The sequence below is a fragment of the Phyllobates terribilis genome, unplaced genomic scaffold (assembly GCF_046119375.1).
Source record: "Phyllobates terribilis strain yellow unplaced genomic scaffold, ASM4611937v1 Scaffold_3__8_contigs__length_932513732, whole genome shotgun sequence".
NCBI classification, from domain to species: Eukaryota; Metazoa; Chordata; class Amphibia; order Anura; family Dendrobatidae; genus Phyllobates; species Phyllobates terribilis.
In genome coordinates, this window is record NW_027362763.1 from 8,113,055 (window position 1) to 8,185,143 (window position 72,089).

Sequence of the window (72,089 nt, forward strand, 5' to 3'; positions counted from 1 at the left end):
TTGATGCTGCTGCTGCGTCAGGGAGAGATTTTTACCTGCATTTAGGCTGGGATCCCACCACTATTATTTATTTCATCTACACTAACAGTCCCCGTAAGGACTAATTCTGATGGATATTGATCCCGCTGATAGCAGTAGTTAGGCAGAGTTTGTGGAGACCTCGTATAGTACGGAATAGGGGCCGCTGCACGTTCTTTCTGCTGCTGGATCTCCTATCCATAGCCCTAGATATCAGGCTGATAATATTCTTTTTGCTCTGGATCCTGATACTTTTGGTAAGCAGTAATATAATATTCCATTTATACTGCTCCATTTGCTAGTTAGCAGCATACAGCCAGATTTGGTTGATGTGACTGGCATTGCTGTATTGTGCTATTTCCGCCTGTCAACTGAAAATGCTGATTGTCTGACTCTTATCAGAATGAATAAATTCTGGATTGGAGCCGACGTCTCATCACCACCGGATGACATCAGCGGAACATAAACTGAAATACACTTTTTTCTGGTCTATTCCCATGCACCCCTTCACACCCAGACATGGGTAGATGCTTCAGCATTTAGACTTTTGATGTCATCCTCCTTCTCCTCCACCACCATCTCAACAGGGTGACCATCATGCAGCACCCCCATTAATTTTTTAAGAGTGTTTATGAAGCCTGTCGGAACTATTATTAGAGGCCTACCTCTAACATTCTGTATAATATATATGTATACCCCCCAGGGGTCAATGTTTTTCAGCGCACGCACTTAGTGTATGGGCATTAACAGTCTAGGAGACCCACTCCTTAATAATGGAAAACATTTTTTACTGAGGCCCTCCACTACATCTCTTCAAAGGGGTATTGGAGCGCGTCATAATTTTTGGCAGCCCTTGCACTTACTGCATACGAATTACTGTAACAGTAATTTAGCAATAATTTACCAGATTTATAGTTTCAATCCGGAAAAAAACAGAAGCGACCAAGAAATTAGAACTAAAAAACACTTTTTTATTAGAAAACATTTTAAAACCAATAAACAAACAGGAAAATGTCCTGTAAAAGGAATGTGAAGAGCTCCTGCCTTCAGCCCCAGGGCATTTTGATGATGCTGAGTCTAAAGAAATATGTTTTAGAGCACGCTTAAAACTCAGGAGGCTTGGAATTAATACTGTATGACTGCCTGGGGTGGAGTGTTCTGGATAACTGGTGCAGCACAAGAGAAATCTTGTAGAGGATTTCAATCTTAGGTCATTAGTGGAGAGAAGAGAACGAGGAGAGATATGGCAGAGATGAGGAGGAGATGTAGTTGGTGCAGAACTGTGGAGAGCCTCGTGGCCGAGAGAGATAAGTTTATATTGTACTCTGCAGTTAATGGACAACCAGTGCAATGTCTGGCACAGAGTGGAGGGATCGGTGTAGTGGCTGGATAGAAATATGACCTTTGCTGCTGCCTTTGGTGCAGATTGGAGAGGGGAGTTTTTAGTAAGAGAGAGACCAATTAGTCAGCCGTCTAGACAAAAATGAAAAGAAAATCATTAATGAAACAAGGGAACGTTTTTTCTTTATTTTGCTTCTCTCTGGGGAAAATGATGATAATTGGTGAGGAAAATGAAAATTGGTTCTATCCTGAAAAATTATCCAGGTGTAAATGACGAGATCAGATCAATATCCACCATTTGTAAAATTGATCTGATCAGTCACAAATCTTTTGAGTAGTTTGAAGTTAATGTAGCTGAGCTGCAATACTGTAAACAACCTGTGGGCGTCTTTGGTGCTTGTATTATGCCGTCATGACTTTCATGTTGTGATGCTCTTGTTTTGCTTCTTATATAAATGTTTATGGTTAAAGGATTAAAACTAAATTACAAAACCAGACAAAGGCAAAAAAAGCTCTAGAATCTGTGATATTTATCTTGAGTTTTTTTCGTCCTTATTGAAAGCAGCGAAATAATAGGAAAAATGTCCAGAAAAACATCACAAGAAGAGCTGAAGTCAATATCCAACAAATCCTGGAATTTTTCCCAGACTTTTAGAGATTTAAAGTAATAAGAAGTGCGGTGCTCGCTCCAATTAATTGGTGATTAGCAATGGATGTACAACCTCGGTGCAGTCACCACTCGGTTGTTGTAGACCTCTGCACAGTAAGATCTCGTAGTTCTCCAGTGATTGTTGCCTCCTACTGTGTCATAGACTAAGTGAGTTTTTCTGAACTAAACAGAAAAAATATATAACATAGTCACTCAGTTTAAAGAAAAATAAGTGGAGGATGCGGGCATCGATCACGCTACCTCTCGCACGCTAAGCGAGCGCTCTACCATTTGAGCTAATCCCCCTTTGCTGAGCTAGCAGTTGCTGTTCCCTTTCTCGTCACTAGGCGGCCGGTCACTTTCCACCTGATGTTTTCTTTCTTGGTGGTTGATGGTGGAGCATTATATAATCTTCTCTGCTGTAATAATGATTCCCACAGACAGCAGGGACGTTCACAGCAGGTTCTCACCGCATAGATGACGACTGTAAAATAACGTCTACTGATAGATCAGGACTCTCTTGCGATACAGCAGCTCCTGATGATGTTGTAATACAATCATGCCTCTTGATCCTGTTGTATCCCAGCAGGGTTGCCACCAGGAATTTCAGGGCTCCATACTGGCAAAACCTTCGGGTTCCTTTGAGACTCCACCCCAGCTGCTCCTCCACCCCTCGAACCTTTCACAGTCCCACCGCCCACTGTTGGAAAAACTCCATTCTGCACCACGTCCTCACCAATCACACATTATCAGCTCCCATTGAACACCAGATCACATACATAGCCAGCAGCTTTTGCTTTCGCCAAAAGATTTTTTAAGCCGCCACTGCGACAAGTTAGGGTCCTACTCTACTCTAATATATTAAACAAGTCTTAAAATATCCAGTTCTCTTTTCAGATATATTTTTATTTATTTTTCTTTAAGGGAATGTGTCACATACATTTTTTAAAATGACCAATAATATCACATACAAGGGACAAATACCACCACACCATGACCAGATCACATATTACCACCACATAGTGACTGAATAATACCACATACAAGAGACAAATACCATTACATCATGGCCGAACTACATAGTGACAGAATAATACCACATACAAGTGACAAATACCGTTACATCATGACCATCCACATAATACCACCACATAGTGACCGAATAATACCACATACAGGGGATACATGCTGCCACGTCATGACCAGACCACATATTACCACCACATAGTGACAGAATAATACCACATACAAGTGACAAATACCGTTACATCATGACCATCCACATAATACCACCACATAGTGACCGAATAATACCACATACAGGGGATAGATACAGCCACGCCATGACCAGACCACATATTACTACCACATAGTGACTGAATAATACCACATACAAGAGACAAATACCGTTACATCATGGCCGAACTACATAGTGACAGAATAATACGACATACAAGGGACAAATACTGTTACATCATGACCATCCACATAATACCACCACATAGTGACCGATTAATACCACATACAGGGGATAGATACTGCCACGTCATGACCAGACCACATATTACCAGCACATAGTGACTGAATACTACAATACTGATCATTAAAAAAAAAACACAATACTCATATTAACATAAGTGCCATTATACACAGGTAATACAGTGATCACCAGTGACTTTATAGACAAGAGCTCTGTATGAAGTGTATAGTGTATAGTGTATAAGTAACACACTGACTCACCAGTGACATCTCTAGTTAAAGTCCTTTATCTTCGCTTTTCCTCTTCATCCAGGGCACACCGCCATCACTTCTTCCATCCAGGACTCATCTCACCAAAAAATAACACAGTTATCTAGAGCAGCTTCCAGAGCACATTCCCCAATTTATCCCCAACTTCTACACTACGCATCATGAAGAAAAAAAAGCGATATTGTGCCGCCCTGCACAGTAACAGGACCCCCTCACTGAAAACAGTATCTTCAAAAATAAAATACATCATAGCAGTAATAATATCCATAATTAGCTACTACAGTAATAGTGTCCCCCATCCTGGCCCCCTTGTGTCTCACTCCTAGCCCCATGAGACTCATTCTTGGCCCCAGCCATATGTTCTCTCCCCATGTGTCTCCATCCTGCCCCCATGTGTCTCTATTAGTGATGAGTGAGCACTTAAATGCTTGAGTGCTCGTTGCTTGGTTTGAGCAAATCGTAATGCTCGGGTGCTCGACCTGAGCAACGAGTCATATGTAAGTCTATTGGAAACTCGAGCATTTTTCTTGTGGCCCACCCCCCGGAAGTCTGAAGGGGACTTAAAAATAGGCCAAATCGATGGGAACAGTGCTAAAATGCTATGGGAACAGCATGTGGAAGACCCCTGGAAGCATTTCTGACTCCCAGGTCACTGCTGTGAATAATGTTGTCAGCGATATTACGCCACTTTTACTGACTTACAATAAAACATACAAAAACGAAGCCAAAATGGATTTTCCTGAAAAAATGTTAAGGAACATTCTTTCCAGGGTACTGACTTGTATATAAGGCAAAATAAATAACCATAAACAAAAAATGCTCCTCCACACCTTGGGCTATGTTCACACGTAGCACTTTTGATGTGTTTTTGCACTTTTGGTGTATACCGGACTATTTTAAATTGATATATTTGAAACTGAACAGTGAGCAACACACTCAAACTGTTTTTTTTTAGGTAAAAATGGCCCAAAAGTGGATAATACAGAGGTTTGAACCGTGGAACTGCAAAACTACACTTCTATTTCTCTGTCCTACACCAGACTATTTTAAAAATATATATTTGTGTCTGAACTGTCACAGACACACATTTTTTTTTTGGGGGGGGTGGACACCAAAAGGTTAATAAGGTGGGTATTTGTACAGTGTGAAGGAGGAAAAAAAAAAAAGAGGATTTAGATGAAAAAAAAAGGATTTTTCCTGGTCCCTGGTCCCTGAGACCTGGAGCTAAGTCCAGCAATTTCAGCAACAGGAGCACACAGGACTGTAATGCAGCGTTTGCTGGTATAACCACTGTGTCTCCTATACAGCCTGCCTGCCTGATATCTGGGATGGTTATTAGTCCTGAGAAAGACTGTTTGATCTGGCAGCCTTCACAGACGCTACACTAACTATTTCGCAGTATATATCTCTCCTTAAATCAGCAGCGCTGTCCCTACACTGGCTGATACGGAGCGACTGTGTCCAAGATGGCGGTGCACGGTTTTAAATTCTCGAGGTGACGCTGTGCGGCCAGCCAATCAATGTAATACCCACAACCAACATGGCTGCGGCATAATAGTGACTGGCTGGCAATCCCTGCATGTTCATTGGCTCTGTAAAGAGCGCCAAACATGCAGGGTGGAGAACCGAGCTCCCGCCCGAGTAACCCGGAAATGCTCGGTGCTCGCCGAACATCCCTAGTAACGTGATGCTCGGGGGAATACCGAGAAGTGTCGAGCATGTTCGCTCAACACTAGTGCTCACACAGTAACTATAAGAATCAGACAGTTACCGCGCCGCCGCCCTAAGCAATCAGACAAGAGACATGCACACAGCAGATACTGGAGCAAAGTGTGCAGCCAGGACTGATAGGTAAGATGGCGGTCTTGCATGGTGGGAGGTGGTAAGCCATGCCAGCACGCCGCCAGGGATGTTACAGTACCCCGCCCCTTTATGCCCGCTCTTCTTCAAGCCTGCAAGGATTTTCTGCAGAGAATTTGTAGGCCGATCCTTCTCTTCAAGAAGATTACCTCTTCTGTCCACTAGAGGGAACGAAACATGTCTCACCATCTGGGTGACTAGGATGCTTCCTCCCATCGAGCCATCCTCAGCAACAGATGAAGTGAGTGAAGTACCCGGAACAGGACACAGGAAAGTCTCTTTCCATTTGTTAATATTGGGTAGCACCCCAAAGGATTCACGGGACAACTGGAAGTCCTCCGCCTGGTTGGAGGGGTGCAGAGACTTGGAGATAGCCACCGCCTTGATGGACTTATTGCCAGATTTATTAGAGATGGAGGAACCTTGTTTAGGGACCAACTTCAGTCTGATTTCTGAGATGACACGTCTGCGAGGCGGGATGGTACCTGAAGCCAGATCATTGGTACAATCATCGAGACTGTGTGGGGACAATGCCTCCGCTTCCCTTCCTTCGGAGACTTCAGCACACAGCCAGTCAGCGACTAGCAGATCTGGTGAAGAAGATGAAGACACTGCTGACAGTCATGAAGATATGAGGACTGGACACCCCTTGTACCTCAACAGTCCCCCAGGAAACACCATACAGGATCTCCAGACCTGAGCAGGCACTAGATCTCTCGGCTCTGGACGACCTGTGGGTAAACCAGACAGCACCTGGAATGTGAACTTCTTCATTTGTTATGCTTCAATCTGGAGCTTAATTTGTACAGACATATTTTGACTGTTTCTAAGTAGGGCTCGTCCTTCCACTGACAATGCCCAAACCAGATTCTGGAGTTGTCGGATGGGAATCAGACACCGACTCTTCAAGGCAATACGCCCGAAACTTCCGGTTAATCTGAGGTCTTCACTTGTCATGGAGACTGTCACGGTCATCTGTGGAGAGGAAACACTAACGCCAAGGGCAGCCTCTCCTACAGGTCTAATGTCTTGGGATTCTCCAACCTTCGCTGGACAAAGATCGTCAGGGTGTTCCAAACAACCGCTGCGGGACCGCAATCCAATTTTGTGACTGAGTTCCGGCCTCTGCTTTGCCTGACAAACATGATCATCCTTCATGGATTCTGTATGGGTAGCTGCCTCTACAGGCTGGGGATCAGGAGGTCTTTGGGAGGACAGAACCTGGCGTGATGATTTACCTCTACGCCTAGCACGTTTGGACTGCCTCTTGAGGTTGGGAAGAGAAGAATTCTGTGGAGCATTGTCATCCTGTGTGGATTCTGTGTGGGCAGCAGTCTCTTCAGGCTGGAGAGCTGGTGGGCTACCTACACGCATCACCCATCGGGACTGCTCCAGGATATTGGGAAGGGAAGCTTCAGCAGAAACTTCAGGGTTAGGGTCATCGAAGACCATTAGAAAGGCCACCAGGAAGGCCTGCAGGTCAGAGACGATAGGATCCCATGCTTCCCATAGGGGGGTGATCCAATTCAAGGCATCACCCGCTAAGTAGGACATCATAAATGCTACTTTAAACCGATCAGTGGGAAAATAATGAGCATAGAATTTGAAATGCATTGCTCCACAAACGCATGGCTTTGTTTTGGATCCCCGTAGTACCGTGGTGGATCCGCAGGAACGAGTGCTGATAGCTCCATTTGGACTGGTGCGTAAATCTCCTGGACCTCAGGTTTAGAAAAAGTTTTTCCTTGGAGCACGTATTTGCCAGGCAAGAATTCAAATGTCTCCGAGAGCGAAGGGCCGTGGGGCTCAACGGGGACCATGGCCTGAGCAAACTGTTACGCACACGCCCGGACTGACTGGCGTGAGCATGGTTAGTGATCCCACTGGACCATGAACTGAGGAGTGCTGGATAGGTGTGACTAAGTATCAACTCGGTCCGACCAAGGTTGCACGGCGGCTCAGTCGACTAAGTGAACCAGGGAGGAACCGAGCAGAGGGACCAGGTGCTACTTCAGGTCAGACCCCTGTCACAGCTGTTGACCCACACCGGGGAAAGCAGGAACAGACACGTTATGCTGGCATACTGAAAGGTGGGTACTGGCAGGCATGGCCGCTAAGCAGACAGGTGGGTACTGGCAGGCACGGCTGGTATACAGACAGGTGGATACTGGCAGGTAAGAACGGAGGCAGAATAGAGACCAGTGCAGACTGGGACAGAGGAACAAAGCCGCAGGTGCGGTAAACGAGCAGAGCAGAGCAAAACCCGCAGGTGCGGTAGACGAGCAGAGCAGAGAAAAACCCGCAGGTGTGGTAGACAAGCAGAGCAGAGAAAAACCCGCAAGTGCGATAGACAAGCAGAGCAGAGCAAAACCCACAGGTGCGGTAGACAAGCAGAGCAGAGCAAAACCCGCAGGTGCGGTAGACAAGCAGAGCAGAGCAAAACCCGCAGGTGCGGTAGATAAGCAAAGCAGAGCAAAACCCGCAGGTTCGGTAAACAAGCAGAGCAGAGCAAAACCCGCAAGTGCGGTAGACAAGCAGAGCAGAGCAAAAACCGCAGGTGCTGTAGATAAGCAAAGCAGAGCAAAACCCGCAGGTGCGGTAGACAAGCAGAGCAGAGCAAAACCCGCAGGTGCGGTAGACAAGCAGAGCAGAGCAAAACCCGCAGGTGCAATAAACAAGCAGAGCAAAACCCGCAAGTGTGGTAGACAGGCAGAGCAGAGCAAAACCCGCAGGTGTGGTAGACAAGCAGAAGAGAGCAAAACCCGCAGGTGCAGTAGACAAGCAGAGCAGGGCAAAACCCACAGGTGCGGTAAACAAGCAGAAGAGAGCAAAACCCGCAAGTGTGGTAGACAGGCAGAGCAGAGCAAAACCCGCCGGTGTGGTAGACAAGCAGAGCAGAGCAAAATCCACAATTTCGGTAAACAAGCAGAGCAGAGCAAAACCCGCAAGTGCGGGAGACAAGCAGAGCACAGCAAAACCCGCAGGTGCGGTAGACAAGCAAAGCAGATACACAGAAGATACTTACAATGAAGTAACGAGTGAACACTAAACTCACAAACAGAAGTACAGAGACAATGAATTGGAGATAGGTACAGGATCAGACACTGCAGGAAAAGGGAAGATACGAACATAGAGACAAACAAGTAATGGGCTCGGACACCGTTCAGACCGGAACTGAACCAGGAACAAGATACAGGAACGAGCCCGGGGACTCAGCCCACAGGGTGGCGGAAACAGACTAAAAGTCACAGATACAGGTAACGGGCCTGGGTATACAGCCCCCAGGGTGGCGGAACAGACTAGAAGTCACAGATGCAGGTAACAGGCCTGGGTATACAGCCCCCAGGGTGGCAGAAACAGACAAGGTACAGGACAGGACCTGGCAACTCAGTTGCAAGACCAGACTGAAAGAAAGTGTTGCTCAGGCACCTCCTACTGGGTGGAGGGGGTTTAAGTACCAGTGACTCACAACAATAGGCTGGGGACGCATTAGGAGTGCTCACACAGTAACTATAAGAATCAGACAGTAACCGAGCTGCTGCCCTAAGCAATCTGACAAGAGACATGCATACAGCAGATACTGGAGCAAAGTGTGCAGCCAGGATTGATAGGTAAGATGGCGGTCTTGCATGGTGGGAGGTGGTAAGCCATGCCAGCATGCCACCAGGGATGTTACACCTTATAACTATTCAGTATCCAAGCTGGACACGTGGCATGAACTGGCTCTCTATGCCTTTGAGGTTCTGGCCTGCCCTGCCACTAGTGTTTTGTCAGAGCAGGTTTTTACTACCCCCGAGGGAATTAAAACTGATAGGCGCATCCACTTGTCAACTGAAAATGCTGTCAGGCTGACTCTTATCAAAATGAACAGGGGCTGGATTGGGCCAGACTTCTCATCACCACCGGATGATAGCAGCGGAACACAAAGTTTTTGATTTTGTCTATTTTCTGTTGTCCTCCTTCTTCTCCTTCTTCTCATCCCCCACCACAGTATCATCAGGGTGACCGTGATGCAACACTCACATAATTTTTTTAAGGGTGTTTACGATGCTCGTAGGAAATTGTTTTAGAGGCCTACCTCCAACATTCTGTATGTTATACAGTATGTTTTTGTGTACCCCCTAGGGATAAATGTTTTTCAGCACATGCTTTTAGTGCAAGAGTTTTACCAGTATAGGAGACCCACTCCTTACCAATATAATAATTATTTACAATTAAATAATACTATGGCATAATTTTTTTTAGTGAGGACCTCTTCTACGTCTCTTGAAAGGGGTATTGTAGTACAGCCAATTTTTTTGAAGCCCTTGCAGTTACTTCATGGGCATTACCACTATGGAGACCTACTCCTTAATAATGGGAACAATTATTTTAATGACGCCATTCTTTACGTCTCTTCAAAGGGCTATTCGAGTGTGTCCTAGATTTTGGCAGCCCTTGCAGTTACTGCATACACAATAACAGTAGAGGAGACCCACTTTTTAATAATGGAAACAACAAAGAATAGCTGACTGATGGTTCTCTAACAATAGTGAGGGATGACTGCTGACCCCCTAACAATAGTAAGGGCAGCCTGATGGCCTTGTAAAAATAGGCTTTGTGACTTTCACTGTCCCTCCTTCATAAATGAAACAGGATGTGTCTGATCATGTCTCACACACCACTTGGCCAGATGAGGTAGTAAAATGTTAAAATTACATTTATCGGTGAATAAATTTTTCACCTTTGAAAGCAATGCAAAAGTGCAAAAACACATCAAAAGTGCTACGTGTGAACATAGCCCAAGGTGTTTAGGAGCATTTTTGTTTATGGTTATTTATTTTGCCTTATACACAAGTCAGTACCCTGGAAAGAATGTTCCTTATCATTTTTCCAGGAAAATCCATTTTGGCTTCGTTTTTGTATGTTTTATTGTGAGTCAGTAAAAGTGGCGTAATACCGCTGACAACATTATTCACAGCAGTGACCTGGGAGTCAGAAAAGCTTCCAGGGGTCTTCCCCATGCTGTTCCCATATCATTTTAGCACTGTTCCCATCGATTTGGCCAATTTTTAAGTCCCCTCCAGACTTCCGGGGGGTGGGCCACCAGAAAAATGCTCGAGTTTCCCATAGACTTACATATGACTCGTTGCTCGGGTCGAGCACCCGAGCATTACGATTTGCTCAAACCGAGCAAAGAGCACTCAAGCATTTAAGTGCTCGCTCATCACTAATAGAGACACATGGAGGCAGGATGGAGACACATGGGGAGAGAACATATGGCTGGGGCCAAAAATGAGACTCATGGGACTAGGAGTTAGACATAAGGGTGCCAGGATGGGGGACACTATTACTGTAGTAGCTAATTACGGATATTATTACTGCTATGATGAATTTTATTTTTGAAGATACTGTTTTCAGTGAGGGGGGTCATGTTACGGTGAAGGGCGGCACAATATCGCTTTTTTTTCTTCATGATGCGTAGTGTAGAAGTTGGGGATAAATTGGGGAATGTGCTCTGGAAGCTGCTCTAGATAACTGTGTTATTTTTTGCTGAGATGAGTCCTGGCTGGAAGAAGTGATGGCGGTGTGCCCTGGATGAAGAGGAAAAGTGAAGATAAAGGTCTTCAACTAGAGATGTCACTGGTGAGTCAGTGTGTTACTTATACACTATACACTTCATACAGAGCTCTTGTGTATAAAGTCACTGGTGATCACTGTATTACCTATACACTTGCACTATACTCTGTATACTATGTACAGAGCTCCTGTGTATAATGGTACTTATGTTAATATGAGTATTGTAGTTTTTTTTTAATGATCAGTATTGTAGTATTCAGTCACTATGTGGTGGTAATATGTGGTCGGGTCATGACGTGGCAGTATCTATCCCCTGTATGTGGTATTATTCGGTCACTATGTGGTGGTATTATTTGGATGGTCATGATGTAACAGTATTTGTCCCTTGTATGTCGTATTATTCTGTCACTATGTAGTTCGGCCATGATGTAACGGTATTTGTCTCTTGTATGTGGTATTATTCAATCACTATGTGGTGGTAATATGTGGTCTGGTCATGGTGTGGCAGTATCTATCCCCTGTATGTGGTATTATTCGGTCACTATGTGGTGGTATTATGTGGATGGTCATGATGTAATGGTATTTGTCACTTGTATGTGGTATTATTCTGTCACTATGTAGTTCGGCCATGATGTAATGGTATTTGTCTCTTGTATGTGGTATTATTCAGTCACTATGTGGTGGTAATATGTGATCTGGTCATGTTGTGATGGTATTTGTCCCTTGTATGTGATATTATTGGTCATTTTAAAAAATGTATGTGACACATTCCCTTAAAGAAAAATAAATAAAAATATATCTGAAAAGAGAACTGGATATTTTAAGACATGTTTAATAGATTAGAGTAGAGTAGGGCCCTAACTTGTCGCAGTGGCGGCTTAAAAAATCTTGTGGCGAAAACAAAAGCTGCTGGCTATGTATGTGATCAGGTGTTCGATGGGAAATGATAATGTGTGATTGGTGAGGACGTGGTGCAGAATGGAGTTTTTCCAACAGTGGGCAGTGGGACTGTAAAAGGTTTGAGGGGTGGAGGCGCAGCTGGGGTGGAGCATGGATGGAGTCTCAAAGGGACCCGAAGGTTTTGCCAGCATGGGGCCCCGAAATTCCTGGTGGCAACCCTGCTGGAATACAACAGGATCAAGAGGCATGATTGTATTACAACATCATCAGGAGCCGCTGAATCGCCAGAGAGTCCTGATCTATCAGTAGACATTATTTTACAGTCGTCATCTATGCGGTGAGAACCTGCTGTGAACGTCCCTGCTGTCTGTGGGAATCATTATTACAGCAGAGAAGATTATATAGCGCTCCACCATCAACCACCAAGAAAGAGAACATCAGGTGGAAAGTGACCGGCCTCCTAGTGACAAGAGAGGGAACAGCAACTGCTGAGAAAAGTTCAGGGGGGTTAGCTCAAATGGTAGAGCGCTCGCTTAGTATGCGAGAGGTAGTGGTGTCGATGCCCGCATCCTCTACTTCATTTTTTTTTAAACTGAGGGACTATTTTATATATTTTTTCTGTTAAGTTCAGAAAAACTCACTTAGTCTATGACACAGTACGAGACGACAATCACTGGAGAACTACGAGGTCTTACTGTGCAGAGGTCTACAACAGCCGAGTAACCGAGTGGTGACTGCACCGAGGTTGTACATCCATTGCTAATCACCAATTAATAGGAGCGAGCACCGCACTTCATATTACTTTCAATCTCTGAAAGTCTGGGAAAAATTCCAGGATTTGTTGGATATTGACCTCAGCGCTTCTTGTGATGTTTTTCTGGACATTTTTCCTATTATTTTGCTGCTTTCAATAAGGACGAACAAAACTCAAGATAAATATCACAGATTCTAGAGCTTTTTTTGCCTTTGTCTGGTTTTGTAATTTAGTTTTAATCCTTTAACCATAAACATTTATATAAGAAGCAAAACAAGAGCATCACAACATGAAAGTCATGATGGAATTATACAAGCACCAAAGACGCCCCCCCCCCGACCACAGGTTGTATACAGTATTGCAGCTCAGCTACATTAACTTCAAAATACTCAAAAGATTTGTGACTGATCAGATCAATTTTACAAATGATGGATATTGATCCGATCTCGTCATTTACACATGGATAATTTGTCAGGATAGAACCAATTTTCATTTTCCCCAGAGAGAAGCAAAATAAAGAAAAAACGTTCCCTTGTTTCATTAATAGTTTTCTTTTCATTTTTGTCTAGGCTGCTGACTAGTTGGTCTCTCTCTTACTAAACTCTCCCCTCTCCAATCTACACCAAATGCAGCAGCAAAGGTCATATTTCTATCCAGCCGCTACACCAATGCCTCCACTCTGTGCCAGACATTGCACTGGTTGTCCATTAACTGCAGAGTACAATATAAACTTATCTCTCTCGGCCACGAGACTCTCCACAGTTCTGCACATCTCCTCCTCATCTCTGCCATATCTCTCCTCGTTCTCTTCTCTCCACTAATGACCTAAGATTGAAATCCTCTACAAGATTTCTCTTGTGCTGCACCAGTTCTCCAGAACACTCCACCCCAGGCAGTCATGCAGTATTAATTCCAAGTCTCCAGAGATTTAAGCATGCTCTAAAACATATTTCTTTAGACTCAGCATCATCAAAATGCCCTGAGGTTGAAGGCAGTAGCTCTTCACATTCCTTTTACAGGACCTTTTCCTGTTTGTTTATTGGTTTTAAAATGTTTTCTAATAAAAAAGTGTTTTTTAGTTCTAATTTCTTGGTCGCTTCTGTTTTTTTCCGGATTGAAGCTATAAATCCGGTAAATTATTGCTAAATTACTGTTAATGTGTATGCAGTAAGTGCAAGGGCTGCCAAAAATTATGACGCGCTCCAATACCCCTTTGTAGAGATGTAGTGGAGGGCCTCAGTAAAATTTTTTTTCCATTATTAACGAGGGGGTCTCCTAGACCGGTAATGCCCATGCACTAAGTGCGTGGGCTGAAAAAAATTGACCCCTGGGGGGTATGCATATATATTATACAGAATGTTAGAGGTAGGCCTCTAATAATAGTTCCTACTAGCGTCCTAAACACCCTTAAAAAAATTAATGGCGGTGTTGCATGATGGTCACCCTGTTGAGATGGTGGTGGAGGAGAAGGAGATGGAGGAGGATGACATAAAAAGTCTAAATGCTGAAGCATCTACCCATGTCTGGGTGTGAAGGGGTGCATGGGAATAGACCAGAAAAAAAATGTATTTCAGTTTATGTTCCGCTGATGTCATCCAGTTTTGATGAGATGTCGGCTCCAATCCAGAATTTATTCATTCTGATAAGAGTCAGACAATCAGCATTTTCAGTTGACAGGCGGAAATAGCACAATACAGCAATGCCAGTCACATCAACCAAATCTGGCTGTATGCTGCTAACTAGCAAATGGAGCAGTATGAATGGAATATTATATTACTGCTTACCAAAAGTATCAGGATTCAGAGCAAAAAGAATATTATCAGCCTGATATCTAGGGCTATGGATAGGAGATCCAGCAGCAGAAAGAACGTGCAGCGGCCTCTATTCTGTACTATACGAGGTCTCCACAAACTCTGCCTAACTACTGCTATCAGCGGGATAAATATCCATCAGAATTAGTCCTTACAGGGACTGTTAGTGTAGATGAAATAAATAATAGTGGGGGGATCCCAGCCTAAATGCAGGTAAAAATCTCTCCCTGACGCAGCAGCAGCAGCAACTCTCCCTACACTGTCTGATCCGGAGTGACTGTGACGAGCATGGCGGCGCCAGGTCTGATATACACCTGATGACGCTGTGCGGCCAGCCAATCATTGTAATGCCCACAACCAACATGGCTACGGCATTACAGTGAGTGGCAGGCAATCCCTGCATGTTCATTGGCTCTGTAATGAGCACCAAACATGCAGGGAGGGGACCTGAGCTCCCGACGAGCAACCCCGGAAATACTCGGTGAGCACCGAGCATCTCGAGCAATGAGACGTTCAGGCGATTAATGAGTAGTGACGAGCACGCTCGCTCATCACTATGGGTCACTCATCGGAGGTCTCTTCTGTTCTGACACCTGGGGGATCGACAAGTGATACAAGTCACATGGAGACCTTTCAATCAAAATCTGCCCTCCAATATGGCGCTCCTTCCTATCTGTGCCCGGCCGGGTCCTCGGACAGTAGCGTCTGATCACATGTGGGGTATTACTGCATTCAGGAGTGATTGCAAACCAAATTATGAGGTCTATATTTTCCTATTACACTTAATGAAAATGAAAAATTTGGGGATAGGCAAGATTTATGTGGAGAAATCTTTGGTGAATCACCTGTGGGTTCATGTTGCTCACCAGATCCATAGATGAATTTTTCAGGGGTCAAGTTTCAAAATGAAGTCACTTGTGGGGGTTTTCTGCTGTTTTGGTCCTTAGGGGCTCTGCAAATGCAAAATGACGTCCACAATTTATTACAGTCAAAATTGTGCTTCAAAGGTCTAATAGCGCTCCTTCCCGTCCTGCCGTCTGGCCAAACAGTAGCTTCTGACCAAATGTGGGGTCCTGCTGTTCTCAGGAGATTGCTCAATACATTGCGGGGTCCACTGTTTCCTGTTATCTCTGTGAAAATGAAAAATTTGATGCTAAAGTAAAATTTTAGTGAAAAAAAATAAAATGTCATTTTTTCCTTTTGTTTTCCTATGAAGCAGCTGAAGGGTTCATACAATTCCTGAATGTGGTCTGAAAACTTTAAGGGTTGTCGCTTTGTAAACGGGGTCTTGTTTGGGCACAATATGACATATAGACCCCTTAAAACTACTTCAAGACTCAAGTTGTCACAAAAAAAAAACAGGTTTGGTAAATTTTGTACATTTCATTGAAAAAATAAAAACTTTTAAGCCTTCTAACATCATAAGAAGATAAAAAGCGGATTAGAAAATGATGTGGAAGTAAAGTTGACATTTGGTGACAGAAGAGACTGAAGGTTTTCTCTCGAGCTCTATTTTTCGGAGGAGGATTTATTATACACAGCTCAAAAAAAACAGGGGAACAGTGAAATCCCCCCTCCTAGATCTGATGAATGAAATCTCCTCATTGAATACTTTGTTCTGTAGAAGCTGAATGTGCTGACAACAAAATCACACAAAAATCATCAATGGAAATCACATTTATTAACAAATGGAGGCCTGGATTTGGAGTCACCCCCAAAATGAAAGTGGAAAAACACACTACAGGCTGATCCAACTGTGATGTAATGTCCTTAAAACGAGTCAAAATGAGGCTGAGTTTTGCGTGTGGCCTCCATGTGGCTGTATAACCTCCCTACCATGCCTGGGTATGCTCCTGATGAGGCTGAGTATTGTGTGTGACCTCCACGTGCCTGTATAACCTCCCTACAACGCCTGGGCATGCTCCTGATGAGGCTGAGTATTGTGTGTGGCCTCCACGTGCCTGTATGACCTCTCTACAACGCCTGGGTATGCTCCTGATGAGGCTGAGTATTGTGTGTGACCTCCACGTGCCTGTATAACCTCCCTACAACGCCTGGGCATGCTCCTGATGAGTCTCAGTATTGTGTGTGGCCTCCACGTGCCTGTATGACCTCCCTACAACGCCTGGGCATGCTCCTGATGAGGCTGAGTATTGTGTGTGGCCTCCACGTGCCTGTATGACCTCCCTACAACGCCTGGGCATGCTCCTGATGAGGCTGAGCATTGTGTGTGGCCTCCACGTGCCTGTATGACCTCCGTACAATGCCTGGGCATGCTCCTGATGAGTCTCAGTATTGTGTGTGGCCTCCACGTGCCTGTATGACCTCCCTACAACGCCTGGGCATGCTCCTGATGAGGCTCAGTATTGTGTGTGGCCTCCACGTGCCTGTATGACCTCCCTACAATCCCTGGGCATGCTCCTGATGAGGTTGCGGATGGTCTCCTGTGGGATCTCCTCCCAGACCTGGACTAAAGCATCCGCCAACTCCTGGACAGTCTGTGGTGCAACGTGACGTTGGTGGATGGAGTGAGACATGATGTCCCAGCTGTGCTCAATCGGATTCAGGTCTTGGGAACGGGCGGGCCAGTCCATAGCTTCAATGCCTTCATCTTGCAGGAACTGCTGACACACCCCAGCCACATGAGGTCTGGCATTGTTCTGCATTAGGAGGAACCCAGTGCCAACCGCACCAGCATATGGTCTCACAAGGGGTCTGAGGATCTCATCTCGGTACTTAATGGCAGTCAGGCTACCTCTGGCCCCCAAAGAAATGCCACCCCACACCATTACTGACCCACTGCCAAACCGGTCATGCTGAAGGATGTTGCAGGCAGCAGATCGCTCTCCACGGCGTCTCCAGACTCTGTCACGTCTGTCACATGTGCTCAGTGTGAACCTGCTTTCATCTGTGAAGAGCACAGGGCGCCAATGGCGACTTTGCCGATCCTGGTGTTCTGTGGCAAATGCCAAGCATCCTGCATGGTGTTGGGCTGTGAGCACAACCTCCATCTGTGGAAGTCGGACCCTCATACCACCCTTATGGAGTCGGTTTCTAACCGTTTGTGCAGACACATGCACATTTGTGGCCTGCTGGAAGTCATTTTGCAGGGCTCTGTCAGTGCTCCTCCTGTTCCTCCTTGCACAAAGATGGAGGTAGTGGTCCTGTTGCTGGGTTGTTGCCCTCCTATGCCCCCCCCCACGTCTCCTGGTGTACTGGCCTGTCTCCTGGTACCGCCTACAGCCTCTGGACACTACGCTGACAGACACAGCAAACCTTCATGCCAAAACTCGCATTGATGTGCCATCCTGGATGAGCTGCACTACCTGAGCAACTTCTGTGGGTTGTAGAGTCCGTCTCATGCTACCACGAGTGTGAAAGCACAACCAACATTCAAAAGTGACCAAAACATCAGCCAGAAAGCATTGGTACTGAGATGTGGTCTGTGGTCCCCACCTGCAGAACCACTCCTTTATTGAGGATGTCTTGATAATTACCAATAATTTCCAACTATTGTCTATTCCATTTGCACAACAGCATGTGAAATTGATTGTCAATCAGTGTTGCTTCCTAAGTGAACAGTTTGATTTCACAGAAGTTTGAGTTACTTGGAGTTATATTCTGTTGTTTAAGTGTTCCCTTCATTTTTTAAAGCAGTGTAGTTAATGCTAAGAAAAAAAATGTTCTGCGATGGCCAGCAATCGAACCTGGGTCAACTGCTTGGAAGGCAGCTATGCTCACCACTATGCCACCAACGATTGGACTGGGGGATGTTGTTTTTTTCTGGCTTCCATCGCTCTGCCTGGAGGAAGTACATGAAAGCTCCCAGGATATTTCCCATACAGCTCACATACAGCTCAGGTACTTTTTTTGATGGAGATTCTACAATCTTTTCTTTCTCCCCTATCACTTCTGGACTTGCTGCTTAGCTCCTTTCCATCATTCTAACGCCAATGTCTCACTGTTGCGTCTCTGCCATATGGTCTAGCAGTTAGAATTCCTGGTTTTCATCCGGGAGGCCTGGTTTCGACTCCCGGTATGGGAAGATGCTTTTCCTTTTTTTGGTTGTTACCTTACTATTGTCACAGTCAGAATCTTATTGACCAGTAATTAATGTACATGTATAACATGCTATAGAAATGTCCAGTATTATGTGACCCATACACCTGGAGACGCAGTGAGGTGATGACGGCAGGAGAGCTGCAGTACACAACCCTTTGATAGCTCAGCTGGTAGAGCAGAGGACTGTAGTGGGGCACAGACATCCTTAGGTCACTGGTTTGATTCTATTACTTATTGTTAGTAGGGTATAATTATCACCAGAATTAAGCAGCCACATTACTGGTGGGGTCACATTAGCCACAATATTAATTTTCCTTAACGATCCCTCCTAGCTGTCCGCTCTGCTGAAGTAGGGCTTCTATTAGGGTCATTAGGGTTCTTCACTTACAGCGGATTATCCGGACAGAAGTTTCCTCCCTCTCTTCCTCCTCATTTTTGACTTTTTCGGAAGATGATGTTTTTAGCTCTTTGGCCTCGATTCATGATTGTGTTTTTCGGCTGTACCTCAGTCATTACTTACTTTGAGCCTTTTTTAAGTCTATTTCCTCTGTGTTCACCTGTTTTTTCTTCTGGTCCCCATTGTAGGCGAGGTTTGGAGTTTCTACATCAGGGGTGGGGAATCTTTTCTCTTCCAGGGGCCATGTGGATCATTGTACCATCCTTCGGGGGGGCGTATAAATTACCCGCTAATTAAGTCCGTCCTGACGCGGCGCTGGTGTCAGGACGTAATATTTCATTGCACGCGCCTCAGCATTTGGCGGTGAAGACTGCGTACACGTGCTCACCGAGCGAGGAGACATTAACCGTCACAATACAGCTGCCAGCCCCAAGTACTGGGGTCCCCGGATATCTACCCGGGGGCAGATAAAAGGTCATCGAGGGCTGTAAATGTCCCGCGGGCCTGAGGTTCCCCACCCCTGTTCCAGATGTTTTCGACTCATCCAATTGTCACTTTTTAAAAAGTCAACACATTTTTGTTAGAAGATGTTCTCCAGTCTCCCCATGGAGTGAATTTATGGACGTCTATAGTTTTTCTGCAAGTTTGGGGACATTTTAGCCGAACATGTCACTTTTTGCTCTAAAAAGACTCATAAAAGAGAGAAGAGAAAAATAATAAATGATTTTGCAACATAATGTAAGAACCGCCTGCGACACTGAAGAAACTGGCGCATAAGATACCAATGAATGGAACAAGCCAAAAAAGAAAAGTGACTTTCTGTGAATGATTTACCAGGAGACAAGTGAAGCCTTGTCGCTTGGTCGCTTGGTGGAGGTAAAGGACTATAAATCTGTTAAAGTCTCCACACGCAGGTTTGTATCCTGCTGACTACATGAGAAGTTCTTCTGATGGACACTAATTACAGATCTGTACCTTATAGGGGCTGTTTTGCTGGGTTCACGTTACTTGTATTCCAAAAATGCGAATTATATAGAATCCGTGAATTTTGAAAATTATTAATTGACAACATAAAGCAATTTGGGTAGCTGTCCAAGCAAAAGACACCAACGTCCCTGGGTGGGCTTGAACCACCAACCTTTCGGTTAACAGCCGAACGCACTAACCGATTGCGCCACAGAGACGCCTGTGCTCAGCAGCTCTGCCTGAACAGCAAATAACCAACATTTCCGCTCAGTGCACATTGCTCATTAGTGGCTGATGGTGACTATTGAGCTCCTGGGTCGGAGGACGACACCACAGAATCCTGGGAATTTCCTCTACATTCAGACATTCTCATTCTTATTCCAGTGACTTATGATCGCTCAGACGATGTCCTGGGAGGTCTCTACGTTTAGGTATCGGTGTCTCCTCTCTTGGGTTTTATAACACTGGATGATGTCGGGTTTTCATATGGACGGTCTTGGGTTCGATTCCTGGAAACGGAAATTAAGTTTCAATTGTTTCCTGAGAAAATCTATAGTTGTATTATGTGAATAAATATTGTTATTAACTAGAAAACAATATAACGGTATTGAATACATTTCATCACTGTCGTATTGTCTGCGACCTTATAAAACTCCATCACAACTTTTATGTGATCTTCTTTTATGGGCTTGATGTGTTTTTTGTTCCTTGTATCTTATTTTATATATGAAGATCTATGGGAAAACAGTTTGAAGACAATCTCCTACAGCGCGGCTCGGACCCCGGGGGCCATTACAATATGTTTTTGTTTGAAATGCTGCAGCGTTTTAGAGTTAAACATACCTGGCTGAGATCATACAGCCGGTGGCCACGAACGTGGCATTATGTATCAGCTGTCAGGTTCACTTTACATCGGACAGGTTTCATCCCAAACACATAAAATCTCATTGAGCCATCAGATACAATGAGATAGGTTCAGACCCCAGTGTCAGACTGAAGAACATTGGGCCCACCAGAGGATTTGATTCTGAGGGTCCTCCTTTCTCCCGCACTCAAGGCCCCCATAGCAGCTGGAAGATTTGCACTATGAACTCTCCTAAAGGAGAAGCCAGGGCCCACCGGAGGATTCTCCGGTTCTCTGGTGGGCCAGTCCAGCCCTGCCAGACCCTATATATCACTTTTGAATCATGGCTACCATCCAACAACAATTAAAAACCAGATTTCAAAAGCCACTAGAATATCAAGGAATCATCTCCTACATTACAAAACTAAAGAAAGACATTGGATCCCTCTAGTAGTCATCTATCTGGATGGTAGGTGACTACAATTGCAAATCGCCAAATGATTAAAGGAAAAAGATTACCAGTGGCTAAAGATTTCTGTAGCCCTGATCATAGCATCATGGACATGAAATTGCTGGTATTGAAAGAAAAATACACATAGTTACATAGATACATAGTTTATAAGGCCGAAAAAAGACAAGCGTCCATCCAGTTCAGCCTATTTCTAGTGCACTGCAGCTATTCCGCAGCGTTGATCCAGGGGAAGGCAAAAAAAAACATGCGGTATAGGCCAACTTACATCATTGAGGAAAAATTCACTTCCCGACACCAATCTGGCAGTCAGATTAAATCCCTGGATTAATTAACTGTCACTAAGCATAAGATGTAATTTTATTGTTCTCAAGAAAGGCGTCCAGGCCTCTCTTGAACTCATTAAGTGAGTTGGACATCACCACTTCCTCTCCCAGAGAGTTCCAGAGCCTCACGGCTCTGACCGTAAAGAATCCCCTTCTATGCTGGTGCAGGAACCTCCTTTCCTCCAGACGCATAGTGTGCCCCCTCGTCTTTGTCACCATCCTTGGTATAAACAAGTCATGGGAGAGATCTCTGTACTGCCCCCTGATGTATTTATACATGTTTATGAGGTCTCCCCTAAGCCTTCTCTTTTCCAACGTAAATAGGCCTAATTTTGACAACCTCTCTGGGTATTCTAGTCCCTCCATTCCCTTTATTACCTTAGTCGCCCTCCTTTGTACCCTCTCTAGCTCCAATATGTCTTTCCTGAGCCCCGGAGCCCAGAACTGTGCACAATATTCTAAGTGCGGCCTTACCAGCGCTTTATACAGAGGAAGAACAATGTTCTCATCATATGCCCCTATTCCTCTACTGATGCATGCCATGACTCTATTTGCCTTCGCAGCTGCTGCCTGACACTGGGCACTCCAATTTAATTTGCTGTTAACCAAGACGCCCAGGTCCTTCTCCATGTCAGATTTCCCCAACGGTTTCCCATTTAATATGTATGGGTGACTGCTGTTTTTCTTTCCCATGTGCATGACCTTACATTTATCGGCATTGAACTCCATTTGCCATTTTTTGGCCCAACTCCCCAATTTATCTAAATCCTCCTGTAGCTGTGCCCTATCCTCATCTGTATTAACAACTTTACAAAGTTTAGTATCATCTGCAAATATTGCTATTTTACTATGCAACCCTTCCACTAGATCATTAATAAATATATTAAATAATATAGGGCCCAAGACAGACCCTTGAGGCCCCCCGCTAGTAACCTTGACACCCCCTGAGCTTACTCCATTGATAACCACCCTCTGCTTTCTATCACTCAGCCAGCTATTTACCCACTTGCACACATTATCCCCCAGACCAAGCATTCTCATTTTATATACCAACATTTTGTGTGGCACGGTATCAAACGCTTTGGAGAAGTCAAGGTCTACAACATCCACTGACTCTCCCCGGTCCAGCTGTGAGCTCACCTCCTCGTAGAAGGCCATCAGGAGCGATCCCTCATGAATCCATGTTGATATGGAGTTAGACAGTTATTATCATTAAGATATTCTACAATAGCATCTCTAAGAAATCCTTCAAACAATTTACCCACAACAGACGTTAAGCTGACTGGTCTATAGTTCCCAGGGTCACTTTTAGACCCCTTTTTGAATATTGGTACCATATTTGCTTGGCGCCAGTCTAGTGGGACAGTCCCTGTCCATAAAGAGTGCTTGAATATAAGATACAGCGGCCTGTCTATCACATTACTTAATTCTTTTAGTACCCGGGGGTGTATGCCATCTGGGCCTGGTGACTTGTCTATTTTGATATTATTTAGGCGTATCTGAACTTCCTCCTGGGTTAGGTGGGTGATATTTAGCGGAGGGTTTACTTTATCACTCTGCATTTCCTCCGATAAATTGTTTTCTTTTGTGAAAACAGTGGAGAAGAAGCTATTGAGTAGGTTTGCTTTACCCTCATCGCCCTCTATGATTTTACCCAGGTTATTTTTCAATGAGCCAACTCCATCAGTTTTAATCCTTTTACTGTTTATAGAGTTACAGAACAGTTTGGGATTGGTTTTACTTTCCTTGGCAATTAGTCTCTCTGTCTCCTCTTTTGCTATTCTTATTTGTTTCTTACAGATTTTGTTTTTTTCCCTATAAGATATTAGCGCTTCCTCACTGCCTTCTTGTTTAAGTTTACCGAAAGCCCTTTTTTTGTTTTTCATTGCCCTCTTGACCTCCTTATTTAGCCACATTGGCTTCCTCCTATTCCTAGCCCTTTTATTCCCATAAGGTATCTACCTTCTACAGTGACTATGCAGGACTGTTTTGAAAATTTCCCATTTTCTATCCGTGCTCCTATTACTAAAGATACTATCCCAGTCTATAAGGTGAAGGGCATCTCTTAGCTGATCAAACTTTGCCCTCCTGAAGTTCAGTGTTTTTGTGACTCCCTTGCTGGGCACCCTACTGAAGCACATGTGGAATTGTATAATGTTGTGGTCACTATTTCCCAGGTGCCCCCCGACCTGCACCTCAGTTATTCTGTCTGGCCTGTTAGTTAATCTCAGAGACAGAAGAGTCTGGGAGTACAAACTTATGATGACCGGTGACACAGAATACTAAAGCAGATATTGGATGGATTTATGTCTTTTTACATGAATTAAGAAATGTGCACCTCTGACCTTGTGGGGTCATCACAAACCTGGACCAGAGCTCAATCATTATTTACTGCCACATCTACTTCTCCCCTTCTCAGATTGATCGATCTGCTTCACGACACTTGTCTTATTACTGCATTATTCTGTATTATGTTGAGTATAAATATGTGACCCTTCAAATTTTGTATTATACTGAGCCTGATGAAGAGACCGGAGGAGTCTCCAGAACTGATGTTTATCACCATCTTTTCAGTTCAACATTAGAAGGTATCAGCCACTGAGGACTCTCAATTCATAATATTTTTTTATCTACTGGTGAACTCAGTACAAAGATATCTCTATCCTGTGACAGAATTTCTCCCACAATTTTGTAGACTTGAAAGTAATAAGTAGTGTGGTGCTCGGCTCTATCGGCTCCTTGGTGATTAGTAATGGCCGTACAATCTCGGTGCCGTCACCTCTCGGAGCAGTTACTCTTCTGTTGTAGATTTCTGTACAGTAGGACCTCGTAGTTATCCATTGATGGTCTCCTCATACTGTAATACAGTTTAAACAGGGGGATTACTTGATCAGGACTAAAAAATGAAAAGAATAACTCAATTATAACTGTTCCTCCATTTGAAGAAAAGGTGGAGGATGCAGGTATCGATCCCATTTCCTCTCACGTGCTTAGGATCTTGCTTTTCACTGCAACTTTTACCTCTCGTGTCACCCAATGGCAGGCTATACTTTCTGTTTTGATGTGTTCTTTAGGTGTGATGGCCACGACTGGTCGTCATATCGAAGGCCTTAAACTGTCTACAGGAGTTAGGTAAGTATCACGCTCTTGGTCTCGCACCGCTCCTCCTCTTTGTTTCCTTAGATGCCACAACCAATAGCGACCATAACACCAAAACAGTTAGAGGGGGTGGCTCCCACTGTCAACCCATCAACACCCCCATTGAATGTTATTGCAGGTCACCAACAGATGGTGTCGGCCTCCTAACTATCCAAATATGACACCAATCACTAATGTGAATCATGAACATGGATCAGCCATTGTGGGACCGGCATCTTCATACACAGACAACACCGGGCATCCTAGAACTGGACAGCATGGCAAAGAAAATAACTAAGACCCTGCCATAAAGTCTCCAGACCCGTCTCCTGATGGCGGACGTTACATCAGTACATTACAGTAATCACCGATGAGGGAGGTTTCTACAGTCAGAGATCGTCCGGATCCATGGAAGCTCCGGATTCTCCTTATGAGGATCTAGTTGGTAATAAGTCTTTATGTAATGTACCCAAGATAAATCCTCTCCATAAAGAAGAAAATGATCCTGTTAGTGGCCCTAAAGGCCCGTGCCTTGCAAATTTCTGTCTCTTTAGATGATTTACAGGATATCCACCTATAGGTGGCACTAGCGAGGTGGATTACTTCTATAATCGTATAGAAAATGATTTTTACTACTGATCCGTCAGTCATATAGAAATGACAGGAGTAGTCCGTCCACCTACGACAGCCTCGTATATACAACGGCCTCCCATTTTAGATTAAATTTGTATTTTTAAAAAAAAAACAAAAAAAAAAAAAGATCTTCCACGTAGTCGGCAGGATTTGAACCTGCGCGGGGAGACCCCAATGGATTTCTAGTCCATCGCCTTAACCACTCGGCCACGACTACAGATGCATACACCAGATGTGGAGTCACCGGCTCACTATCTACACACACAGCGTTCTCTATTCTGAGGAGAAGACATTAGTGTCACCACCCAACTCCACAATGTGCTCCGACGAGGAGACATCGATCCTACACGTGAGGTCCTACCGGCTGCCCATGACTGAGTAGTAGGATCACACTACTATGAATGAATACAGCAGGTAGGACAAAGTGTATATAATGTTAGAAAATCATTATATTACCACCAATTTTAATGAAAAAGGTTGTTAGTGCTTTACTAACAACGCTATGGGGGCAGTGTAGATAGTAGCTAGGACGTGACCAGTTTCCTTTAAGGTGTTAAGGGAATCTGTCTCCACTTTGGAGTTATCAGACCTCTATTATGGCCATACAGGGAATAGAAAAGTAAATCTATACTTACCTGTATGGCCCATAGCAGAGGTCTGATTGCAGAGAAAAGGGCTTTATTCAATTCTGTCTTGTACAGGCTTAGTGTCCGGGGAACGCCAAGAAATCCCAGCCTATGTGCTTATTATTCCCCTAAATCCCCGCCTATGTGCTTATTATTCCCCTAAATCCCCACCTATGTGCTTATTATTCCCCCAAATCCCCACCTATGTGCTTATTATTCCCTTAAATCCCCGCCTATGTGCTTATTATTCCCTTAAATCCCCGCCTATGTGCTTATTATTCCCCTAAATCCCCACCTATGTGCTTATTATTCCCCCAAATCCCCACCTATGTGCTTATTATTCCCTTAAATCCCCGCCTATGTGCTTATTATTCCCCCAAATCCCCACCTATGTGCTTATTATTCCCCCAAATCCCCACCTATGTGCTTATTATTTCCTTAAATCCCCGCCTATGTGTTTATTATTCCCCTAAATCCCTGCCTATGTGCTTATTATTCCCCTAAATCCTCGCCTATGTGCTTATTATTCCCCTAAATCCCCACCTATGTGCTTATTATTCCCCCAAATCCCCACCTATGTGCTTATTATTCCCTTAAATCCCCGCCTATGTGCTTATTATTCCCCTAAATCCCTGCCTATGTGCTTATTATTCCCCTAAATCCCTGCCTATGCGCTTATTATCCCCCCAAATCCCCGCCTATGTGCTTATTATTCCCCTAAATCCCCGCCTATGTGCTTGTTATTCCCCCAAATCCCCACCTATGCGCTTATTATCCCCCCAAATCCCCGCCTATGTGCTTATTATTCCCCTAAATCCCCACCTATGCGCTTATTATCCCCCCAAATCCCCGCTTATGTGCTTATTATTCCCCTAAATCCCAGCCTATGTGCTTATTATTCCCCCTAATACCCACCTATATGCTTATTAATCCCCCAAATCCCCACCTATGTGCTTAGTTATTATATTCCCCCCCTCCCCTGCAGGTCACAGGTTCCTGTGACGTGCACTGTGCTCCCTGACTTCCCGGGCATATGCAAAGCGCCGCTCACATAGAGCTCACATAGAGCGCGCTTTGCATAATTCCGGCCCTGTCTCTCTGTGTACTGCTCTGCAGGGTTCTATTGCGCAGGCGCTGGAAAGTGACAGCGACTCCCCGGGACCTGCGCAATAGAAACCTGCAGCACAGTGCACAGAGAGACGGGGCCGGGATGAAGCAAAGCGCACTCTATGTGAGTGGCGCTTTGCGCATGCCCGGGAGGTCAGGGAGCACATTGCACGTCACAGGGCCTGTCACAGATAATGATATGATAATTAAGCATATAGGCGGGGATTTGGGGGAATAATAAGCACATAGGCGGGGATTTGGGGGAATAATAAGCACATAGGCGGGGATTTCTTGGCGTCCCCCGGACGCCAAGCCTGTACAAAACAGAATTGAATAAAGTGCTTTTATCTGCAATCAGATCTCTGCTATGGGCCATACAGGTATGTATAGATTTACTTTTCTATATGGCCATAGTAGAAGTCTGATAACTCCAAAGTGGTGAAAGATTCCCTTTAAGTAAATGAATACATCACCAGAACCACAGTCAGAACATTAATACATTACCAGAACCAAGTTTTGAGTATTTGAAGAGGATTTGGAGAGTTTTGTCTAAAAAAAAATCAGTGTTAAACTGGGTTTTTGGAGCAGAAACTTGCCAAATCCTCTGCAATTTAAAATCTCTAAGTTTGAAATATTTTTAAGTTTTAACACTGCCATGAAGCACATTATGGATTGCTACATGAATGCAGCACCAAAACCACAGTCATTACATGAATGAAGTGCCAAAACTACAGGCAGTACTTAAATGCAGCACCAGAAGCACCGACAGTACTATAATGTTGTACCAGAACCACTAGCAGTTCATAAATGCAGCTCCAGTACCACCATCACTACATGAATGCAGCACCAGAACCACCATCAGTAAATGAATACGCAGCACCAGAGCCACCATCAGTACATGAATTTAGCACCAGAACCACCAGCAGTACATGAATGCAGTGCCAGAACCACTGTCAGAATATGGATGCAGCACCAGAATAGCAGGCAGTAAATAAATGCAGCACCAGAATCACCGGCAGTACATAACTGCAGTGCCAGAACTACCCTCAGTATATTAGTGCAGCGCCAGAACCACCATCAGTATATGTATAAAGTATCAGGCTTAATACAGAAATTAATTGTAATGTCAGGTCAGCTCCATATATAATTGTATCACATGAACCTACTATTCTCATTATGTCCTCAACAATGTTAATGAGATACTGGGAGTTATTGTTACCAGCAATCATCAGACTGCAGACCATGAAAGAATCACAGTATTGATGAGACGTAATCAGTATCACAAAAACAAATATTTGCATCCAGGTGCCTTATAGGTGACATCTTCCCTGATTGAACTTGTTCCCATCACTTTCGTCTCCATGTAGCACAGATGTCATGATGAGACTCCACACCCAGAGCTCATCTCTGCAGACTTGCCTCTTCTCCATCTTCAGCAGCACATCCCGACATGGTGCCCTTAAAAATAAAAGTATCATTATACTGCCATATAAATAAAGATGTCTCCTATGCTGTGCCCCTGAATAAATAATTGCCCCTCACAGTGCTTCCTGCACAAAACATCCCCACAACAATGCCTCCATAATAGTCCCCCACACTGCCGCTCTCCATAATGTCCCCAACACACTGCCGCTCTCAATAATGTCCTCAGCATACTGCCCCTTTATATAATGTCCCTCATACTGCCCCTCTCCATAACGTCCCCCCACACTGCCCCTCACCATAATGCCCCCCCCCTCAATAACACTCTATATAATGTACCCCCATATTGCTCCTCTCCATAGTATCCCCCTTTACAGTCTTTACATAATGTCTCCCTTTCACACTGACCATCACCATCATTTATACCACCAGGTATAAATGAAGAGCTGGCAACATTGAGAACCATAGACATTATGGAAAGGAGTTTGCTCCTCAATGAGCAGGTGCTCGCGGGGATAGATGTGGGGGAGGATGGTAGCACGGAGCTGCAGGACAGTGAGGCAGCTAGCTGGGTGACAGAAGTCAGAGTGTCAGGGAGGCTCGTCCTGTGATGGCACCCCAACAAGTTTACTAAGTTGGCAGATGATGGGTGTCAGTACAATGGTAGCATTATTGCTGCAAGATGTGTCCTCGAAAATCCGGCAGCGTGTCTACTCCAGTATAGAATAGAACACATAAAGAAGTATATAAGTGCTGGGGACCATCGTATATTAGCATTTATGTTTATTAATGGCTTAGCATTAGTGTTGAGCCACCCCCGTAGTGTTCGAGTTCGGTTCGGTTCGTCGAACACCCGTGTGTTCGCCGAACTGTTCGTCGAACTGTTCGTCGAACACCTTCGAACACCGTTAAAACCAATGGCAGGCAAACAAAAACACATAGAAACACATAGAAAACACCTTCAAAGGTGTCCAAAAGCTGACAAACTGCTCAGAAGACACAACTAACACATGGAAAAGTGACAAGTACATATAGTCATGCGAAAAGAAAAGAGGTGGAGGAGTAAAAGGAGGGGGAGACACAGATATAGGCATGTCATGCCCTTCTAAAATCCAAAAAGTGAGAAGCCGAGACGGCCAGTCCGCTCCTGCCCGTGCCACCTCCGTGTCGCCGGGTTTGTGCCAGAGCCGCGGTGAACCCTGACGGCCAGCCCCCCTCTCCCAATACTGGTGCCTGTCCGCTGGTGGGTCGAGAGAGCCCCCCTGTGGTGGAGGCAGCTCTAAGCTTTTTAATTTAAATTGTCCCTCTAATTTGAATGAATACACTTTAAATCCATTTACAGGGATCTATTGGAGGGCAAGTCTCATGCCAGTAGCCGCGTAATTCCAGCTCCAGTAGCGTCCACTAAAGCTGCTGCAGTTAAAAAGCTTTTATAAGGATCGAGCTCGGCTGTCCACCGCAAGGCATCCTAGTGCCAGTCCCAGCCCCTATGCCTTGGGGTGCCTCCTGATGCTCTTCACTAAGTATCCCGTGGTCCCGAAGCATTTCCTTTGAAAAAATTAAGTGTCCAAACTACAGGTGGTGTAGCTTGCTTAACAGCCGGGATAATCCGCTGACTAGCAGACACTGCTACTAGGCACAAAGTATTTCCTGGGCTAGATGCAGTTAAAAATTTGTAAGTAGATACTCTCGTTGGATGCTGAGAAAGCATTCCATAGAGTCTCCTGGCACGCCATATATGATTCTCTTAAAAAGCTTGGGGTAGGGGTCTAGGGGACCCTTTTATAGCCAAAATCACGGCCCTGTATCACAATACGTCACCTAGGCTGAAGATAAATGGAACTGTAGCACCGAGGGCTCGGTTGCTACAGACGTATTGCACCTCACCCAGAGGTGTGATATCTCACTCTCAGATAAGGATGGAGTGTGGATCAGGACCCGACACCTGCATGCATTACACCACATTGCCGTGGGGCAGGGCGACCAATATGCCTCTGAGATGGGCACGACAGTCCCTGTCCCTGGCTGGAGTGGGGGGAGGGAACACTGAGGAAGGGGAACCCTGCAGTGCAGGAGCAGGGAGGAAGCAGTTCCTGGGTGCATTGAGAAGGGAGTATAAAAGGTGGGCACCATCTTAGTTCAGTGCAGAGAAGTCTGAGCAGAAGTGGCAGGGAGCAGGGGCTCTGCATGAGCTCTGCTCCGGAGGCGGGCCTAGTAACAGAGGCCCAGGCCTGCAAGAGGGAGAAGGAAGGAAGAGGAGCGGAGAAGGCTCCAGGAACGAGGAATGAAGGGATCCCAGGGGTGCGGACGGGCGAGTCGCCACCGCACGCCCGAATCCACCTGCGTGGAGGGGTCAGGCCAAAGGGGGAGACCGGTCCCCGAACTAGTGGAGGCAGGAAACGACCCTCAGCTAGAAACCGGAGGCTCTGACATTTTATGTGGCGCAGCCCCTTGCTCCACCCGCTAGGAAGGCACCACATAGGGTCAGGGAAACTGGCGCCAAGTTTACCAAGAGGAGGCCCGAGGCAGCCGGACAGAAGTGTTGGTAAGAAAGGCCAGACAAAGGACACACAAAGGGGGTCCTGTGAAGCGCTCCAAAGTTATCTGGGAGTTGTCTGAGCCCCTCACCTGGTGAGCACAGTACGACGTGGGCAGCCGTTACCTGCAGGCGTGGTCTGGATAATAAGAACTGTGAGTAAAGGCCCTGAACTGCATCACTGACTCCGTGTCGTTACTGCTGCTGCCCTGCACCATCACCCCCATCCTCCGCATACACTGCCCTGAGGCTATACTCCTCCCGTGGGGAGTTATGCTACGCTCTGCTGCACCCACAACACCAGCCTTAGCGGTCTGCCCTGTAGCGGCGGTTCACTCTGACCGCAATCCACGGGTGGCGTAGTCGGACATTTAAACATCAAAACCACATAAATAGTTCCGCCACTGGTTTGACCGCCCTGAGCCACGGAACCGGATCGCCGCCACGAAGACTACAACCACCAGCATCCACCAAAAAGGGTCCGGCTCCGGGTGTCCCAAGGCCCAGGGGGTGCGTCAGAACATTTTCATCACCTTTCACAATCACCAATGGGACAAGGCAGGGATGTCCTCTGTCCCCTCTCTTATACATCCTAGTGACGGAGCACCTGCTCTCATCAATTCGCCATAACCCCAATATTAGGTGGATTGAGGTGGGAGGCACCGAGTACAAGTGCTCTCTATTTGCTGATGATGTCCTAGTATATATCACTCAATCACATATATCCATCCCTGCTGTTATGGCTGAAATAGATCACTTTGTTACATGGTCAAATTTTAAAATCAATGCAGCGAAGTCTGAGGCCCTCGATGTCTCCCTCCCTAAATCCATATAGGATTCCATCCAGTCCAACTTTCCCTTTGCCTGGCCCTCACAGGGTATCAAATACTTAGGAATTCCTATTCATAGAGACCTCTCCCATCTATGTTATCTTAATTTTGGGCCCTTTATTGAACAATTCCATACAGACCACGGTTGGCAAGTTAGAACTGTAAGATTCACTACGTGAACCACTGGTGTTTTGTGGAAAAGCACATGTACACCGCGTTCCAAATTATTATGCAAAAAGTGTTTAGGAGTGATAAGGGAAGAATTTGTTTGTTTGTCAGTTAAACTCATTGATGGTGATGTGTGTCAGGGCTCTTTATATCACTGTAAGCAATTGCAGACACCTGTGCTAATTAGTTTGGCAGGTGTGTCCAATGAAAGGCAAGACTACTTAAGAAGGCTCTCTCACATTATTAAGCAGCCTACATTTTCTGCCAAAATGGGAAAGAAAAAGGATGTGTCGGCTGCTGAGAAGCAACAAATTGTGGAGTGTTTAGGTCAAGGCATGACTACAATCAACATTGTGCGATGATCAGGATGAAGTGTCTTGGCAATCAAGAAGTATGTAGCTGATTCACAGTACACACGTGTGCGTGCTGATAAGGGCAAATTGAGGACTCTTTCCTACAGGCAATTACGTCAGGTTGAAAGAGCAGCGGCAAAAAAGCCTTGTCATAGCAGCAGACAAGTTTTTGAAGCTGCTTGTGCCTCCAACGTCCCCCGAACAACAAGATGCAGGGTCCTTCAGAGGTTTGCAGCTGTGCATACGCCATCCTGTCGACCTCCTCTATCCACTTCACACAAGCAGAAACGGCTCCAGTGGGCCAAATATTACATGAAGACTGATTTCAAAACTGTTTTGTTCACGGATGAGTGCCGTGCAGCGCTCGATGGTCCAGATGAATGGAGTGGAGGATGGCTGGTTGATGGACACCCCACGCAAACACGGCTACAGCGCCAACAAGGAGGAGGTGGAGTAATGTTTTGGGCTGGAATCATGGGGAGAGAGATTGTCGGCCCCTTTAGGATCCCTGAAGGCGCTAAAGATGAACTCCATAATGTATGTGGATTTTCTCAAACAGCACTTCCTGCCATGGTTCAAGAAGAAGAACCGTGTATTTCACAGCAAGATCATTTTTCTGCATGATAATGCACCATCTCATGCTGCACATAAAACATCTGCATCTCTGGCTGATATGGGCATAAAAGGGGACAAACTTATGGTGTGACCCCCATGCTCCCCTGACCTCTACCCCATTCAGAACCTTTGGAGCATCATTAAAAGGAGTGTCTATGATGGCGGGAGGCAGTTCACATCTAAGCAACAGCTCTGGGAGGGTATTCTGTCCTCATGCAAAACAATTGAAGCAGAAACCATCCAAAACCTGACAAATTCAATGGACGAGAGAGTTCAGAAGCTCCTTTCGAACAAGGGGTCCTATGTGAAAATGTAACATCACCTAGAATAAAGTTTTGAGTTGAAAACTGTTTGATTTCAGTTTCTAACAACCTGCTAATGCTTATAATTTCAAAAATGACCATTTTTTTGGTCTTTATTAAAATGAAAAGGTTGATCGAAAAGTTTGGGGGATCTAAGAGTGTGGCAACCCAGTAGTCATGATTACTTCGAATTCTGACAATATGAGGGTCATGCTGCAGGTAGTGCAGCAAGAAGGCACTTATGTGTCTTGCGCATCTCGGAGCCCCAAAATTATTTTCCGGGCTAGATGCAGCTAAAAATTATTTTTAATTTTAAATCTGGTGAAGCTTATTATAGATGGCCTAATAGGATCAGTGCTGCACACTGCTACAAAGCCCAAATTATTTTCCAGTCAAGATACAGATAAACATGATTAGTAATTTGAAAGCTTAAAACGGTTGGTAGGGTGATTTTAACCAATCATCAAGCTTTTACTCTCCCCAGGATGACACAGGGGTAGAAAAGTCGTTTCGGATCCATGATTTGTTCATCTTTATGAACGTGAGTCTGTCTACATTATCAGTGGAGAGCCGCGTGCGCTTATCTGACAGCACACCACCAGCAGCGCTGAACACACGTTCAGACAGAACGCTGGCTGCGGGGCATGACAAGATCTCCAAGGCGTAAGTGGCTAGCTCCGGCCATTTATCCAGATTGGAAGCCCAAAAAGAGCAAGGGTCCAGTGACACAGTCGTGGCTTCAATGTTTACTTGGAGATACTCCTGTACCATCGTCTCTAGGCGTTGACTATGTGTCAGACTTCTTGTCTCCTGTGGCCTTGCAAAGGATGGGCTAAAAAAGTGGTGAAATGATTCCGCAAAATTGATGTTACCAGCAGATACTGTGGTTCTGTTACGGTTTGAGTGCTGAACACTTGACGGTCCCACGGTTGGCAAGTTGGAACTGTGAGATTCACTACGTGCACCACTGGTATTTTGTGGAAAAGCACATGTAAGATTCTGCAACAGTCTCTGCTGATACTCCTGCATGCGTGCATCCCTTTCTATGGCAGGAATAATTTCTGCAAATTTACTTTTGTACCGGGGATCTAACAGTGTGGCAACCCAGTAGTCAGGATTATTTCTAATTCTCACAATTCGAGGGTCATGTTGCAGGTAGTGCAGCAAGAAGGCACTCATGTGTGTTGCGCATCCAGGAGCACCAAGTCCCTGTTGTGTTGGTGGCGAGGTAACAATCATGCTTCCTTCCTCTGTCCTCTCCCCCCAACCTCGCACAACAGAAATGTGATCAAGGTCTCCCTCATCTCATGAGTCTTCCATCAGTTCGTCCTCCACTTCTTCCTGGGCTCCTGCACCTTCCTCACTAGTTTGGCTGCTACCATGCGCCCTGGTAAAATCATCTCCCCCACCCTCACATGCCTGCCGCCCTGGTGCTGCCGACCGTCTGGACCTTGCAGATGTTAGCCCTTCCGCATACAACTCCTCCTCCTCTACTTCCTCCACCTCCTCTTGTGCCACCACCTGACTCCGAATTCTGTTTAACATGTGCTCCAGCATGTAAATCACCGGAATAGTCATGCTGATAATGGCATCGTCAGCACTAAACATCTTCGTCGCCATTTCAAAACTGTGCAGAAGGGTGCATAGGTCCCTGATCTGAGACCACTCCTCCAGCGTGATTTGCCCCACCTCTGAATCTTGTTGGCCCAGGCTATACGTCAGAACGTATTGCACCAGGGCTTGTCGGTGCTGCCACATTCGCTGCAACATGTGCAGAGTTGAATTCCACCGGGTAGGCACATCGCATTTTAGCCGGTGAAGTGGCAGGCCCAACGACTTCTGTAGAGATGTAAGTCGCTGAGCTGCGGGATGCGAACGGCGGAAGTGAGCACACAGCGACCGTGCCCTCTGCAGAAGGCCATCTAGTCTGGGATAGTGGGCTAAAAATTGCTGGACAACCAGGTTCAACACGTGAGCCATACAAGGCACGTGTGTGACATTGCCCCGGCGAAGGGCCGCACCCAGGTTTGCAGCATTGTCGCACACGGCCTTCCCTGGTTTCAGGTCCAGTGGAGACAACCATTCATGAAATTGGTTCTCCAGAGCTGACCACAACTCCTCAGCTGTGTGACTCACATTTCCCAGACATTTCAATGTAAAAACCGCCTGATGACGTTGAGCCCTACTGCCAGCATAGTAAGGAGGTGTGCAGGATCCCTTCTGCGCAGTTAGAAAGCTTGTGGCATGACCAGACAGGCTTTGGGTGCAGGTGGAAGACCGAGAGGAGGTTGAGGAGGCAGAAGCAGTGGAGGAAAAATGACATAAAGAGGATTGACGCACAACTCGTGGGGACGGCAAGACTTGGACAGCAGCCCCTTGTCCTGCTGTCACCATAGTTACCCAGTGCCCAGTCAGCGACATGTAACGCCCCTGTCCATGCCTACTCGTCCAAGTGTCTGTGGTGAAATGCACCCTGTCACACACAGAGTTTCTCAAAGAAGCGGTGATGTTGTGTGCGACATGCTGGTGGAGCGCAGGCACACCTTTCTTTGAGAAGTAGTGCCGACTGGGCATCTGGTACTGGGGCACTGCGACGGACATAAGGTCTCGAAAATCCTCTGTGTCCACCAGGCGGAAAGGCAGCATTTCTGTAGCCAAGAGCTTGCAGATGGTGAAATTCAACCTCTTAGCTTTCTCATGGCTAGGAGGAAATGGTCTTTTACTTGTCCACATCTGAGGGACCGAGGGCTGGCTATTGTGCTTAGACGGGGTTGATAAGGGTGTCCCCGGCAAACTGCCGGTCTGTGAGGAAGATGCAGGCGGACATGTTAGGTTGCCTTGATCCAAAGGTGGTGCTATCGATGTCGGACAGCGCTCAAGACCAGCTGGTGTTACCACCTCCAAAGAAAATGATGACCTGCCAATCACGCTGGCTGTTGCGGGTAAAGATGTGGCAGGTCTGCGCCCCAAAACAGGTGTGACTGCTGTCCCCCCAGTCACAGAGGATGAAGAGGCCGCGGATGCACAAGATATGGCAGACGGTGGTTGGCCCGGCCGGCTAGACCGCATTGTAGCACACTGAGCTTCCCACTGCAACTTATGCTTCATGTCCATGTGCCGGTTCATGCATGAAGTACTCAAACTATGTATTTTTTGGCCTCTACTTAGCTTTTGCTGACAAATGTTACAGATAACACGAGTTGGGTCATCTTTATCGATCTGAAAAAATGCCCAGGCTATGCAAGGCTTAGCACCCATGCGACCTGAAGAGCCACCACGACTTGTGGTGAGAGGCAGAGTTGTGTTTGAGGATGCAGTTGTTGACGTGCTTCCAGTACTACGTCTCTGTCCAGGAAGGCGCAACCTGACCTCGTCGTCACTAGCATCTTCCTCCACCTCCTCTGCTGACCTCATCTCTTGGCTGACTGTGGGTTGACAGTAAGTGGGATCTCCGACCTCATCATCATCACCCTGTGCGTTATCACACCCGTCGTCCTCAGAGCCAACCTGTTCCTGCCCTGACAAAAAACTAAAGTTGTCGCTCCAATCAGGTATTTGAGTCTTATCATCGTCTTCCTCATTGTCTCCACCAACAGGAGTTACAGTTTGGGAATGAGGGTCTACATTATGGTCAGAACCTTCTGCGTCTGGTCCTGGATCCGACTCATAAAGATTCTGGGCATCAGTGCAGATCATTTCCTCGTCTGGATTCACAGAAGCGCTGGAGTCGACCTCTGATTCCCAGGCTATAGTATGAGTAAACAGCTCTGCAGACTCAACCATCTGTTCTACCTCATACTCAGACGGGCAGCTGGAGATTTGGGAGCTGTGAGGAAGCAAGTGCGATTTGGGTGACACCTTTGAGGACTGGAGTATTTGTGATGTTGAAGTTGATGTGGAGGAGAGCCCACTTAAAGGAGCACTTGATATCCGTTGAAGCACCTGCTGTTTTTGTGCCTCATCTGGAATTTGTAGCGATTGGCGTAGCCGTAAGAAAGGGATCTTATCACATTGTCCGCTAAAAGAAGTAGACATTTTAGTTTGGCTGGAAGATGGTCTTTCTTCTGCACCTACCTCACGGACACAACCTTTTTTCCCCTTCCCAACACGCCTATTCCCCTTTCCACCAGCAGCAGGCCTTTTTCCACTCATTTTGGTGGTTAACTAATTCACAACTCTTGAGTTGTTTGCACAAAAAAACAATGGATGGTAACCGAGCAGAGCTGAGTGGCCAAACTGTGGTATTAGGCCAAAACTATTGGCTGGGTTAGATGCAGAAAAAAATTATTTTTAATTTGCAACCTGATGGAGGTCAGTATAGATGGACTAATAGACCAAGTCCCACACACCGCTAGAAGCCCAAATATTTTTTCAGAGCTAGATGCAGAAAATTTTTTTATTCAATTTGCAACCTGATGGAGGTCAGTATAGATGGACTAATAGACCAAGTCCCACACACCGCTAGAAGCCCAAATATTTTTTCAGAGCTAGATGCAGAAAAAAATTATATTCAATTTGCAACCTGCTGGACGTCAGTATAGAAGGACTAATAGAACAAGTCCCACACACTGCTAGAAGCCCAAATATTTTTTCAGAGCTAAATGAAGAAAAAAATTATTTTTAATTTGCAACCTGATGGAGGTCAGTATAGATGGACTAATAGACCAAGTCCCACACACCGCTAGAAGCCCAAATATTTTTTCAGAGCTAGATGCAGAAAATTTTTTTATTCAATTTGCAACCTGATGGAGGTCAGTATAGATGGACTAATAGACCAAGTCCCACACACTGCTAGAAGCCCAAATATTTTTTCAGAGCTAGATGCAGAAAAAAATAATTTTTAATTTGCAACCTGATGGAGGTCAGTATAGATGGACTAATAGACCAAGTCCCACACACTGCTAGAAGCCCAAATATTTTTTCAGAGCTAGATGCAGAAAAAAATTATTTTTAATTTGCAACCTGATGGAGGTCAGTATAGATGGACTAATAGAACAAGTCCCACACGCTGCTAGAAGCCCAAATATTTTTTCAGAGATAAATGAAGAAAAAAATTATTTTTAATTTGCAACCTGATGGAGGTCAGTATAGATGGACTAATAGACCAAGTCCCACACACTGCTAGAAGCCCAAATATTTTTTCAGAGCTAGATGCAGAAAAAAATTATTTTTAATTTGCAACCTGATGGAGGTCAGTATAGATGGACTAATAGACCAAGTCCCACACACCGCTAGAAGCCCAAATATTTTTTCAGAGCTAGATGCAGAAAAAAATTATATTCAATTTGCAACCTGCTGGAGGTCAGTATAGAAGGACTAATAGAACAAGTCCCACACACTGCTAGAAGCCCAAATATTTTTTCAGAGCTAAATGAAGAAAAAAATTATTTTTAATTTGCAACCTGATGGAGGTCAGTATAGATGGACTAATAGACCAAGTCCCACACACTGCTAGAAGCCCAAATATTTTTTCAGAGCTAGATGCAGAAAAAAATTATATTCAGTTTGCAACCTGATGGAGGTCAGTATAGATGGACTAATAGAATGATGCTATGCCCAAAAGATTTTACTTCACTAGGTGCAGTAAAAAAATTGGTATTCTATACACAGGTGGTATATCTTGCAACACAGATAGGCTACTCCACTGACTAACACACTCTGCAATAGGCCAAAAAGGATTAGCTTTGCTAGATTCAGCCAAATGCTGTGAAAAAAACTTGCACAACACTGGCACAGACCTGCCTGGCAAAAACTGAAAGGAACTGATGTAACCTAGTCCTGAAAAGGACTCCAATTACAATTAGTCTTTACTCCCACAATCTATCTATTTAAGAGCACAGACCTGCCTGATAAAAGTCGTAGGAAATGCTGTAACCTAGTCCTTAAAAGGACTGCAATCACAACTATTCCCTACTCCCAAGCTATCTGTATATTTGTGCGAAAATTGGCTTGAAATTAACAAGGTATAGCGCACACAGCAACAGCGGTGCCGTCTAACACGCAGCTGCAGCAGTGAGAAAATGGTGGCGACGGGGAAAATGGCTTGGTCTTATAGGGCAAGGACATGTGACATACACTGCCAATCACACATGCCCTTGCTTGTGTGAAAAAAAGCACTTCGCTCCGTGTGTGCGCTGCTGATAGGCTGACAGATTGCACCTCCCCACTGCAAATGCGGGAAAGAGAAAAAAAAATGGAGATCTTCATTGTTCCTGCAGAGATCCATCCCCTGCCCCTCCCCCCGCCCCGCTGTACACTCAAACTGCGTATTAACATTAATTTTCATCATTACTGAGAAAAAATCCAGTTATGATTTTGGTGCACGAACAGTTATCGAACATAACCTCGAACAGCCAAATTTTTCTCAAATTGTTCGTGTTCGCCGACCGGCTCGAACACCGCCCAAAACAGCTCGAATTTGAGATTGGCGAACAGTTCGAGTAGAACAACGCTCATCTCTACTTAGCATGCAAGAGGTAGCGAGATTGATTCCTTCAAAGCTTCTTTCGCTGATTTATTTTTTTAATCAAATAGTTATATTCTTTCTACTCCTAATCCCATAGTTACCCCAGCTACTCCTTATTACAGTACAAGACAACTATCACTGGAGAACTACAAGGTCTCAGTGTTCAGAGGTCTACAACAGCCGAGTAACGGCCCCGAGTGGTGACTGCTCCGACATTGTGCGTCTGTAAGGAGGAAGACCGGGGTGTAAGTACTTTCAGAACAAGGGATCCGGAACTGCCGGGCCTGTGCCTCTGGTTGCAGGGGGAAGACAGACTGCGAGCACAGGAGTCAGGTGACGGGAAAGCTGGGGGCGTGTCCAGGGGGAGAGCTGAGGAGTCAGGTGACTGGGGAGCTGGGGGCGTGTCTAGGAAGAGGGAGTAAAAGGAGTTTTGCACAGGAAAGCAGGGAGTTGACAGTTGGGGTCAAGCACGACTAGAGGGAGAAAAGACGCAGGGTCCGTGGAGCCGAGCAAGTGAGGTGCAGTGTTATGGACTAGGGGCTCAGCGGGTCAAACCGGAGACCGCCCGCTACCACCAGAAGACAAAGCAATGTTTAGACAGGGAAGCCAGAAGAAAACAACACTGGCATCAGCCGGCAATAGCTTTGTGGGGAACAAGAGTCTGCTAAGTGTAAAACTGCCTATTACAACCATGTCGACTCTGCTACATCTAGCCAAACTGGGGATTGCTGGTTAAAGACTGCTACCTGCTACTCCCCTTGTTGTCCCCATAATTGCCCTGTTACACCCTGCATGGAGATTGACCCTGTTACAATAAATTCCCCTTGTTTATTAACCCTGTACTGGCTGCTCTGTGTTTCTGTGTGACTGCATCTAAAGTACCTGTGTTACACTTGGCGTAGTCGGCAGGATCATATCCAAATGTCCTGTGCCCACCGGACTAGTGGAGAGGACCCCTGAGGCCTGTGAAACGGCACCTGCATGGCGCATTGCAATGGCGACCACGCTGTGGTCCAAGATGGCGCCGAACACTGACAAGAAGATGGCGGTCAGTGGCGCGAAATCCTGGGGAGGCAGAGAAAGCGCGCAAAGAAGTGACCCGCCCTCCGATAGCAAGTGTGTGCTGAGGGGACAACCTGAGAGAAGGAGGCAGTCCCCAGAATTTTATCTGCAGGCCGGCAGATGGAGGGAAAAGAGGAAGAAGGCCCGCCCCAAGCAGCACGATGGGGGTAGGAGGATCCTCGTGTGGAGAAGTGCAGGTGGCCTGTCGCCATTTGAAAGTTGGAGAGTGAATCTGAGTGGAAGACCGATGTTGCCGAGCCCTCCTGATACTTCCAGTGAGGCCCGTTGAGAGCTGAAGAGAATTTTTCTTTGCTGAAAAAGGGTGTTACCCCACAAGCTGAGGGCGTTGAAGCCGGTCAAACTGGACCGAAGTGAAGCCGCGATGGCAGTTGTTGTTTTCTCCCTGATACCAGTTGGAGCCTCGACATCGGAGGCCTATTTTGGACTTGGACTTTGATGACCTCAGCAATTGCCTCTGGGGTCCGGATCGGTGCTGCCTTGCAGGAGCAAGCACACGTGTGTGTAACCCCTTTAAATGCTTTAGTATCGTTGGAGAAGGAATCGTGTCCCTGTTGCCACAGGGAATGTAATGGACTGTGCCCGGATGCAGTTGGGCATGCAAAGGACACTTTGCAGCAATTTTTGCATTTCTTAAAGGGACATTTTTGTCCCTTAAAGGGGAAGTGATTTTTCGCAGGGTCTTTCTTCTGTTTTGTTGCCTCGTCAAGTGAGGCTGGATTTTGCATGTTTTGGACTTCTATGCTTCATAGCAGTGGACTTGTTGCGATTCCGCCGGAGCAGAGTGTATGTGTGTGGGCTACCCCTTTAAGATGTGCACGTTGGGACTGTGTTTATGCTGTGTTTCTTTACATGGTCCCTGCATGTCCGAGGACGGCCATGTTTAAGAAGGGGGGGAGTGTAAGGGGGATGGACGCCACCACCCTTTTAAGAAGGACTTTTCCCTGTTATTATTCCCACGTGCAGCAGTAGTTGTCCCCGTGTGAGTGTAATGTCTAATGTAATGTTGATGCTTTTATGTGTTCTCCCTGTATTGTACAGTGCAGTAGTTGCCTAGTTACAGCAGCATGGCAGAGCTGGCCGGGGGAGGAGCGCAGCAGGGAGGAGCAGAGGCAGTGAGCTTGGAGACAGGAGACAGGAAGTCAAGGAGCAGTGTCCAGGCGGCCATGCCCAGGACAAGGTGTCAAAGAAGAGCTCCAGAGAAAGGGAGCTTGTATGAAGATGGGGGTGTCCCCGCAAAGAAGGAGTCGAGGCAGTGGGGGCCGTAAGCCCACGAGAGAGGACCTGCTCGTGACAGGTCGGGACAGAGGACAGGTCGAAGCAGTGGGGCCGTGAGCCCATGAGTAAGGACCAGTGATGGTGTAGCACCCTGAGGACTCGGCTGCTACAGGGGTATAGCACCTCAAACCAGAGGTGTGGTATTCCACTCCCGGGTAAGGATGGAGTGTGGGACTGAGCTCAGTAGGCTGCATGCACTACATACATCCCATTTCCGGGGGACAGAACTACGGTACTCCCACCAAGTAGATGTGCAGGTACGACAGCGTCTGTCCCTGGCTGGAGTGGGAGGGGGGGTGGAACATCCCAGTAGTGTAGGGGCAGATAGGGGAGGGGCTCTGGGCATAGAGATAGGAGCCCATTGGGTGCTGGTCACCTGGGCTCACACATAGAGGGAGTATATATGGTGGGCACCATCTAGAGATAGGGTCAGTCTGTCAGGAGAGTGCTGAGGAGGAGTTCAGCCAGGAGGGCTGACAGGGAGCTGTGGCTCCGGCTGGGCCCAGCTCCAGGGCCAGGCCTGAAGCAGAGAGGAAGAGGAAGAAAGGCCCAGAGGCATAAGACCAAGAGGGAACCCTGAGATCCCACGAGTGAGCTAAAAAGGGTGAAGGGTTGGCAGAAGAGGGCACCGGATCCCAAGCTGGCGGAGGCAAAAGTAACCCTTAACCAGGAACCGGAGGTCGTGGGCAAGCTTTGCCACGACCCTCACCACATCCACCAGGAAGGTACACCAAGAGTAGGGTCAGGAAAGCCAGAGAAGGTTTTACCATAGAAGGCCCAAGGGAACCGGACAAAGGTGGATCCCTGGTGGGGACGGCCAGGAGAAAGAGAGAGAGAGGGAAGCTCAGGACCACGCTCCGGAACTGCCTGGGGGTTGGCCGAGTCCAGCACCTGGTGGATGCAGCACGGCTCGGGTGGTCACTCAAGGCCAGAGTGACTGAAGGAACACCTGTGAGTAAAAACCCTGAAACTGCATCTCACGTCTCTGACTCTCCTTTCTGCACTATCACTACCCCCATCATCCGCACCAGCTGCCCTGAGGCCATACCCCTCCCGTTGGGGGTTATACCACCATCCCTGCACCCATACTACCGGCCTCAGCGGACTGTTCTGCAGCGGCGGCCTTGTGACCGCAAATCAACGGGTGGCGTAGTCGACACAGAAACAACATCTACCAAGACTGCCACACACTTAGTTTGACACCCTGGGCACGGACCGGGTTACCGCCACGAGACTACTACCCCCATCTGATCCGGCTCCGGGTAAGCCCCCGTGCGCGCGATGCCGCACGACACAGCAGGCCCAGGGGCGCGTCAATGGTGTAAATGCACTCAGAGAAGAGGCCAGTACACGAGACATCAAGGGTCCATGTGAGTACCAGAGATTCTGGCAGCTAGAGACCTGAGCCAGGGCCGAGGACAGAGACTAGGCACTAAGCAGAGTCCGGCAGCCATAGACCCAGGCCAGGGTTAGAAGGTGCGCGGATCCGAGGACAGAGACTCGGCACTAAGAAGAGTCCGTCAGCCATAGACCCAGGCCAGGGTTAGAAGATGCGCAGATCCGAGGACAGAGACTAGGCACTAAGCAGAGTCCAGCAGCCATAGACCCAGGCCAGGGTTAGAAGGTGCGCGGGAGAGAGAGAGAGACTGCCGACAGCCCTCAGCAGGAGCTGAGGACCGAACAGAGGCTGTGGAAAAGGGATGTACATTTATATATCTATATCTGAGTAGCACAGCGAGAGAGGACAGGGACTGTGGAAAAGGGATAGGAGCCTTATCCGAGTAGCACAGCTTCCCTCGGACAAGCGACAACCAGCACAGAGGGTGTGCTGAAGGTGAGAGTCGGCCTGCTGTGATAAACTGAGTCGGAAGGTAGAAAAACGGCTTATTGTCCCTGCATAAGACCTGGGCCTAAGAATATCTGCTGCACCTGCCTGTACACTGCAATCTGTCAGTAAAGTTGGTTTTATTTAAAAGCACTGACTCTATCTATTTATTCATGTGCGAGGTGCCGAGGTGCTCGCTGAAGGTTGCTCAGTAGACTCGCCCACGGCTACCACCCCGTGCCACCTCGTTCAACGTCCATTACACATATATCACAAAAGAAAGCAACAAACATAAAGAAACAATGGCCGATCCCCAGGAGGACACTAGTACCAGATGTCACCAGAGGAAAGTATCACATGGCTGCCGGTAGGAACTCACGTGTAGGATCGATGTCTCCTCCTCGGAGCACATTGTGGAGTTGGGTGGTGACACTAATGTCTTCTCCTCAGAATAGAGAACGCTGTGTGTGTAGATAGTGAGCCGGTGACTCCACATCTGGTGTATGCAGCTGTAGTCGTGGCCGAGTGGTTAAGGCGATGGACTAGAAATCCATTGGGGTCTCCCCGCGCAGGTTCAAATCCTGTCGACTACATGGAAGATCTTGTTTTTGAAAAAAGAAAATACTAATTTAATCTAAAAATGGGAGGCCGTTGTATACAGGAGGCTGTCGTAGGTGGACGGACTACTCCTGTCATTTCTATATGACTGAGGGATCAGTTGTAGAAATCATTTTCTGTGTGAATATACGATTATAGAAGTAATCCACCTCGCTAGTGCCACCTATAGGAAATAGACTTAAAAAAGGCTCAAAGTAAGTAATGACTGAGGTACAGCCGAAAAACACAATCATGAATCGAGGCCAAAGAGCTAAAAACATCATCTTCCGAAAAAGGCAAAAATGAGGAGGAAGAGAGGGAGGAAACTTCTGTCCAGATAATGCGCTGTAAGTGAAGAACCGTAATGACCGTAATAGAAGCCCTACTTCAGGAGAGCGGATGGCGAGGAGGGATTGTTAAGGAAAATTAATATTGTGGCTAATGTGATCCCATCAGTAATGTGGCTGCTTAATTCTGGAGATAATTATACCCTACTAACAATAAGTAATAAAATGTCCTTTGAACCAGAATTGAACCTGTGACCTAAGCTTGTCTGTGCCCCACTACAGTCCTCCGCTCTACCAGCTGAGCTATCGAAGGCTTGTGTACTGCAGCTCTCCTGCCGCCATCACCTCACTGCGTCTCCAGGTGTATGGGTCACATAATACTGGACATTTCTATAATATATTATACATGTACATTATTTACTGGTCAATAAGATTCTGACTGTAACAATAATAAGGTAACAACCAAAAAAAGAAAAAGACATCTTCGGGCCGCCTGTGTGAAAACCAGGAATCCTAACCGCTAGACCATATGGGAGAGACACCTTAATGAATCATTGGCGTTTGAATGATGGAAAGGTTCTAAGCAGCAAGTCCAGAAGTGATAGGGGAGAAAGAAAAGATTGTAGAATCTCCATCAAAAAAAGTACCTGAGCTGTATGTGAGCTGTATGGGAAATATCCTGTGAGCTTTCATCTACTTCCCCCAGGCAGAGCGATGGAAGCCAGAAAAAAACACCATACATCAGTCCAAGCGTTGGTGGTATAGTGGTGAGCATAGCTGCCTTCCAAGCAGTTGACCCAGGTTCGATTCCCGGCCAACGCAGAACATTTTTCTTTAGCATTAACTATAATAAATTGTCCAAAAATAGAGCTCGAAAGAAAACCCTGAGTCTCTTCTGTCAACCAAATGTCAACTTTACTTCCACATCATTTTCTAATCCGCTTTTTATTTTGTAATGATGTTAGAAGGTTTAAAATTTGTTATTATTTCAATGAAATGTACAAAATTTACAAAACCTGTTTTTTTTTGTGACAACTTGAGTCTTGAAATAATTTTGAGGGTTCTGTATGGCATTTTGTGCCCAAACAAGATCCCGTTTACAAAGGTTTGCAAGGAGTATACCTCTTGACAAAGGCTCGTTTGCCGAAACGTGCGTCGGGGCTGGCGCACAGGTGGCAGTGACTGAAGGGTGGCTCTGTTATTAACAGGTTTATTATATCTCAAAGATGTGCATGATGTATAAGTAAGTATTAATTATGTACTGTAAGGCAGCGCTAGTCTTCATCCTGGGGGATACTCGCTGCGCCGGGTCTATTAATGCACACCAGCCACGTTTTCCGGTATTTCACCATCCAGCAGTTTATTACACTTCATAAACTGCTGATCACACAGTCCATCTTAGTGGCTCACTGGCATAAACATACAATGTCCAGGATCCTCAAGTGGCAGACAGGCCCACTTGGCTCCAGTCACAGCCTTCAGCAAGGTAATAGCATAAATGTCCACAATAAGCAGTGTTTTTACCTTTGCTGGGTTACAGCTGCTTCAGTCCGCCACCCCTGTGGCTCTAAGGCTTACCAAACGTGGTCTCCAGCCCTTATCCCATCCAAGGCCACTGGCATCTCTCACACACACAGATCCAGGCTCTGCCTTCCAGGACGCTTATCTTCCAAGCCTCTGGCACTCCAAGGCTTACTGGCATCGCTTACACACACACAAGGATCCAGGCTTCACCTTCCAGGAGTCCACCAGGCTTCACCAGGCCTTACCAGGCCTCTCACTCTCACGGTGTCCCACACAGGAACAGGCCTCATGCCTTTCACACCTGTCTCAAATCTACCAGGGTTTATATAACCATCCAGTGCACACACACAGGACCATTACAGTAATGCCACTGCATTACATATCCCCCCCTTTGTTCAAACTTGTGGGGTTGAACACATAATATACACAAACAGTTTATAACCCACAGAGATCATGTACTTGACAATTGCGCTGCTCAGCCCCTGGAACATTAGTCAACGACATCAGCACATTCCTCAGGGACCTACTATCTGCCATTGTCACTGATTTCGTCAAGTCACATTTCCGGGTCGTAAATAGTGTTGAGCCACCCCCGTAGTGTTCGAGTTCGGTTCGGTTCGTCGAACACCCGTGTGTTCGCCGAACTGTTCGTCGAACTGTTCGTCGAACACCTTCGAACACCGTTAAAACCAATGGCAGGCAAACAAAAACACATAGAAACACATAGAAAACACCTTCAAAGGTGTCCAAAAGCTGACAAACTGCTCAGAAGACACAACTAACACATGGAAAAGTTACAAGTACATACAGTCATGGGAAAAGAAAAGAGGTGGAGGAGTAAAAGGAGGGGGGAGACACAGATATAGGCATGTCATGCCCTTCTAAAATCCAAAAAGTGAGAAGCCGACACGTTCAGTCCGCTCCTGCCCGTGCCACCTCCGTGTCGCCGGGTTTGTGCCAGAGCCGCGGTGAACCCTGACGGCCAGCCCCCCTCTCCCAATACTGGTGCCTGTCCGCTGGTGGGTCGAGCGAGCCCCCCTGTGGTGGAGGCAGCTCTAAGCTTTTTAATTTAAATTGTCTCTCTAATTTGAATGAATACACTTTAAATCCATTTACAAGGATCTATTGGAGGGCAAGTCTCATGCCAGCAGCCGCATAATTCCAGCTCCAGTAGCGTCCACTAAAGCTGCTGCAGTTAAAAAGCTTTTATAAGGATCGAGCTCGGCTGTCCACCGCAAGGCATCCTACTGCCAGTCCCAGCCCCTATGCCTTGGGGTGCCTCCTGATGCTCTTCACTGAGTATCCCGTGGTCCCGAAGCATTTCCTTTGAAAAAATTAAGTGTCCAAACTACAGGTGGTGTAGCTTGCTTAACAGCCGGGATAATCCGCTGACTAGCAGACACTGCTACTAGGCACAAAGTATTTCCTGGGCTAGATGCAGTTAAAAATTTGTAATTAGATACTCTCGTTGGATGCTGAGAAAGCATTCCATAGAGTCTCCTGGCACGCCATATATGATTCTCTTAAAAAGCTTGGGGTAGGGGTCTAGGGGACCCTTTTATAGCCAAAATCACGGCCCTGTATCACAATACGTCACCTAGGCTGAAGATAAATGGAACTGTAGCATCCTGAGGGCTCGGTTGCTACAGAGGTATTGCACCTCACCCAGAGGTGTGATATCTCACTCTCAGGTAAGGATGGAGTGTGGATCAGGACCCGACACCTGCATGCATTACACCACATTGCCGTGGGGCAGGGCGACCAATATGCCTCTGAGATGGGCACGACAGTCCCTGTCCCTGGCTGGAGTGGGGGGAGGGAACACTGAGGAAGGGGAACCCTATAGTGCAGGAGCAGGGAGGAAGCAGTTCCTGGGTGCATTGAGAAGGGAGTATAAAAGGTGGGCACCATCTTAGTTCAGTGCAGAGAAGTCTGAGCAGAAGTGGCAGGGAGCAGGGGCTCTGCATGAGCTCTGCTCCGGAGGCGGGCCTAGTAACAGAGGCCCAGGCCTGGAAGAGGGAGAAGGAAGGAAGAGGAGCGGAGAAGGCTCCAGGAACGAGGAATGAAGGGATCCCAGGGGTGCGGACGCGCGAGTCACCACCGCACGCCCGAATCCACCTGCGTGGAGGGGTCAGGCCAAAGGGGGAGACCGGTCCCCGAAACTAGTGGAGGCAGGAAACGACCCTCAGCTAGAAACCGGAGGCTGTGACATTTTATGTGGCGCAGCCCCTCGCTACACCCGCTAGGAAGGCACCACATAGGGTCAGGGAAACTGGCGCCAAATTTACCAAGAGGAGGCCCGAGGCAGCCGGACAGAAGGGTTGGTAAGAAAGGCCAGACAAAGGACACACAAAGGGGGTCCTGTGAAGTGCTCCAAAGTTATCTGGGAGTTGTCTGAGCCCCTCACCTGGTGAGCACAGTACGACGTGGGCAGCCGTTACCTGCAGACGTGGTCTGGATAATAAGAACTGTGAGTAAAGGCCCTGAACTGCATCACTGACTCCGTGTCGTTACTGCTGCTGCCCTGCACCATCACCCCCATCCTCCGCATACACTGCCCTGAGGCTATACTCCTCCCGTGGGGAGTTATGCTACGCTCTGCTGCACCCACAACACCAGCCTCAGCGGTCTGCCCTGCAGCGGCGGTTCACTCTGACCGCAATCCACGGGTGGCGTAGTCGGACATTTAAACATCAAAACCACATAAATAGTTCCGCCACTGGTTTGACCACCCTGAGCCACGGAACCGGGTCGCCGCCACGAAGACTACAACCACCAGCATCCACCAAAAAGGGTCCGGCTCCGGGTGTCCCAAGGCCCAGGGGGTGCATCAGAACATTTTCATCACCTTTCACAATCACCAATGGGACAAGGCAGGGATGTCCTCTGTCCCCTCTCTTATACATCCTAGTGACGGAGCACCTGCTCTCATCAATTCGCCATAACCCCAATATTAGGTGGATTGAGGTGGGAGGCACCGAGTACAAGTGCTCTCTTTTTGCTGATGATGTCCTAGTATATATCACTCAATCACATATATCCATCCATGCTGTTATGGCTGAAATAGATCACTTTGTTACATGGTCAAATTTTAAAATCAATGCAGCGAAGTCTGAGGCCCTCGATGTCTCCCTCCCCAAATCCATATAGGATTCCCTCCAGTCCAACTTTCCCTTTGCCTGGCCCTCACAGGGTATCAAATACTTAGGAATTCCTATTCATAGAGACCTCTCCCATCTATGTTATCTTAATTTTGGGCCCTTTATTGAACAACTCCATACAGACCACGGTTGGCAAGTTAGAACTGTAAGATTCACTACGTGAACCACTGGTGTTTTGTGGAAAAGCACATGTACACTGTGTTCCAAATTATTATGCAAAAAGTGTTTAGGAGTGATAAGGGAAGAATTTGTTTGTTTGTCAGTTAAACTCATTGATGGTGATGTGTGTCAGGGCTCTTTATATCACTGTAAGCAATTGCAGACACCTGTGCTAATTAGTTTGGCAGGTGTGTCCAATGAAAGGCAAGACTACTTAAGAAGGCTGTCTCACATTATTAAGCAGCCTACATTTTCTGCCAAAATGGGAAAGAAAAAGGATGTGTCGGCTGCTGAGAAGCAACAAATTGTGGAGTCAATTGTGGAATCAACATTGTGCGATGATCAGGATGAAGTGTCTTGGCAATCAAGAAGTATGTAGCTGATTCACAGTACACACGTGTGCGTGCTGATAAGGGCAAATTGAGGACTCTTTCCTACAGGCAATTACGTCAGGTTAAAAGAGCAGCGGCAAAAAAGCCTTGTCATAGCAGCAGACAAGTTTTTGAAGCTGCTGGTGCCTCCAACGTCCCCCGAACAACAAGATGCAGGGTCCTTCAGAGGTTTGCAGCTGTGCATACGCCATCCTGTCGACCTCCTCTATCCACTTCACACAAGCAGAAACGGCTCCAGTGGGCTAAACATTACATGAAAACTGATTTCAAAACTGTTTTGTTCACGGATGAGTGCCGTGCAGCGCTCGATGGTCCAGATGGATGGAGTGGAGGATGGCTGGTTGATGGACACCCCACGCAAACACGGCTACAGCGCCAACAAGGAGGAGGTGGAGTAATGTTTTGGGCTGGAATCATGGGGAGAGAGATTGTCGGCCCGTTTAGGATCCCTGATGGCGCTAAAGATGAACTCCATAATGTATGTGGATTTTCTCAAACAGCACTTCCTGCCATGGTTCAAGAAGAAGAACCGTGTATTTCACAGCAAGATCATTTTTTTGCATGATAATGCACCATCTCATGCTGCACATAAAACATCTGCATCTCTGGCTGATATGGGCATAAAAGGGGACAAACTTATGGTGTGACTCCCATGCTCCCCTGACCTCTACCCCATTCAGAACCTCTGGAGCATCATCAAAAGGAGTGTCTATGATGGCGGGAGGCAGTTCACATCTAAGCAACAGCTCTGGGAGGGTATTCTGTCCTCATGCAAAACAATTGAAGCAGAAACCATCCAAAACCTGACAAATTCAATGGACGAGAGAGTTCAGAAGCTCCTTTCGAACAAGGGGTCCTATGTGAAAATGTAACATCACCTAGAATAAAGTTTTGAGTTGAAAACTGTTTGATTTCAGTTTCTAATAACCTGCTAATGCTTATAATTTCAAAAATGACCATTTTTTTGGTCTTTATTAAAATGAAAAGGTTGATCGAAAAGTTTGGCGGATCTCAGAGTGTGGCAACCCAGTAGTCATGATTACTTCGAATTCTGACAATATGAGTGTCATGTTGCTGGTAGTGCAGCAAGAAGGCACTTATGTGTCTTGCGCATCTCGGAGCCCCAAAATTATTTTCCGGGCTAGATGCAGCTAAAAATTATTATTAATTTTAAATCTGGTGGAGCTTAGTATAGATGGCCTAATAGGATCAGTGCTGCACACTGCTACAAAGCCCAAATTATTTTCCAGCCAAGATACAGATAAACAGGATTAGTAATTTTAAATCTGGTGGAGCTTATTATAGATGGCCTAATAGAATCAGTGCTGCACACTGCTACAAAGCCCAAATTATTTTCCAGCCAAGATACAGATAAAGATGATTAGTAATTTGAAAGCTTAAAACGGTTGGTAGGGTTATTTTAACCAATCATCCATCTTTTACTCTCCCCAGGATGACACAGGGGTAGAAAAGTCGTTTCGGATCCATGATTTGTTCATCTTTATGAACGTGAGTCTGTCTACATTATCAGTGGAGAGCCGCGTGCGCTTATCTGTCAGCACACCACCAGCAGCGATAAACACACGTTCAGACAGAACGCTGGCTGCGGGGCATGACAAGATCTCCAAGGCGTAAGTGGCTAGCTCCGTCCATTTATCCAGATTGGAAGCCCAAAAAGAGCAAGGGTCCAGTGACACAGTCATGGCTTCAATGTTTACTTGGAGATACTTCTGTACCATCGTCTCTAGGCGTTGACTATGTGTCAGACTTCTTGTCTCCTGTGGCCTTGCAAAGGATGGGCTAAAAAAGTGGTGAAATGATTCCGCAAAATTGATGTTACCAGCAGATACTGTGGTTCTGTTATGGTTTGAGTGCTGAACACTTGACGGTCCCACGGTTGGCAAGTTGGAACTGTGAGATTCACTACGTGCACCACTGGTGTTTTGTGGAAAAGCACATGTAAGATTCTGCAACAGTCTCTGCTGATACTCCTGCATGCGTGCATCCCTTTCTACTGCAGGAATAATTTCTGCAAATTTACTTTTGTACCGGGGATCTAACAGTGTGGCAACCCAGTAGTCAGGATTATTTCTAATTCTCCCAATTCGAGGGTCATGTTGCAGGTAGTGCAGCAAGAAGGCACTCATGTGTGTTGCGCATCCAGGAGCACCAAGTCCCTGTTGTGTTGGTGGCGAGGTAACAATCATGCTTCCTTCCTCTGTCCTCTCCCCCCAACCTCGCACAACAGAAATGTGATCAAGGTCTCCCTCATCTGATGAGTCTTCCATCAGTTCGTCCTCCACTTCTTCCTGGGCTCCTGCACCTTCCTCACTAGTTTGGCTGCTACCATGCGCCCTGGTAAAACCATCTCCCCCACCCTCACATGCCTGCCGCCTTGGTGCTGCCGATCGTCTGGACCTTGCAGATGTTAGCCCTTCCGCATACAACTCCTCCTCCTCTACTTCCTCCACCTCCTCTTGTGCCACCACCTGACTCCGAATTCTGTTTAACATGTGCTCCAGCATGTAAATCACCGGAATAGTCATGCTGATAATGGCATCGTCAGCACTAAACATCTTCGTCGCCATTTCAAAACTGTGCAGAAGGGTGCATAGGTCCCTGATCTGAGACCACTCCTCCAGCGTGATTTGCCCCACGTCTGGATCTCGTTGGCCCAGGCTATACGTCAGAACGTATTGCACCAGGGCTTGTCGGTGCTGCCACAGTCGCTGCAACATGTGCAGAGTTGAATTCCACCGGGTAGGCACATCGCATTTTAGCCGGTGAAGTGGCAGGCCCAACGACTTCTGTAGAGATGTAAGTCGCTGAGCTGCGGGATGCGAACGGCGGAAGTGAGCACACAGCGACCGTGCCCTCTGCAGAAGGCCATCTAGTCTGGGATAGTGGGCTAAAAATTGCTGGACAACCAGGTTCAACACGTGAGCCATACAAGGCACGTGTGTGACATTGCCCCGGCGAAGGGCCGCACCCAGGTTTGCAGCATTGTCGCACACGGCCTTCCCTGGTTTCAGGTCCAGTGGAGACAACCATTCATGAAATTGGTTCTCCAGAGCTGACCACAACTCCTCAGCTGTGTGACTCACATTTCCCAGACATTTCAAAGTAAAAACCGCCTGATGACGTTGAGCCCTACTGCCAGCATAGTAAGGAGGTGTGCAGGATCCCTTCTGCGCAGTTAGAAAGCTTGTGGCATGACCAGACAAGCTTTGGGTGCAGGTGGAAGACCGAGAGGAGGTTGAGGAGGCAGAAGCAGTGGAGGAAAAATGACATAAAGAGGATTGACGCACAACTCGTGGGGACGGCAAGACTTGGACAGCAGCCCCTTGTCCTGCTGTCACCATAGTTACCCAGTGCCCAGTCAGCGACATGTAACGCCCCTGTCCATGCCTACTCGTCCAAGTGTCTATTGTGCTTAGACGGGGTTGATAAGGGTGTCCCCGGCAAACTTCCGGTCTGTGAGGAAGATGCAGGCGGACATGTTAGGTTGCCTTGATCCAAAGGTGCTGCTATCGATGTCGGACAGCGCTCAACACCAGCTGGTGTTACCACCTCCAAAGAAAATGATGACCTGCCAATCACGCTGGCTGTTGCGGGTAAAGAGGTGGCAGGTCTGCGCCCCAAAACATGTGTGACTGCTGTCCCTCCAGTCACAGAGGATGAAGAGGCCGCGGATGCACAAGATATGGCAGACGGTGGTTGGCCCGGCCGGCTAGACCGCATTGTAGCACACTGTAGCACACTGAGCTTCCCACTGCAACTTATGCTTCATGTCCATGTGCCGGTTCATGCATGAAGTACTCAAACTATGTATTTTTTGGCCTCTACTTAGCTTTTGCTGACAAATGTTACAGATAACACGAGTTGGGTCATCTTTATCGATCTGAAAAAATGCCCAGGCTCTTAGCACCCATGCGACCTGAAGAGCCACCACGACTTGAGGTGAGAGGCAGAGTTGTGTTTGAGGATGCAGTTGTTGATGTGCTTCCAGTACTACGTCTCTGTCCAGGAAGGCGCAACCTGACCTCGTCGTCACTAGCATCTTCCTCCACCTCCTCTGCTGACCTCATCTCTTGGCTGACTGTGGGTTGACAGTAAGTGCGATCTCCAACCTCATCATCATCACCCTGTGCGTTATCACACCCGTCGTCCTCAGAGCCAACCTGTTCCTGCCCTGACAAAAAACTAAAGTTGTCGCTCCAATCAGGTATTTGAGTCTCATCATCGTCTTCCTCATTGTCTCCACCAACAGGAGTTACAGTTTGGGAATGAGGGTCTACATTATGGTCAGAACCTTCTGTGTCTGGTCCTGGATCTGACTCATAAAGATTCTGGGCATCAGTGCAGATCATTTCCTCGTCTGGATTCACAGAAGCGCTGGAGTCGACCTCTGATTCCCAGGCTATAGTATGAGTAACAGGTCTGCAGACTCAACCATCTGTTCTACCTCATACTCAGACGGGCAGCTGGAGATTTGGGAGCTGTGAGGAAGCAAGTGCGATTGGGGTGACACCTTTGAGGACTGGAGTATTTGTGATGTTGAAGTTGATGTGGAGGAGAGCCCACTTAAAGGAGCACTTGATATCCGTTGAAGCACCTGCTGTTTTTGTGCCTCATCTGGAATTTGTAGCGATTAGCGTGGCCGTAAGAAAGGGATCTTATCACATTGTCCGCTAAAAGAAGTAGACATTTTAGTTTGGCTGGAAGATGGTCTTTCTTCTGCAGATGTTACTGTTGCTTTAACACCTACCCCACGGACACAACCTTTTTTCCCCTTCCCAACACGCCTATTCCCCTTTCCACCAGCAGCAGGCCTTTTTCCACTCATTTTGGTGGTTAACTAATTCACAACTCTGGAGTTGTTTGCACAAAAAAACAATGGATGGGAACCGAGCAGAGCTGAGTGGCCAAACTGTGGTATTAGGCCAAAACTATTGGCTGGGTTAGATGCAGAAAAAAATTATATTCAATTTGCAACCTGATGGAGGTCAGTATAGATGGACTAATAGAATGATGCTATGCCCAAAAGATTTTACTTCACTAGGTGCAGTAAAAAAATTGGTATTCTATACACAGGTGGTATATCTTGCAGCACAGATAGGCTACTCCACTGACTAACACACTCTGCAAAAGGCCAAAAAGGATTAGCTTTGCTAGATTCAGCCAAATGCTGTGAAAAAAACTTGCACAGCACTGGCACAGACCTGCCTTTCAAAAACTGATAGGAACTGATGTAACCTAGTCCTGAAAAGGACTGCAATTACAATTAGTCTTTACTCCCACAACCTATCTATTTAAGAGCACAGACCTGCCTGATAAAAGTCATAGGAAATGCTGTAACCTAGTCCTTAAAAGGACTGCAATCACAACTATTCCCTACTCCCAAGCTATCTGTAGATTTGTGCGAAAATTGGCTTGAAATTAACAAGGTATAGTGCACACAGCAACAGCGGTGCCGTCTAACACGCAGCTGCAGCAGTGAGAAAATGGTGGCGACGGGGAAAATGGCTTGGTCTTATAGGGCAAGGACATGTGACATACACTGCCAATCACACATGCCCTTGCTTGTGTGAAAAAAAGCACTTCGCTCCGTGTGTGCGCTGCTGATAGGCTGACAGATTGCACCTCCCCACTGTAAATGCGGGAAAGAGAAAAAAAAATGGAGATCTTCATTATTCCTGCAGAGATCCATCCACTGCCCCTCCCCCCACCCCGCTGTACACTCAAACTGCGTATTAACATTAATTTTCCTCATTACTGAGAAAAAATCTAGTTATGATTTTGGTGCACGAACAGTTATCGAACATAACCTCGAACAGCCGAATTTTTCTCAAATCGTTCGTGTTCGCCGAACGGCTCGAACACCGCCCAAAACAGCTTGAATTTGAGATTGGCGAACAGTTCGAGTAGAACAACGCTCATCTCTAGTAGAAACTCCAAACCTCGCCCACAATGGGGACCAGAAGAAAAAACAGGTGAACACAGAGGAAATAGACTTAAAAAAGGCTCAAAGTAAGTAATGACTGAGGTACAGCCGAAAAACACAATCATGAATCGAGGCCAAAGAGCTAAAAACATCATCTCCCGAAAAAGTCAAAAATGAGGAGGAAACTTCTGTCCGGATAATGCGCTGTAAGTGAAGAACCGTAATGACCCTAATAGAAGCCCTACTTCAGGAGAGCGGACGGCGAGGAGGGATCGCTAATGAAAATTAATATTGTGGCTAATGTGACTGCTTAAGTCTGGAGATAATTATACCCTACTAACAAGTAATGAAATGTCGTTTGAACCGGAATCGAACCAGTGACTTAAAGATGTCTGTGCCCCACTACAGTCCTCCACTCTACCAGCTGAGCTATCAAAGGCTTGTGTACTGCAGCTCTCCTGCTGTCATCACCTCACTGCGTCTCCAGGTGTATGGGTCACATAATACTGGACATTTCTAGAATATATTATACATGTACATTAATTACTGGTCAATAAGATTCTGACTGTGACAATAATAAGGTAATAACAAAAAAATAGGGAAAACAGCTTCCCTTACTGGGAATCGAACCAAGGACGTTTGGGTGAAAACCAGGAGACATTGGCGTTTGAATGATGGAAAGTTTCTAAGCAGCAAGTCCAGAGGTGATAGGGGAGAAAGAAAAGATTGTAGAATCTCCATCAAAAAAAGTACCTGAGCTGTATGTGAGCTGTATGGGAAATATCCTGTGAGCTTTCATGTACTTCCCCCAGGCAGAGCGATGGAAGCCAGAAAAAAACACCATCCTCCAGTCTAAGCGTTGGTGGTATCGTGGTGAGCATAGCTGCCTTCCAAGCAGTTGACCCCGGTTCGATTCCTGGCCAACGCAGAACATTTTTTTTTCAACATTAACTACACTGCTCAAAAAAATAAAGGGAACACTTAAACAACAGAATATAACTCCAAGTAAATGAAACTTCTGTGAAATCAAACTGTCCACTTAGGAAGCAACACTGATTGACAATCAATTTCACATGCTGTTGTGCAAATGGAATAGACAATAGTTGGAAATTATTGGTAATTATCAAGACACCCTCAATAAAGGAGTGGTTCTGCAGGTGGGGACCACAGACCACATCTCAGTACCAATGCTTTCTGGCTGATGTTTTGGTCACTTTTGAATGTTGGTTGTGCTTTCACACTCGTGGTAGCATGAGACGGACTCTACAACCCACAGAAGTTGCTCAGGTAGTGCAGCTCATCCAGGATGGCACATCAATGCGAGTTGTGGCAAGAAGGTTTGCTATGTCTGTCAGCGTAGTGTTCAGAGGCTGGAGGCGATACCAGGAGACAGGCCAGTACACCAGGAGACATGGAGGGGGCCATAGGAGGGCAACAACCCAGCAGCAGGACCGCTACCTCTGTCTTTGTGCAAGGAGGAACTGGCGGAGCACTGCCAGAGCCCTGCAAAATGACCTCCAGCAGGCCACGAATGTGCATGTGTCTGCACAAACGTTTAGAAACCGACTCCATGAGGGTGGCATGAGGGCCCGACATCCACAGATGGGGGTTGTGCTCACAGCCCAACACCGTGCAGGACGCTTGGCATTTGCCACAGAACACCAGGATAGGCAAAGTCTCCACAGGTGCCCTGTGCTCTTCACAGATGAAAGCAGGTTCACACTGAGCACATGTGACAGACGAGACAGAGTCTGGAGACGCCGTGGAGAGCGATCTGCTACCTGCAACATCCTTCAGCATGACCGGTTTGGCAGTGGGTCAGTAATGGTGTGGGGTGGCATTTCTTTGGAGGCCGCACAGACCCCCATGTGCTCGCCAGAGTTAGCCTGACTGCCATTAGGTACCGAGATGAGATCCTCAGACCCCTTGTGAGACCATATGCTGGTGTGGTTGGCCCTGGGTTCCTAATAATGCAGGACAATGCCAGACCTCATGTGACTGGAGTGTGTCAGCAGTTCCTGCAAGATGAAGGCATTGAAGCTATGGACTGGCCCGCCCGTTCCCCAGACCTGAATCCGATTGAGCACATCTGGGACATCATGTTTCGCTCCATCCACCAACATCACGTTGCACCACAGACTGTCCAGGAGTTGGCGGATGCTTTAGTCCAGGTCTGGGAGGAGATCCCACAGGAGACCATCCGCAACCTCATCAGGAGCATGCCCAGGCGTTGTAGGGAGGTCATACAGGCACGTGGAGGCCACACACAATACTCAGCCTCATCAGGAGCATGCCCAGGCGTTGTAGGGAGGTCATACAGGCACGTGGAGGCCACGCACAATACTCAGCCTCATCAGGAGCATGCCCAGGCGTTGTAGGGAGGTCATACAGGCATGTGGAGGCCACACACAATACACAACCTCATCAGGAGCATGCCCAGGCGTCGTAGGGAGGTCATACAGGCACGCGGAGGCCACACACAACCTCATCAGAAGCATGCCCAGGAGTTGTAGGGAGGTCATACAGGCACATGGAGGCCACACACAATACTCAGCCTCATCAGGAGCATGTCCAGGCCTTGAAGGGAGGTCATACAGGCACGTGAAGGCCACACACAATACTCAGCCTCATCAGGAGCATGCCCAGGCATTGTAGGGAGGTCATACAGGCACGGGGAGGCCACACACAATACTCAGCCTCATCAGGAGCATGCCCAGGCATTGTAGGGAGGTCATACAGGCACGTGGAGGCCACACAGAATACTGAGTGTTATCAGGAGCATGCCCAGGCGTTGTAGGGAGGTCATACAGGCACGTGGAGGCCACACACAATACTCAGCCTCATCAGGAGCATGCCCAGGCATTGTAGGGAGGTCATAGAGGCACGTGGAGGGCACACACAATACTCAGCCTCATCAGGAGCATGCCCAGGCGTTGTATGGAGGTCATACAGGCACGTGGAGGCCACACACAATACTCAGCGTCATCAGGTGTATATCAGACCTGGCGCCGCCATGCTCGTCACAGTCACTCCGGATCAGACAGTGTAGGGAGAGCTGCTGCTGCTGCTGCGTCAGGGAGAGATTTTTACCTGCATTTAGGCTGGGCTCCCACCACTATTATTTATTTCATCTACACTAACAGTCCCTGTAAGGACTAATTCTGATGGATATTAATCCCGCTGATAGCAGTAGTTAGGCAGAGTTTGTGGAGACCTCGTATAGTACAGAATAGAGGCCGCTGCACGTTCTTTCTGCTGCTGGATCTCCTATCCATAGCCCTAGATATCAGGCTGATAATATTCTTTTTTCTCTAAATCCTGATACTTTTGGTAAGAAGTAATATAATATTGCATTCATACTGCTCCATTTGCTAGTTAGCAGCATACAGCCAGATTTGGTTGATGTGACTGGCATTGCTGTATTGTGCTATTTCCGCCTGTCAACTGAAAATGCTGATTGTCTGACTCTTATCAGAATGAATAAAGTCTGGATTGGAGCCGACGTCTCATCACCACCGGATGACATCAGCGGAACATAAACTGAAATACATTTTTTTCTGGTCTATTCCCATGCACCCCTTCACACCCAGACATGGGTAGATGCTTCAGCATTTAGACTTTTGATGTCATCCTCCTCCTTCTCCTTCTCCTCCGCCACCATCTCAACAGGGTGACCATCATGCAACACCCTCATTAATTTTTTTAAGAGTGTTTATGAAGCCCGTCAGAACTATTATTAGAGGCCTACCTCTAACATTTTGTATAATATATATGTATACCCCCCAGGGGTCAATGTTTTTCAGCGCACGCACTTAGTGTATGGGCATTACCAGTCTAGGAGACCCACTCCTTAATAATGGAAACCATTTTTTACTGAGGCCCTCCACTACATCTCTTCAAAGGGGTATTGGAGCGCGTCATAATTTTTGGCAGCCCTTGCACTTACTGCATACGCATTAACAGTAATTTAGCAATAATTTACCAGATATATAGTTTCAATCCGGAAAAAAAACAGAAGCGACCAAGAAATTAGAACTAAAAAACACTTTTTTATTAGAAAACATTTTAAAACCAATAAACAAACAGGAAAAGGTCCTGTAAAAGGAATGTGAAGAGCTCCTGCCTTCAGCCCCAGTGCATTTTGATGATGCTGAGTCTAAAGAAATATGTTTTAGAGCACGCATAAAACTCAGGAGACTTGGAATTAATACTGTATGACTGCCTGGGGTGGAGTGTTCTGGAGAACTGGTGCAGCACAAGAGAAATCTTGTAGAGGATTTCAATCTTAGGTCATTAGTGGAGAGAAGAGAACGAGGAGAGATATGGCAGAGATGAGGAGGAGATGTAGTTGGTGCAGAACTGTGGAGAGTCTCGTGGCCGAGAGAGATAAGTTTATATTGTACTCTGCAGTTAATGGACAACCAGTGCAATGTCTGGCACAGAGTGGAGGCATCGATGTAGCGGCTGGATAGAAATATGACCCTTCCTGCTGCCTTTGGTGCAGATTGGAGAGGGGAGATTTTAGTAAGAGAGAGACCAATTAGTCAGCCGTCTAGACAAAAATGAAAAGAAAATTATTAATGAAACAAGGGAACATTTTTTCTTTACGTTGCTTCTCTCTGGGGAAAATGATGATAATTGGTGAGGAAAATGAAAATTGGTTCTATCCTGACAAATTATCCAGGTGTAAATGACGAGATCAGATCAATATCAACCATTTGTAAAATTGTTCTGATCATTCACAAATCTTTTGAGTATTTTCAAGTTAATGTAGCTGAGCTGCAATACTGGATACAACCTGTGGTCGGCGGGGGGCGTCTTTGGTGCCTGTATAATTCCATCATGACTTTCATGCTGTGATGCTCTTGTTTTGCTTCTTATATAAATGTTTATGGTTAAAGGATTAAAACTAAATTACAAAACCAGACAAAGGCAAAAAAAGCTCTAGAATCTGTGATATTTATCTTGAGTTTTTTTCGTCCTTATTGAAAGCAGCGAAATAATAGGAAAAATGTCTAGAAAAACATCACAAGAAGAGCTGAAGTCAATATCCAACAAATCCTGGAATTTTTCCCAGACTTTTAGAGATTTAAAGTAATAAGAAGTGCGGTGCTCGCTCCAATTAATTGGTGATTAGCAATGGATGTACAACCTCGGTGCAGTCACCACTCGGTTACTCGGCTGTTGTAGACCTCTGCACAGTAAGACCTCGTAGTTCTCCAGTGATTGTCGCCTCGTACTGTGTCATAGACTAAGTGAGTTTTTCTGAACTTAACAGAAAAAATATATAAAATAGTCTATCAGTTTAAAGAAAAATAAGCGGAGGATGCGAGCATCGATACCACTACCTCTCGCACGCTAAGCGAGCGCTCTACCATTTGAGCTAATCCCCCTTTGCTGAGCTGGTGGTTGCTGTTCTCTTTCTCGTCACTAGGCGGCCGGTCACTTTCCACCTGATGTTTTCTTTCTTGGTAGTTGATGGTGGAGCATTATATAATCTTCTCTGCTGTAATAATGATTCCCACAGACAGCAGGGACGTTCACAGCAGGTTCTCACCGCATAGATGACGACTGTAAAATAACGTCTACTGATAGATCAGGACTCTCTGGCGATTCAGCGGCTCCTGATGATGTTGTAATACAATCATGCCTTTTGATCCTGTTGTATTCCAGCAGGGTTGCCACCAGGAATTTCAGGGCCCCATTCTGGCAAAACCTTAAGGTTCCTTTGAGACTCCACCACAGCTGCGCCTCCACCCCTCGAACCTTTCACAGTCCCACCGCCCACTGTTGGAAAAACTCCATTCTGCACCACGTCCTCACCAATCACACATTATCAGCTCCCATCGAACACCAGATCACATACATAGCCAGCAGCTTTTGCTTTCGCCAAAAGATTTTTTAAGCCGCCACTGCGACAAGTTAGGGTCCTACTCTACTCTAATCTATTAAACATGTCTTAAAATATCCAGTTCTCTTTTCAGATATATTTTTATTTATTTTTCTTTAAGGTAATGTGTCACATACATTTTTTAAAATGACCAATAATATCACATACAAGGGACAAATACCATCACACCATGACCAGATCACATATTACCACCACATAGTGACTGAATAATACCACATACAAGAGACAAATACCATTACATCATGGCCGAACTACATAGTGACAGAATAATACCACATACAAGTGACAAATACCGTTACATCATGACCATCCACATAATACCACCACATAGTGACCGAATAATACCACATACAGGGGATAGATACTGCCACGCCATGACCAGACCACATATTACCACCACATAGTGACTGAATAATACCACATACAAGAGACAAATACCGTTACATCATGGCCGAACTACATAGTGACAGAATAATACGACATACAAGGGACAAATACTGTTACATCATGACCATCCACATAATACCACCACATAGTGACCGAATAATACCACATACAGGGGATAGATACTGCCACGTCATGACCAGACCACATATTACCAGCACATAGTGACTGAATACTACAATACTGATCATTAAAAAAAAAACACAATACTCATATTAACATAAGTGCCATTATACACAGGTAATACAGTGATCACCAGTGACTTTATAGACAAGAGCTCTGTATGAAGTGTATAGTGTATAGTGTATAAGTAACACACTGACTCACCAGTGACATCTCTAGTTAAAGTCCTTTATCTTCACTTTTCCTCTTCATCCAGGGCACACCGCCATCACTTCTTCCAGCCAGGACTCATCTCAGCAAAAAATAACACAGTTATCTAGAGCAGCTTCCAGAGCACATTCCCCAATTTATCCCCAACTTCTACACTACGCATCATGAAGAAAAAAATGCGATATTGTGCCGCCCTGCACAGTAACAGGACCCCCCTCACTGAAAACAGTATCTTCAAAAATACAATACATCATAGCAGTAATAATATCCATAATTAGCTACTACAGTAATAGTGTCCCCCATCCTGGCCCCCTTGTGTCTCACTCCTAGCCCCATGAGACTCATTCTTGGCCCCAGCCATATGTTCTCTCCCCATGTGTCTCCATCCTGGCTCCATGTGTCTCTATTAGTGATGAGCAAGCACTTAAATGCTTGAGTGCTCGTTGCTCGGTTTGAGCAAATCGTAATGCTCGGGTGCTCGACCCGAGCAACGAGCATATGTAAGTCTGTTGGAAACTCGAGCATTTTTCTTGTAGCCCACCCCCCGGAAGTCTGAAGGGGACTTAAAAATAGGCCAAATCGATGGGAACAGTGCTAAAATGCTATGGGAACAGCATGGGGAAGACCCCTGGAAGCATTTCTGACTCCCAGGTCACTGCTGTGAATAATGTTGTCAGAGTATTACGCCACTTTTACTGACTCACAATAAAACGTACAAAAACGAAGCCAAAATGGATTTTCCTGAAAAAATGTTAAGGAACATTCTTTCCAGGGTACTGACTTGTATATAAGGCAAAATAAATAACCATAAACAAAAAATGCTCCTCCACACCTTGGGCTATGTTCACACGTAGCACTTTTGATGTGTTTTTGCACTTTTGGTGTATACCGGACTATTTTAAATTGATATATTTGCCACTGAACAGTGAGCAACACACTCAAACTGTTTTTTTTTAGGTAAAAATGGCCCAAAAGTGGATAATACAGAGGTTTGAACCGTGGAACTGCAAAACTACACTTCTATTTCTCTGTCCTACACCAGACTCTTTTAAAAAAATATATTTGTGTCTGAACTGTCACAGACACACATTTTTTTTTTGGGGGGGGTGGACACCAAAAGGTTAATAAGGTGGGTATTTGTACAGTGTGAAGGAGGAAAAAAAAAAAAGAGGATTTAGATAAAAAAAAAAGGATTTTTCCTGGTCCCTGGTCCCTGAGACTTGGAGCTAAGTCCAGCAATTTCAGCAACAGGAGCACACAGGACTGTAATGCAGCGTTTGCTGGTATAACCACTGCGTCTCCTATACAGCCTGCCTGCCTGATATCTGGGATGGTTATTAGTCCTGAGAAAGACTGTTTGATCTGGCAGCCATTACAGACCCTACACTAACTATTTCGCAGTATATATCTCTCCTTAAATCAGCAGCGCTGTCCCTACACTGTCTGATCCGGAGCGACTGTGTCCAAGATGGCGGCGCCCGGTTTTAAATTCTCGAGGTGACGCTGTGCGGCCAGCCAATCAATGTAATGCCCACAACCAACATGGCTGCGGCATAATAGTGACTGGCTGGCAATCCCTGCATGTTCATTGGCTCTGTAAAGAGCGCCAAACATGCAGGGTGGAGAACCGAGCTCCTGCCCGAGTAACCCGGAAATGCTCGGTGCTCGCCGAACATCCCTAGTAACGTGATGCTCGGGGGAGTACCGAGCAGTGTCGAGCATGTTCGCTCAACACTAGTGCTCACACAGTAACTACAAGAATCAGACAGTAACCGCGCCGCCGCCCTAAGCAATCAGACAAGAGACATGCACACAGCAGATACTGGAGCAAAGTGTGCAGCCAGGACTGATAGGTAAGATGGCGGTCTTGCATGGTGGGAGGTGGTAAGCCATGCCAGCACGCCGCCAGGGATGTTACAGTACCCCGCCCCTTTATGCCCGCTCTTCTTCAAGCCTGCAAGGATTTTCTGCAGAGAATTTGTAGGCCGATCCTTCTCTTCAAGAAGATTACCTCTTCTGTCCACTAGAGGGAATGAAACATGTCTCACCATCTTGGTGACTAGGATGCTTCCTCCCATCGAGCCATCCTCAGCAACAGATGAAGTGAGTGAAGTACCCGGAACAGGACACAGGAAAGTCTCTTTCCATTTGTTAATATCGGGTAGCACCCCAAAGGATTCACGGGACAATTGGAAGTCCTCCGCCTGGTTGGAGGGGTGCAGAGACTTGGAGATAGCCACCGCCTTGATGGACTTATTGCCAGATTTATTAGAGATGGAGGAACCTTGTTTAGGGACCAACTTCAGTCTGATTTCTGAGATGACACGTCTGCGAGGCGGGATGGTACCTGAAGCCAGATCATTGGTACAATCATCGAGACTGTGTGGGGACAATGCCTCCGCTTCCCTTCCTTCGGAGACTTCAGCACACAGTCAGTCAGCGACTAGCAGATCTGGTGAAGAAGATGAAGACACTGCTGACAGTCATGAAGATATGAGGACTGGACACCCCTTGTACCTCAACAGTCCCCCAGGAAACACCATACAGGATCTCCAGACCTGAGCAGGCACTAGATCTCTCGGCTCTGGACGACCTGTGGGTAAACCAGACAGCACCTGGAATGTGAACTTCTTCATGTGTTATGCTTCAATCTGGAGCTTAATTTGTACAGACATATTTTGACTGTTTCTAAGTAGGGCTCGTCCTTCCACTGACAATGCCCAAACCAGATTCTGGAGTTGTCGGATGGGAATCAGACACCGACTCTTCAAGGCAATACGCCCGAAACTTCCGGTTAATCCGAGGTCTTCACTTGTCATGGAGACTGTCACGGTCATCTGTGGAGAGGAAACACTAACGCCAAGGGCAGCCTCTCCTACAGGTCTAATGTCTTGGGATTCTCCAACCTTCGCTGGACAAAGATCGTCAGGGTGTTCCAAACAACCGCAGCGGGACCGCAATCCAATTTTGTGACTGAGTTCCGGCCTCTGCTTTGCCTGACAAACATGATCATCCTTCATGGATTCTGTATGGGTAGCTGCCTCTACAGGCTGGGGATCAGGAGGTCTTTGGGAGGACAGAACCTGGCGTGATGATTTACCTCTACGCCTAGCACGTTTGGACTGCCTCTTGAGGTTGGGAAGAGAAGAATTCTGTGGAGCATTGTCATCCTGTGTGGATTCTGTGTGGGCAGCAGTCTCGTCAGGGTTAGGGTCATCGAAGACCATTAGAAAGGCCACCAGGAAGGCCTGCAGGTCAGAGACGATAGGATCCCATGCTTCCCATAGGGGGGTGATCCAATTCAAGGCATCACCCGCTAAGTAGGACATCATAAATGCTACTTTAAACCGATCAGTGGGAAAATAGTGAGCATAGAATTTGAAATGCTGCATACATTGCTCCACAAACGCATGGCTTTGTTTTGGATCCCCGTAGTACCGAGGTGGATCCGCAGGAACGAGTGCTGATAGCTCCATTTGGACTGGTGCGTAAATCGCCTGGACCTCAGCTTTAGAAAAAAAATTTCCTTGGAGCACGTATTCTCCAGACAAGAATTCAAATGTCTCCGAGAGCGAAGGGCCGTGGTGCTCAACGGGGACCATGGCCTGAGCAAACTGTTACGCACATGCCCGGACAGAATGGCGTGAGCGTGGTTAGTGATCCCACTGGACCATGAACTGAGGAGTGCCTGGAGGGGTGTGACTAAGTATCAACTCAGTCTGACCAAGGTCGCACTGCGGCTCAGTCGACTCCGTGAACCAGGGAGGAACCGAGCAGAGGGACCAGGTGCTACTCCAGGTCAGACCCCAGTCACAGCTGTTGACCCACACCAGGGAATGCAGGAACAGACAAGTTAGGCTGGCATACTGAGAGGTGGGTTCTGGCAGGCACGGATGGTATGCAAACAGGTGGGTACTGGCAGCTAGGAACACAGGCAGGATAGGGACCAGTACAGATTGGGATAGAGGAAAAGCGCCGCAGGTGCGGTAAACGAGCAGAGCAGAGCAAAACCCGCAGGTGCGGTAGACAAGCAGAGCAAAGCAAAACCCGCTGGTGCGGTAGATAAGCAGAGCAAAGCAAAACCCGCAGGTGCGGTAGATAAGCAAAGCAGAGCAAAACCCACAGGTGCGGTAGACAAGCAGAGCAGAGAAAAACCCGCAGGTGCGGTAGAGAAGCAGAGCAGAGCAAAACCGGCAGATGCGGTAGACAAGCAGAGCAGAGCAAAACCCGCAGGTGCGGTAGACAAGCAGAGCAGAGAAAAACCCGCAGGTGCAGTAGACAAGCAGAGCAGAGAAAAACCCGCAGGTGCGGTATACAAGCAGAGTAAAGCAAAACCCGCAAGTGCGGTAGACAAGCAGAGAAGAGCAAAACCCGCAGGTGCGGTAGACAAGCAGAGAAGAGCAAAACCCACAGGTGCGGTAGACAAGCAGAGCAGAGAAAAACCCGCAGGTGCGGTAGACAAGCAGAACAGAGCAAAACCCGCAGATGCGGTAGATAAGCAAAGCAGAGCAAAACCCACAGGTGCGGTAGACAAGCAGAGCAGAGCAAAACCTGCAATTGCGGTAGACAAGCAGAGCAAAACCCGCAGGAGCGGTAGACAAGCAGAGCAGAGCAAAACTCGCAGGTTCGGTAAACAAGCAGAGCAAAACCTACAGGTGCTGTAGACAAGCAGAGCAAAACCCGCAGGTGCAGTAATCAAGCAGAGCAGAGCAAAATCCGCAAGTGCGGTAGAGAAGCAGAGCAGAGCAAAACCCGCAGGTGTGGTAGACAAGCAGAGCAGAGCAAAATCCGCAGGTTCGGTAAACAAGCAGAGCCTAACGCGCAAGTGCGGTAGACAGGCAGAGCAAAGCAAAACCCGCAGGTGCGGTAGACAAGCAGAGCAGAGCAATACCCGCTTTTGCGGCAGACAAGCAGAGCAGAGCAAAACCCGCAGATGCGGTAGACAAGCAGAGCAGAGCAAAACCCGCAGGTGCGGTAGACAAGCAGAGCAGAGAAAAACCCACAGGTGCAGTAGACAAGCAGAGCAGAGAAAAACCCGCAGGTGCGGTATACAAGCAGAGTAAAGCAAAACCCGCAAGTGCGGTAGACAAGCAGAGCAGAGCAAAACCCGCATTTGTGGCAGACAAGCAGAGAAGAGCAAAACCCGCAGGTGCGGTAGACAAGCAGAGCAGAGCAAAACCCACAGGTGCGGTAGACAAGCAGAGCAGAGAAAAACCCGCAGGTGCGGTAGACAAGCAGAGCAGAGCAAAACCCACAGGTGCGGTAGACAAGCAGAGAAGAGGAAAACCCGCAGGTGCTGTAGACAAGCAGAGCAGAGCAAAACCCGCATGTGCGGTAGATAAGCAAAGCAGAGCAAAACCCGCAGGTGCGGTAGACAAGCAGAGCAGAGCAAAACCCGCAAGTGCGGTAGACAAGCAGAGCGGAGCAAAACCCGCAGGTGTGGTAGATAAGCAGAGCAGAGCAAAACCTGCAAGTGCAGTAGACAAGCAGAGCAGAGCAAAACCCACAGGTGTGGTAGACAAGCAGAGCAGAGCAAAATCCGCAGGTTCGGTAAACAAGCAGAGCAGAGCAAAACCTGCAAGTGTGGTAGACAAGCAGAGCAGAGCAAAACCCGCAGGTGCAGTAGACAAGCAAAGCAGAAACACAGAAGATACTTACAATGAAGTAGCGAGTGAACACTAAACTCACAAACAGAATTACAAAGAAAATGAATTGGAGTTAGGTGCAGGTTCAGACACTGCAGGAAAAGGGAAGATACGGACATAGAAACAAACAAGTAACGGGCTAGGACACTGTTCAGACAGGAACTGAACCAGGAACAAGATACAGGAATGAGCCTGGGAACTCAGCCCCCAGGGTGGCGGAAACAGACTAAAAGTCACAGATACAGGTAACGGGCCTGGGTATACAGCCCCCAGGGTGGCGAAAAAGACTAGAAGTCACAGATACAGGTTACAGGCCTGGGTATACAGCCCCAAGGGTGGCGGAAAGAGACAAGATACAGGACAGGATCTGGCAACTCAGTTGCAAGAACAGACTGAAAGAAAGTGTTGCTCAGGCACCTCTTACTGGGTGGAGGGGATTTAAGTACCAGTGACTCACAACAATAGGCTGGGGACGCATTAGTAGTGCTCACACAGTAACTATAAGAATCAGACAGTAACGGCACCGCCGCCCTAAGCAATCAGACAAGAGACATGCAAACAGCAGATACTGGAGCAAAGTGTTCAGCCAGGACTGATAGGTAAGATGGCGGTATTGCATGGTGGGGAGTGGTAAACCATGCCAGCACGCCGCCAGGGATGTTACAGTACCCCCCCCTTTACGCCCCCTCTTCTTCAAGCCTGCAAGGATTTTCTGCAGAGAATTTGTAGGCCGATCCTTCTCTTCAAGAAAATTACCTCTTCTGTCCACTAGAGGGAACGAAACTGGTCTCACCATCTTGGTGACTAGGATGCTTCCTCCCATCGAGCCATCCTCAGCAACAGATGAAGTGAGTTAAGTACCAGGAACAGGACACAGGAAAGTCTCTCTCCATTTGTTAATATCGGGGAGCACCCCACCAGTACGGCTTTGTTTTGGATCCCCGTAGTAACGTGGTGGATCCGCAGGAATGAGTGCTGATAGCTCCATTTGGACTGGTGCGTAAATCTCCTGGACCTCAGGTTGAGAAAAAGTTTTTCCTTGGAGCACGTATTTGCCAGGCAAGAATTCAAATGTCTCCGAGAGCAAAGGGCTGTGGGGCTCAACGGGGACCATGGCCTGAGCAAACTGTTACGCACATGCCCGGACAGAATGGCGTGAGTGTGGTTAGTGATCCCACTGGACCAAGAACTGAGGAGTGCCTGGAGGGGCGTGACTAAGTATCAACTCAGTCTGACCAAGGTCGCACTGCGGCTCAGTCGACTCCGTGAACCAGGGAGGAACCGAGCAGAGGGACCAGGTGCTACTCCAGGTCAGACCCCAGTCACAGCTGTTGACCCACACCAGGGAATGCAGGAACAGACAAGTTAGGCTGGCATACTGAGAGGTGGGTACTGGCAGGCACGGATGGTATGCAAACAGGTGGGTACTGGCAGCTAGGAACACAGGCAGGATAGGGACCAGTACAGACTGGGATAGAGGAAAAGCGCCGCAGGTGCGGTAAACGAGCAGAGCAGAGCAAAACCCGCAGGTGCGGTAGACAAGCAGAGCAAAGCAAAACCCGCTGGTGCGGTAGATAAGCAGAGCAAAGCAAAACCCGCAGGTGCGGTAGATAAGCAAAGCAGAGCAAAACCCACAGGTGCGGTAGACAAGCAGAGCAGAGAAAAACCCGCAGATGCGGTAGACAAGCAGAGCAGAGCAAAACCCGCAGATGCGGTAGACAAGCAGAGCAGAGCAAAACCCACAGGTGCGGTAGACAAGCAGAGCAGAGAAAAACCCGCAGGTGCAGTAGACAAGCAGAGCAGAGAAAAACCCGCAGGTGCGATATACAAGCAGAGTAAAGCAAAACCCGCAAGTGCGGTAGACAAGCAGAGCAGAGCAAAACCCGCATTTGTGGCAGACAAGCAGAGCAGAGCAAAACCCGCAGGTGCGGTAGACAAGCAGAGCAGAGCAAAACCCACAGGTGCGGTAGACAAGCAGAGCAGAGCAAAACCCGCAGGTGCGGTAGACAAGCAGAGCAGAGCAAAACCCGCAGGTGCGGTAGATAAGCAGAGCAGAGCAAAACCTGCAATTGCGGTAGACAAGCAGAGCAAAACCCGCAGGTGCGGTAGACAAGCAGAGCAGAGCAAAACTCGCATGTTCGGTAAACAAGCAGAGCAAAACCCACAGGTGCTGTAGACAAGCAGAGCAAAACCCGCAGGTGCAGTAATCAAGCAGAGCAGAGCAAAATCCGCAAGTGCGGTAGAGAAGCAGAGCAGAGCAAAACCCGCAGGTGTGGTAGACAAGCAGAGCAGAGCAAAATCCGCAGGTTCGGTAAACAAGCAGAGCCTAACGCGCAAGTGCGGTAGACAAGCAGAGCAAAGCAAAACCCGCAGGTGCGGTAGACAAGCAGAGCAGAGCAATACCCGCTTTTGCAGCAGACAAGCAGAGCAGAGCAAAACCCGCAGATGCGGTAGACAAGCAGAGCAGAGCAAAACCCGCAGGTGCGGTAGACAAGCAGAGCAGAGAAAATCCCACAGGTGCAGTAGACAAGCAGAGCAGAGAAAAACCTGCAGGTGCGGTATACAAGCAGAGTAAAGCAAAACCCGCAAGTGCGGTAGACAAGCAGAGCAGAGCAAAACCCGCATTTGTGGCAGACAAGCAGAGCAGAGCAAAACCCGCAGGTGCGGTAGACAAGCAGAGCAGAGCAAAACCCAGAGGTGCGGTAGACAAGCAGAGCAGAGCAAAACCCGCAGGTGCGGTAGACAAGCAGAGCAGAGCAAAACCCGCAGGTGCGGTAGATAAGCAAAGCAGAGCAAAACCCACAGGTGCGGTAGACAAGCAGAGCAGAGCAAAACCTGCAATTGCGGTAGACAAGCAGAGCAGAGCAAAACCCGCAGGTGCAGTAGACAAGCAGAGCAGAGCAAAACTCGCAGGTTCGGTAAACAAGCAGAGCAAAACCCACAGGTGCTGTAGACAAGCAGAGCAAAACCCGCAGGTGCAGTAATCAAGCAGAGCAGAGCAAAATCCGCAAGTGCGGTAGAGAAGCAGAGCAGAGCAAAACCCGCAGGTGTGGTAGACAAGCAGAGCAGAGCAAAATCCGCAGGTTCGGTAAACAAGCAGAGCCTAACGCGCAAGTGCGGTAGACAAGCAGAGTAAAGCAAAACCCGCAGGTGCGGTAGACAAGTAGAGCAGAGCAATACCCGCTTTTGCGGCAGACAAGCAGAGCAGAGCAAAACCCGCAGGTGCGGTAGACAAGCAGAGCAGAGCAAAACCCACAGGTGCGGTAGACAAGCAGAGCAGAGGAAAACCCGCAGGTGCTGTAGACAAGCAGAGCAGAGCAAAACCCGCAGGTGCGGTAGATAAGCAAAGCAGAGCAAAACCCGCAGGTGCGGTAGACAAGCAGAGCAGAGCAAAACCCGCAAGTGCGGTAGACAAGCAGAGCAGAGCAAAACCCGCAGGTGTGGTAGATAAGCAGAGCAGAGCAAAACCCGCAGGTGCGGTAAACAAGCAGAGCAAAACCCGCAGGTGCTGTAGACAAGCAGAGCAAAAACCCGCAGGTGCGGTAAACAAGCAGAGCAGAGCAAAACCCGCAAGTGCAGTAGACAAGCAGAGCAGAGCAAACCCACAG

The 72,089-nt window shown here is 47.0% G+C and overlaps 4 non-coding genes across 4 annotated transcripts; 2 read left to right on the forward strand and 2 right to left on the reverse strand.

The window, feature by feature from the left end:
• Positions 1-20,210: 20,210 nt before the first annotated feature.
• On the reverse strand, positions 20,211-20,284 carry TRNAN-GUU (transfer RNA asparagine (anticodon GUU)). Its single transcript has one exon. It is a non-coding gene; the product is annotated as a tRNA-Asn (tRNA).
• A 5,327-nt stretch (positions 20,285-25,611) lies between these two features.
• On the reverse strand, positions 25,612-25,693 carry TRNAS-AGA (transfer RNA serine (anticodon AGA)). The gene has a single exon. It is a non-coding gene; the product is annotated as a tRNA-Ser (tRNA).
• Positions 25,694-44,595: 18,902 nt separating this feature from the next.
• TRNAS-AGA (transfer RNA serine (anticodon AGA)) lies at positions 44,596-44,677 on the forward strand. The gene has a single exon. It is a non-coding gene; the product is annotated as a tRNA-Ser (tRNA).
• Positions 44,678-45,718: 1,041 nt separating this feature from the next.
• TRNAG-UCC (transfer RNA glycine (anticodon UCC)) lies at positions 45,719-45,790 on the forward strand. The gene has a single exon. It is a non-coding gene; the product is annotated as a tRNA-Gly (tRNA).
• Positions 45,791-72,089: the final 26,299 nt, after the last annotated feature.